Source organism: Eptatretus burgeri, chromosome 13 (genome assembly GCF_056783735.1).
Source record: "Eptatretus burgeri isolate ZD-2024b chromosome 13, Ebu_testis_v1, whole genome shotgun sequence".
Taxonomy (NCBI): Eukaryota; Metazoa; Chordata; class Myxini; order Myxiniformes; family Myxinidae; genus Eptatretus; species Eptatretus burgeri.
This window is the reverse complement of record NC_140973.1, coordinates 64,443,411-64,515,499: the sequence shown is the minus strand read 5'-3', so window position 1 is coordinate 64,515,499 and position 72,089 is coordinate 64,443,411. Positions and strand designations below refer to the sequence as shown.

General features: G+C 42.4%; 2 protein-coding genes and 1 pseudogene across 15 annotated transcripts in view; 1 reads left to right on the top strand and 2 right to left on the bottom strand.

Annotated features, from left to right (window-relative positions):
- The window catches only part of LOC147014660 (SUMO-specific isopeptidase USPL1-like), a 212,004-nt gene extending 211,566 nt beyond the window's left edge, over window positions 1–438 (bottom strand). For 13 of the 14 annotated variants that reach the window (XR_015050852.1, XR_015050851.1, XR_015050853.1 and 10 more), the window contains exon 1: window positions 284–438. The gene's annotated coding sequence lies outside the window, so the exon portion shown is untranslated. Of the gene's footprint in view, window positions 1–212 lie in introns of all 14 variants that reach the window. The other variant, XM_085852812.1, reaches the window with a different exon arrangement.
- A 32,242-nt stretch (window positions 439–32,680) lies between these two features.
- Window positions 32,681–39,741, top strand: LOC147014659 (heart- and neural crest derivatives-expressed protein 2-like). The gene is made up of 2 exons (XM_085852820.1): window positions 32,681–33,789; window positions 37,726–39,741. The coding sequence occupies exons 1-2, from the start codon at window positions 33,184–33,186 to the stop codon at window positions 37,813–37,815; spliced, it is 696 nt and encodes a 231-aa protein (XP_085708946.1). The 5' UTR covers window positions 32,681–33,183; the 3' UTR covers window positions 37,816–39,741.
- A 19,733-nt stretch (window positions 39,742–59,474) lies between these two features.
- Window positions 59,475–62,347, bottom strand: LOC147014658 (uncharacterized; annotated as a pseudogene).
- Window positions 62,348–72,089: the final 9,742 nt, after the last annotated feature.

Here is a 72,089-nt window from a genome sequence, read left to right as displayed (position 1 = left end):
AAAAGCATAACGGCACACACAACCCATTACACAGGTAAATAACTTGCGAAAGACAAGACGGAAGGTTATACAGAGGGCACATTGGGGATAAAAGGACAGAGAGAGGAGAGAACGAAGCGCTTCATAACGGCGACACGCGAAGGAAAAGCCAAAACAAGACACTAGGCCGAAGCACAAGTTTAACAACACCGATTCGTGTTTCCCACTCGCACCAACGAGTCCAGAAAGCGGAACGTCCCGACACATCGGCTTTCCAGCACCCATCAGCCTTGGGAATCCTTACTGTTCGTGTCGGCCGCCAGTTGGTTTTGTTTGCGCTTTTGTTTTCGGTCAAAAGAGCACACGCACCGAACGACGCCGAACCCAGACGAAGCTCTGCACTTACTGCGCATGCGCAGGATTCGGCGTGTGTGGAGGACGACTGTGGGGGGGGGGAGGTATCGCGCGCCGCCGTCCTCGCTTGAGCTCGTCCCAACCAGGTGAAACTGTTATGGAATTGGAAGACGGTACAGTACAGGTGTTCAGGTACAAACAGTATCCGTCAATGGGCAAAAATGAAAGTGCTGTCCTTTTTTTTTTAAAAACATCCCACAGAAAAGAGTTTATAAATCTAAATATAGAAAAACTACATGTTTTGTACAAATCTTACACCGATCTTAAACTTCCGATGACCAGAGTAAAACAAAGGGGGAGAGGAGGTGAGTGTGGAATTAGGTGGGTGTGGGAGGAGGTAGTGGAAGGATGGGTTGTGGGAGTGAGTGTGGGGAGGATGATGGTGTGGAAGAGGGAGGTGTGGGGGAAGGAAGGAGGGAATGGGTGTGGGAGGGAAGAGAGTGGGTGCTGCGAGGGGGGGGGAGTAGGTGTGGGGAAGGGAGATGTCCACCCCTCCCACGGCTGGGAAAATTTTGGAATTTTAACCTTTAACTTGTACATTCTCAGACATTATTTGATGCAAAATTAAAGCAGAATAATGTTTTCCTGATTAACTCAAATTGTTGTTTTCTTCCATGTAACTCTAGAATATATGATTTGGACTTTTAGCGGGGCAACTTAGCTAAATATAGCAGAACAATTGTGCATTTTGTGAGGAAAGCACCAAATTTGGCACACGAGTAGCCTAACATATTATGAACAGATTTGGATATTGAGCCATCTCAAATTCAGCCGCTGATGGCTGTGGCAGCCATTTTCCACTGCCATCAAAAATTTTGAGATGGCCCAATATCCAAATCTGTTCATAATATGATAGGCTACTTGTGTGCCAAATCTGGTGCTTTCCTCACAAAATGCACAATTGTTATGCTAAGTTGCCCTACTATTTACATTATTACAACAGATGTTGGATTAAGTGAAAATATAAACCCAAATTTAAAGATAAACTTGCACTTGTCCATGCCCAACTCTCCAATGCAGACTTAAGATAGATCTATTGGTACTGCAATTATATTACCTCCCTGGGGTGCTTGGGACCGAGCACGAAATAAGATTTGTGCATAAACTGTGCAAGTGACTCATGCATTCGAGCTATGGCCAACGCAGCACAGGCTCAGTTGTCATTCTGTTTGTTTGTGAACAGAATATCTCAAAAAGCTATGGACAGATTCGGACGAAATGATTAGAATTTGGTGAAGATCCTAGAACTTTTTAAGTGATTCTTCACCATTGAGAGTTAGGGCCAAAAAAATCAAGCACATGATCTATAAAAAAAAGTTATGGACAGATACGGACAAAACTTGGTGGACAGTTTGGGTGTGTGATAAGGATGAATCGATTGGATTTTGGCGACGATCCGAATACCGGATACTATTTTTGATTTTTTTTTCATGTAATTCTTCACCATTTCGAGATGGAGCCAAAAACGATACAGTATATAACATGATATTTCAAAAAAATGTGTACGAGTTATGACAAAACTAGGTCGATGAGTTGGTTCGATTTTGGTTCAGGTCCGGATTCAGATCCGACCTAACGGTGGGAAACAAAATGTAAACTGTTCAGCTGCCTGATGCCATCCTAGTTGGTGCAATGTTTTGCTCTGAATAACATCATATCAGTCAAACAATGAGAATCCGACAAACAAACAAGTCAAACAATTAGAAACAATTATCCAACATTTCGCAAGTCAATAACGCTTGTAAATGGGACAGCAATTGTCATTTGCTTCTGCGTTCTTTGAGTAGTAGCTGTCGCCAAACAAACACAAAGACATTACGGATTTGATTTTTTTTTTTCATGCAGCATCGATGGAATTTCTACCCAAAGGCCGAATAAGCCTTGTCACAACATGAGAATCCACCAAAAACTTCGATGAGATATTATTTTTTGAAAAAAGGTATTTTTCGCTACAATTGGCAATAAATTTTATACACTTCCACCAAAATCGGTAGAGTTGACAGGTATACATTCAGTCGAGGATGCTCTAAAAAGTCCAAGATACAGACCTTTTGCTCCACACTCTATTAAAGGAAATATCCCTGAGCCTCTATTATAACTACAAACCACAAAAAGAAAAATGAGCACTTTGCGTTGCACATTGCAAAAAAAGAGAGTATTTACTGCACAACCAGGTAGGTATTTTGACTGATCATATCCCTTATTTTCCTTGTACATTAATATCGTGTTGTGAATGTTCGCGCTTTGCTCCGTACGTGCTTTGAGTGTATCTGTGGGAACGTTTTGAAAGTCCCCAGAGAAAGGATGAATTCCTCCAGTAAGATAAAGCGCTATCAGCTGTTGGGCCCGAAGCTTTTAGTACTCCTTCCTATCGAGTCTCCGCTCCATTTGGCTCGTGTCAACGATATCAAACCTCCAATGGCCACAACAATTGTTTCTATTACATTGGCATGAACTATTCGGATGACATGTAGCGCATTCAAAAGGTAGGTTCTATGAACTTTACATATATGCGTCGATAACACGAACACAGGATACCTACAGGCAATCGTGCCAGTGTGTGTGTGATACGTGTATAATCTTCCATACAAATAAATGTCAGTGTGTGTCAGTCAGTCCGTCCATCCATCTGCTCCATAAATGCAAAACCATGAAACGTAGCAGCCCCAAACTTTGCATTCATACGAAGGGAACTCCAAGGAAGTGCATAAGTGAAAATTAATTGTTTGGGTTGATTTAAACACCCCTTTTGAAGATAATTAACGGCTTTATTCAATTATCCTTTGTCAAGGCATATCCTTGGACACCTCACTGTCCCTCGCTAAGATTTTAATTCGCCATTGGTTTTTGGATTGCTCAACAATGCCTCGACTTGGAACAGGCCGCAACGGTTTCTAAATGATAGTCTTTTTTTAACTTTCCTCACTAATATCATAGAATGCCTGGTCATCATACCTATGAAGTGCTGGATACATTGCAATGCTTATAAACGACCAGCATCCATGGCTTTATTTAATTTCCACACATGCCATAACCTCAAGAATCTCTTAATCTGAGCAGAATTTCAAAAGGTAAACTTCTTAATTAACTTCAGAAGCAGTTCCGACTGCTAAAAAAAAAAAAGTGTCCACTTGTCCAATTTAGACATTGCTTGACATTGCGGGCATCTCCGGGTGCATAGTGTTTATATGACCAAACAGTGATCGACAATTGCTTGCCAAGCCAGCTGTTCCTAATCAACCGTTTTGTTGGAGCACTTGCTTGAGTACTTAAACCACTTGGGGAGCGCTCTGCAAGCTGTTTGGTTGTCGTTTTGCAAGCCATGGCCATACACGGCAAAAGTATTCGCCATGTGACTGAATATATCAATTGACTTGAACAAAGTTCAAACCCTACTTGCCTGCGTTTGGCCCTGCATTGTCGTGTGGTCCCTCGGATGAAGGCTTGCTTACTGAAAATGTGCAATTTTATTTCGAGGTTTCCCCTTTTTGTACGATCTTCTTTCATTCTACGACCTGCCACTTTGACAGAGATAGATACATGTAAAAAAAGTAAACGTTTCGTTTTTAAAAGTTTCTTCAGCTGTTTCATTGGAGTGCTTGCATGGAGTGCTCCTCAAGCTTCAATCTCAACAAGCTTCCATGATGATACCCCGGCATGGTTCTGCATGGGTTACATCTCCGGAGTTAGGAAGGCAAAATATTTTAGATGATTACAATGAGTAAAACAAAATTTCAGTTGTGATTCACCACATCATGGCAGGATAGCTGAGTGGTACGCACGCTCGCTCGAAGTTGTCTAGTCTGAGTTTGAATCCCAAACGAGGTATAAACTGTCATCCCGGTATTTCATAAGTGAAGTGATTCATCAATGTGTGTGCCATCTCTTGAATGGATGTCAAACTGGACGTCACATCTGACAGACTTCCCCCTCTCCCTCCCTCTCCTCGCTCTCCGCTCTCCCCCCCCGCCTCAATCTTCCCTTCTCCCTATCCCCTTCTCCCCCCTCTCCTCACTCTCCCTCCTCTCACTCTCCCTCCCTCACTCTGCCCTCTCTCCCATCCCACTTTTCCCCTCCCTCCCCCTCTCCCTCATTCTCCTCCCCCCCACTCTCCACTCTCTCTCCCCTCTCCCTCCCTCTCCTCACCCCCCACTCTCTCCCCTCTCCCTCCCTCCCCTCTCTCTCCCACCGCTCTCGCTCTCTCTCCCACCCCTCTCGCTCTCTCTCCCCCACCCCTCTCGCTCTCTCTCTCCCACCCCTCTCCGGCTCATCTCCCTCTCCCACCCCTCTCGCTCTCTCTCCCACCCCTCTCGCTCTCTCTCCCACCCCTCTCGCTCTCTCTCCCACCCCTTTCATTCTCTATCCCGCTCATCTCTATCCCAATATCCAAATCTGTTCATAATATGATAGGCTACTTGTGTGCCAAATCTGGTGCTTTCCTCACAAAATGCACAATTGTTATGCTAAGTTGCCCTACTATTTACATTATTACAACAGATGTTTGATTAAGTGAAAATATAAACCCAAATTTAAAGATAAACTTGCACTTGTCCATGCCCAACTCTCCAATCCAGACTTAAGATAGATCTATTGGTACTGCAATTATATTACCTCCCTGGGGTGCTTGGGACCGAGCACGAAATAAGATTTGTGCATAAACTGTGCAAGTGACTCATGCATTCGAGCTATCCAGAGCCCTTCTTTCCCTTCCACTCCCTGTCTCTATCCCGCGCCTCTCTCTGTCTCTATCCCGCCCCTCTCCCTGTCTCTATCCCGCCCCTCTCCCTGTCTCAATCCCGCCCCTCTCCCTGTCTCTATCCCGCCCCTCTCCCTGTCTCTATCCCGCCCCTCTCCCTGTCTCTATCCTGCACCTCTCCCTGTCTCGATCCCGCCCCTCTCCCTGTCTCTATCCCTGCAACTCTCCCTCTCTCTACCCTGCAACTCTCGATCTCTCCCACCCCTCTCGCTCTGTCTCCCACCCCTCTCGCTCTCTCTCTCTCCCACCCCTCTCGCTCTCTCTCTCCCACCCCTCTCGCTCTCTCTCTCCCACCCCTCTCGCTCTCTCTTTCCCCCTCTCTCGCTCTCTTTCTCTCCCACCCCTCTCGCTCTCTCTCCCACCCCTCTCGCTCTCTCTCCCACCCCTCTCGCTCTCTCTCTCTCCCACCCCTCTCGCTCTCTCTCTCCCACCCCTCTCGCTCTCTCTTTCCCCCTCTCTCGCTCTCTTTCTCTCCCACCCCTCTCGTTTTCTCTCCCACCCCTCTCGCTCTCTCTCCCACCCCTCTCGCTCTCTCTCCCACCCCTCTCGCTCTCTCTCTCTCCCACCCCTCTCGCTCTCTCTCTCCCACCCCTCTCGCTCTCTCTCTCTCCCACCCCTCTCGCTCTCTCTTTCCCCCTCTCTCGCTCTCTCTCTCTCCCACCCCTCTCGTTTTCTCTCTCACCCCTCTCGCTCTCTCTCTCTCTCTCCCACCCCTCTCGCTCTCTCTTTCCCCCTCTCTCGCTCTCTCTCTCTCCCACCCCTCTCGTTTTCTCTCCCACCCCTCACGCTCTCTCTCTCCCACCCCTCTCGCTCTCTCTCCCACTCCTCTCACTCTCTATATCACCCCTCTCACTCTCTCCCACTCCTCTCGCTCTCTCTCCCACCTCTCTCGCGCACATCTCCCTCTCCCGCTCATCTTCGTCTCCCACCCCTCTCGCCCCCCACTCCTCTCGCCCCCCACCCCTTTCCCTCTCCCACTCCTCTCGCCCCCACCCCTCTCCCTCTCCCAATCCTCTCGCCCCCACCCCTCTCCCTCTCCCAATCCTCTCGCCCCCACCCCTCTCCCTCTCCCAATCCTCTCGCCCCCACCCCTCTCCCTCTCCCAATCCTCTCGCCCCCACCCCTCTCCCTCTCCCACTCCTCTCGCCCCCACCCCTCTCCCTCTCCTCTCGCCCCCACCCTCTCCCTCTCCCACTCCTCTCGCCCCCACCCCTCTCCCTCTCCCACTCCTCTCGCCCCCACCCCTCTCCCTCTCCCACTCCTCTCGCCCCCACCCCTCTCCCTCTCCCACTCCTCTCGCCCCCACCCTCTCCCTCTCCCACTCCTCTCGCCCCCATCCCTCTACCACTCCCACTCCTCTCGCCCCCACCCCTCTCCCTCTCCCACTCCTCTCGCCCCCACCCCTCTCCCTCTCCCACTCCTCTCGCCCCCACCCCTCTCCCTCTCCCACTCCTCTCGCCCCCACCCCTCTCCCTCTCCCACTCCTCTCGCCCCCATCCCTCTACCACTCCCACTCCTCTCGCCCCCACCCCTCTCCCTCTCCTCTCGCCCCCACCCCTCTCCCTCTCCCACTCCTCTCGCCCCCACCCCTCTCCCTCTCCCACTCCTCTCGCCCCCACCCCTCTCCCTCTCCCACTCCTCTCGCCCCCATCCCTCTACCACTCCCACTCCTCTCGCCCCCACCCCTCTCCCTCTCCTCTCGCCACCACCCCTCTCCCTCTCCCACTCCTCGCGCCCTTTATCCCGCCACTCTCCCTCTCTCGATCCTGCCACTCTCCCTCTCTCGATCCCGCCACTCTCCCTCTCCCACTACTCTCGCCCCCACCCCTCTCGCACTCCTCTCGCCCCACACCTCTCCCTCTCCCACTCCTCTCGCCCCACCCTCTCCCTCTCTCGCTCCCGCCACTCTCCCTCTCTCGCTCCCGCCACTCTCCCTCTCTCGCTCCCGCCACTCTCCCTCTCTCGCTCCCGCCACTCTCCCTCTCTCGATCCCGCCACTCTCCCTCTCTCGCTCCCGCCACTCTCCCTCTCTCGATCCCGCCACTCTCCCTCTCTCGATCCCGCCACTCTCCCTCTCTCGATCCCGCCACTCTCCCTCTCTCGATCCCACCACTCTCCCTCTCTCGCTCCCGCCACTCTCCCTCTCTCGATCCCGCCACTCTCCCTCTTTCGATCCCGCCACTCTCTCTATTAAGAGACTGTAAAAGACTGACGGCTTCGTTTTGAATTTAAAACTGCTTCCCTAAACATGTACGAATCAGATTTGGAGTTAGCTGGCCAGAGGGGTGCAAAGGTCGTTGCATGTGCGAGCATGCATGGATGCAGGCCGGCCTTTGCCAGGTCGAGAGCGTAGGTCTTAAATGCTCCCACCCGGTTTTATATTGAATCCGGAGGTTAAAAATAAATGTTGCTGTTTAGGTGCATTTCATCACCCTTCCCCTCACCTCATGCTACCTTCCCTTCCCAACCCCTCATGCCACCTTCCTTTCCACTTACACTGCCTTTCCCTTCCCCTCCCATCATGCTGCCTTACCTTCTCCACCCCTCATGCTCCCTACCCTTCCCCTTACACTGCCTTTCCCTTCGCCTTACCCTGCCTTCCCCTCCACTCCCATCGTGCTGCCTTAAGCCCCTGTCACACCTTGACGATTTAGCCAGCGTATGGCAACGTATCAAAATTTATCTAAAACGCTGGCATACGCTGAACTATTTTTTTTTCAGTTTTGGGCATATAATAGGTGTATTCATAACGAGTTGGACGTATGCATAACGTATTAGTAACGTACACAGAACGTTTCGATAACTTATACATAACTTATACCAACGAATGCTTAGCATGTTGTCGGCGTTCACAACTTATGCCCAACGTTAGTCTAACTTATGCATAGCGCGCGGCAGCTTATCGCTGACGATCACGTGGCATAGCCTATTAAAAGGCTGCCACTCGACGATTCAAATCATAACCGCACTAGATATCGAAGTGTCAACATCACCGTCATGCCAAAGAAAACTTCAAAGAACTCCTCGTTATGGAGTTCCACCATGAGCTGGTCATACATGCCAAACTGCCATCGCCTCCCGATCCATGGTCTCAGCCAGTTCCTTCTCCTCCGTTCACCTCTTCTTCTCCTGGCTCTATTGGCACGCAACTGGTACAGTGTCAAATCGATGAGGTCATGTTGATGTTGGAGGACAGCTAGTAGGTATTGTCGTCTCAGCCTTGCCGGATCCTCCATCTCTCGGATGACATGGACATTTGCTCACCATGGAGTCTGGAACACTGACGGGTTCCTCCTGTGAACCCCATTTTATATACCAATTCCCCTAAACGCTGCCAATACGCCATTATATGGTAGCTGTAAGTCAGAAACACGTTCTGTGGTCGTCCGGAAGACATCAAATACGTCTACATGTGTCAATATGCGTTGGAGATACATTACACAAAGGATCAAAGCACGTTACTCATAGGTTAGAAATAAGTTTTGGGTACGCTAGACATTACCTCGACGTATTTCGACTTATGAGTAACGTGTGTCGACGTGTGTCAACGATCGCATAACGTGCCGACAACTTATGGCCAGCGTATGCGGAACTCATATCAGGTCAGGTTCGATCTGTGACCTGCTACAGGTACCATGTAAACCTGTACTAACCTGTTCCATGGTCGGGTTGTCGGCGACTAAACCGTCTCCCCAACCAGGTTTTCTGGTGATGGGGTGTTTGGATATGGACACCCAGCAGGATTAAAAACAAAACTGTCAAAGGGCGGAGGAGCTCCTTGTGAGCCAACGGCCATCCATATCTAGTGCCCAACTGTGTCTGCGGACGTCCTCCTGCAGTTGGGTTACTTCTTCTTAGGAGGTTGGTGGCAGGATTTGCACTCCGGCCACCGTAAAACCCTTCATTCCACAAAACGCAAAAACGCAAAAAAATCTGAAAACCCACTCCGTGGGAGTACCTCCTGTGCAGCTTCCCTTCGCAGGGCAGCTCACCGGATGACGGGATTGGGGCAAAGCCTTCGGGACCCCCAATCTTTGATGATAGGAGGGAAACCACGGGGTAACATCCCTGGGTCAGATTGCGGGAGAGTGTGTCGGAGTGGTGCTGAGGTGTCGTCCACCAGACGGCGGTCTCCTTGGGTTAACCTGAGGCGGTCCCTTCGGGTGGGTGCCTGGAATGTCCTATCCCTAAGAGAGGATGATCACCTGTCTCTGTTATCATCTGAGCTCAAGCGTTTGGACATCCGGATTGCAGCTCTCTCTGAGGTTCGGAGACCGGATTGTGGCGAGATAATGGTGGGTGGTTACACCTACTATTGGTCTGGTCGCTCTGATGGTTACCATACCCAAGGAGTTGCTGTAGCTGTGTCCAATAAGCTGACCCCAATGATAATTGAGGTAACACCGGTCAACGAGCGTATTATGAGATTAAGGATTCGTCACTCTTTAGGTGTCATTTCCCTGGTCTCTGTTTATGCTCCGACTGAGGTGAGTGATCTCACCGTGAAGGATGCATTCTACGCCACACTCGAGTCTGTGGTTGATCAGTGCCCCAGACGAGATACACTTCTAGTCTTGGGGGATTTCAATGCATCGACTGGAACTGATAGGGATGGTTATGAGGTGTGTGTTGGTCCCCATGGGTCAGGAACTATGAACCAGAATAGCACTAAGTTCCTTGACTTTGCAAGAAGTCATGGACTTCTCTGTCTCCCATCTAGGGAGACTAGGGTGGCTAGTCTAGGGTGGCTAGACTATGTCTAGGGTGGCTGGTTCATGGTTTCAGCGCCCACAAGCTCATCGCTGGATTTGATATTCCAACGCTGGTGGTGTGGCAAAGGAGATTGACCATGTCCTCATTGACGGTCGTTGGAGGATGATCCAGAACTGCAGGGTCTACCGGAGTGCTCAGTTCCTCAATACTGACCACAGGCTTGTTGTAGCAACTCTAAAGCTGCACCTTAAATCCTGGAGAATGGTACCATCCCAGCCTAGGCTGGATGTGGCCAAGCTCAGGGATGAGAGAGTAGCTGAGGAGTTTGCGAACAGGCTGAGTGGACACTTGGGGGGTCTGGGTGCTTTGGGGGGTCCTGACGAGTTGTGGAGCGCCTTCAAGACCACCATCCTTGATGTTGCCGGTGGATGTCTTGGAGCTCACCGCAGGGCAAAGAAGAATTTTGTCTCTCAAGGGACACTGGATACCATTGACCAGAGTCGCAGGGCCAGGTTGAATGGCAGAGCTGAGCTGTTCAGGGAGCTGAGGCGTAAAACTGTACGTGCACTGAGGGTGGACAAGGAGGCCTATGTGCAAGGAATCTGTGAGGGGGTAGAGCATCACCTGTGGACAGGTGATTCTCGTCCCGCTTACAGGGGAATTCGCGCATTACGTTCATCCAAGCCCATCCCTCGAAGCACTGCAGTTCGAGCGGAGAGTGGTAGGCTCTTGACAGAGGAGTCTGAAGTGAAGGCCCGCTGGGCCGGTTACTTTGAGCGGTTGTACCAGGCTGATCCCCCAGCTGTCGAGTTGGACGTCAAGGGTGTTACAATCCCTGTTGCTGACCCTCGAATCAACTATGGTCCACCTTCGCTTGTGGAAACACGGGCTGCGGTGAACCAGTTGAAACGGGGCAAAGCTCCAGGGATCTGTGGCATCCATGCCGAACTTCTCAAGGCTGGTGGAAATGCTGCACTCGTGTCGTTGCATGCAGTTTTGTGCTCTGCCTGGAACACAGGCATCATCCAAACTGACTGGAAGAGGGGCCTTGTTGTCCCTCTCTGGAAAGGGAAGGGTGATCGCCAAGACTGCAACAACGACCGAGGGGTGACGCTGCTCTCAGTGCCGGGCAAGGCCTTTGCTCGGATAATTCTTGATAGGGTTCGCCACCATCTGCTTGAGCACCAGCGTCCAGAGCAGTCAGGCTTTACACCAAAGAGGTCAACGATTGACCGTATCCTTGCCCTTCGTGTCCTCACCGAACGCAGGCGAGAGTTTCGGCAGGGGCTGCTTGCAGCCTATGTTGATCTCTGTAAAGCGTTCGATTCAGTGAATCGGGATGTCCTCTGGAGGATTCTTGGTCTTCGTGGGGTGCCACCAAAACTGATCGATCTGATGTCTGAACTCTACTCTGGTACTGAGAGTGCTGTGAAGTGTGGTGGTACCACCTCTGACTTATTTCCAGTTGTTACTGGAGTTCGTCAGGGATGTGTACTTGCCCCCACACTTTTCAGCACTTGTATGGACTGGATTTTAGGGAGGATGTCGGAGAGATCAAGTTGCAGTGCATCGTTTGGGAATGTCAAGATCTCAGACCTTGATTTTGCAGATGATGCAGTCATCTTTACGGAGACTTTAGACATCCTTTTGGGGGCCCTCGAGGTGCTGAATGAGGAGTCGGAGCCACTGCGATTACGGGTTTCTTGGGTCAAAACTAAGATCCAGGCTTTCGGTGACATCTTGGATGCTGCTGTCCTGTCTGTGTCTGTTTGTTGTGAGGATGTTGGGGTCGTGGAGAGATTCACTTACCTTGGCAGTGATATTCATGTCTCTGCTGGCTGCGAGTCAGAGGTCAATAGACGTCTGGGTCGGGCCTGGGGAGTCATGGATTCACTGGATCATGGAGTGTGGCGCTGCCGGTACCTGTGCGGGAGGACGAAAGTCCGAGTCTTCAGGTCCTTGGTACTTCCAGTCTTGCTCTATGGGTGCGAGACTTGGATTCTGACCAAGGATCTGAGACGGAGACTTAATTCCTTTGGTACCAGGTGTCTTCGGAGAATCCTTGGCTATCGCTGGTCGGATTTTGTGACTAACGAGCGGTTGCTGAGAGAGACTCGGATGAGATTTGTTACCTGCATAGTCCGTGAGCGTCAGTTGCGGCTGTATGGACATGTGGCTCGTTTTCCTGACGCTGATCCTGCTCACCAGATTCTCTCAGCGAGGGAGTCTCATGAGTGGAGGAGGCCAGTGGGCCGACCACGTGCCTCATGGTTGCAGCAGGTTGACCATCATCTCAAGGAGATGGGGATGGGCCTGGCATCTGCCTGGGGGATGGACAGACGGAGGCCCCTGGAGTACTGGCGGAAAGTGGACGCAGCGACGCGCTGTTCTGGCACATGCTCCCATACCTGACCTGACCTGATGCGGAACGTGTGAGTCATACGCCGAGCACGTCGACAAATTTTGTGCATGCACAAAATTTGTCGACGAGCTCGGCATACTACGACATATGCCAGCGTGCTTCAGCATGCCCTTAACGTATACAAAACTTACCCATAACATATTTGACGTGTGCCAGCGTATTCGCCAAGTTTTTCATACGCCGACATACGCTGGCTAAATCGTCAAGGTGTGACGGCGGCTTTACATTCTCTGCCCCTTACACTGCCTTCCCCTCCCCTCACACTGCCTTCCCTTCCCATCATTCTGCCTTCCCTCACACTTAACTCCTCCAAAACTCACTGCCCTCTCCACTCCCCATGGACATGTCCATGCTGTCTCTCTGCGTGCAGTATTAACATACCCCATTTTGTTCAATCCTGTACTACCCCTCCCCCCTTTCTGCAAGTCCTCCAACCAAATACAAGTCCAGAACCCCCTCCCTTCGCACTCACCTCTTGCAAAGCGCCTTCCCCACTACGCATACTCCTCTCTCCCCCTTCCTCCCGCCCACCTCTCGGAGTGTTTCACAACATTTGGTGAGGCGTCACCCCCCCGCCTCGCTCTTCCCCCCTTCCTAGCTCTCTCCTCCGAGTCCCCCATCCCTCTTCGTTGCTCCCTCCATACTCACCTACCCCACCCCCTCCCTCCTCTTTCCCTCCCCTCCATCATATCTCTATCTCTCTATCTCTCTGGTTGCATCATTGGTTAGGGACGTGGCTATGCCACTGATGCAGTGTCCCCATTACCAGTACACTGGTACACATTTTTCCGACCTCATAATAATGACAGGCTGAGTCAACCCCACCTGGTATAGTATTAATTCAGCAGCCAACAGGGCTCGAACTCAGGATCCGAGGATTCCAAGTCAGCCACCCTAACCGCTAAGTCAACACCAGGCCTATAGGAGGGTAGAAAGCTGAAATTGTGCATATTAATGCAACTCAAAGCCAATATCCCAGGAAAAATAAATCACAAAACAGTTGGAAATTGTCCGCAAATGAAAATATCCGCGAATAAGAGTCGGCCGGTGCAGGCTCTGTCTGCTCACTGCTGGTAGACAATGGAGCTGACACTGGAAATGGTTGCTCAACATTGGTAACAAGCAGCTGCCTCTTATTTTATAACTTGTGTGTTTGCATCAAAAATTACTCTACCTGTCAACTTTTAAGTAATAAGCTCATTCAAATCACAAATTGTTGATTTACTGGAGTTATTTAGCTGTTTGCAGAATGCAAGCACAATGCACTTTTAAAACAGTTGAAGGAGACCGGACTTTCGATATCAGAAAGGAAGCAATTACAGCCTTACAGGTGATTCCAATGTCTGTCTCAGCTCAATGATGTGCTGAAGTATTGACAAGTTTTAAATATTGCTTTTAAATATGGGGTATTTATGGGGCTCCTGGGTTGTGGGGGGTGACTCAACCGCACCCTCCAGTGGTCCTTCCACTTCTATGTCTATTTTGGTCTCAGTGGCATCGAACCAGTTTCCCCTCCTGGTTCTGCTCGTCGAGGCTCAACATTGTGGTGGTTTGGTCATTTAAAAAAAATTCTAATACGGGCTCCACAATTTCGCTTTGAGGCATCCAGATTTGTGGGTGTCAGTTGAGTCAAGGTCCAGATCCCACTCCTGACACCAATTGTTACAGCCGCGGGTCCATTCAGGTTGTCCAGTTCAAGTTCTGCGGGTCATATCAAAATGACCACAACCACCAACCACGGTCCCGAGTAAGTTCTCGGGCCTGCTTTTCACATGACAATACTCATGGGACCATGGAATTAGATGGGTGAATTAGTCCCCACCCAATGTTGATTGCATATGTAAAGTTTAATTTTATAATGTTTAAAAATGTACCCGTAATTGCATATTTTGGTATTTGACCATTTGATCTCGTTGCAGGGGATGAGGCCAAAAATGATACTACTCTCGCACCTTCTTGTTATGTGGTGATCATAACTTCTAAGTTTGGTAAATTTCTGCACAACTGTTTAGGTGGAGATAGTGTGACAGACAGATAGACAGACGAAGCCGATTACAATCTCTCCCCGTTTTTTTTTTATTTTTTTTTTCGAAAACGGTGGGGATAATGATATTTATTCGACAAAAAAAGAAATGATGGTGGATAGATAGACAGACTTATGTATGGACAGATATATAGACATCCAGATTTATAGAGAGATAAATTGATATACATTTTCTCAGAAGAGGCTACAAAATGCTGATTGAAATGAATGATGTATAAACAAGTTTTAAAAATCAGAGAATAGAAAGAGCAATTGGGAGTAGTATTAAGAGGAGAGGGAAGAGAGGAGAAGGAGTTAATCATGGTAGGTAATAGGAGAAATAGGTATGTGCAGCAATGGTTAATATAATGGTGGGGTCCCATGAAAGTAGCGATATTTCATGGGTCCATCTGCTAAAAGTTGCTAAATTCTGGCATGACCTCTGATGGATGTTTTGCTGACCTATGATGGATGGTCCAGGAAAACAGTATCAGTAACAACTTTAAATGTCAGAAACGAAAGAACAGAATGGCTTTCTGTATGCCATGATGTTAAAAAGTCGTATTTCAAAGTTTCCAATTCATATAATACTATCGAGTCTACAGATCGGTTTATGTAGTACCAAGAGAGATATTCATGTATGTATAGAGACAAAGGCACATGCATTTCATATCAAGCTGGTACCTGCAAGCTTGAAGAACATATAGGCACAAACTAAATAAACTTCCCACAAGATGCCCTGATGGTCATTGTTGCAGAGGAACAAACAATAGATGGCTTGTGGAAGCCATAGTGTCATGACAGCCCTCAATCAGCAGACAACACACATGGTGTTGAGAAGAAACAAAAATATACAAACTAAAACACGAGGACAAAGCCAAGAATCGGACACATGAGATATTTATTCGTCTAACATGACGGATGTTGTCCAACCAGTTCAATGTATTTGGACCAGTGACTTTGACATGTATTTGGCTGTTTTCATCCAGGTAGACAATGTGAAATTTTGAAAAATTAACAAGTAAATTAACGAAATTGAAAGCTATTTATTAATTTCTTTCCACATTATCTTAAATAATTTAAATACATTTTTGCATATATAGACATATTACAATAATCTTACCTTTTAAATTAACAATCAGCATTATTACTGATATATATATATATATATATATATATATATATATATATATATATATATATATATATATATATATATATATATATATATGCCACAGACTGACTCAACATCCCTTGTGTGTATCTCAAACTTCACAACTCAAATGCGGCTTTACCTATCGTCGTTACCTTGGGGATGCAATTTATCCAACCGTTTACTGTAGTTGTAAAAGAGACTTATCCACGTAAAGAACCATATGTCATTCTGTGGACCAAATGGAGAAGTTGGAAAGGGGTGGGAGGGGGGAGGATTGTGAAATTTTAAAATCGAGAAAACAAAGAAAAAGGGAGGAAGAGGGGGTGGAGAGGAGAGAGAGAGTATGCATAAGAGAAGAAAGAGCAGATAGGGAATAGGGAAGAGAAGGTAGAGAAGGAAGGGTAGAGGGTAGAAGGTAGAGACTACAGAGGGTGGGACAAAAGAAAAGATGGTTATAAGTAAATAGAAGTGTAAGAGGAATGGCAGGGGAAGCAATGCAATACAATGGCATCTGTTCATCTGCGTAAGATGGTGCATATGCAGTACCTCTTGGTGACGTTTGTCATGCATTACACTTCTGTTTGTGACTGTACAGGCCAATTTGTGAGCAACAGAGTGTACCACAGGTACATAGAGCCTGGTGTTGGCGCAGTGGTTAGGGCAGTGGCTTGGGATCCAAAAGGTCCCGAGTTCAAGCCCCGTTGGGCCACTGAATTAATACACCAGAGGGTTAACTCAGCCTGTCATCCTTCCGAGGTCGGCGAAATGAGTACCAGTGTACTGGGCCGGTGTATACCCCGGTTAAAATAGGTGTACCATATCCCTGTGTTGTAAGAGGCGACCAGGGTTGCGTCAGGAAGGGCATCCGGCGTAAAACATGTGCCAAATCAGTATGCGGATCATACGGATGATCCGCTGTGGCGACCCCGAACGGGAGCAGCCGAAAGGAGAAGAAGAAGAAGAAGAAGAAGAGAGTGTACCACAGGTGCTGCCTCTGAAGTAGTTGGTGTGGTTGTCATCTCCTGTAGTTGAGGGGTGATGATTGTGGCCACAGCGTCTGTCGTGCGGCTGCTCCAGACATTGGTCAACATGATGGCTTATCCCAGCCCATTATTGACGTTACCATGTGTCTCTGGATTTGGCTGCAGTTTCCCACATGTCAAAATTAATGTGTCGGGGTTTCAGATCCTGCTTACAAACATCCTCATACCTCAGCTTCGGGTGCTCGTTTGGTCTTTTGGCCCCAGCTATCTATCAATATAGGGCGTTCTTTGGAATACGTCCATCTTCCATCTTGTGCACATGCCCAAACCATCAAAGTCATCTTTGCTTAATGAGTGCAAGGATGCTTGGCAGATTTGGCAGAGGATTTCTGCATTTGTCCTTTCATGTGCTTTCCATCGCTTTTTGTAAAAGTGTAGGCCTACATGTGGGACTATCAAAAACATTTCCCTAACAATTACAGATATTAGTGATTCTGAAGTTTAGACCACAAATGGACACCGTAGGAATACATACAGTGCAGTAATATATTTTTGAACAGTTTTAAAATTAATTTCGTAAAAATGTTGGGATTCAAGGAAATGAAAAATTTAAGGCTTCACAGTGAAGGAGTTGCCTTGCAATTCCATTATAAGCACGTATAGTTTAGCCAGAGAAGACTTTGAGGTTGTCCCATCTGCTCGTACATATTTGAGACGGTTAAACATCCCGCACCACTGTAGATATATTTTTGAACATACATATGTTTGGATCAACTCTAAGATGAATTAAATGTTGCTTGCAATTTCTTTGTTCAGTCCGGAGGTTCAACCTCAACATTCAAAAAATAAATGGAACAGGAAATGATAACAACACAAGTGCTGCTATGTTTTACACTTTAATCAATGTTTCATGGAGACCACCCTCCCCATGGTCTTTACAGTTATATTTCTACAATAGATACTACTTCTACTACCATCCCAATTATTCCCACCTTCTTGTTGGGTCAGACAGGGAAAGTTTTGGGCCCTAACCTTTCACGAACTGGCCGGCCAGGTCTGACGTTCAACTGAAGGCAATTAGAGTATGGATTTGTAATTTGTTCAGTATGCTGGTGATAAGTCACTTAGTCTTTGTGAAAGACACCAATGGATATTTGTGATCCAGCAGCTCATTATAGCAGGGATACCCAACTTAGCATCCCTCTGATGCACAGGGCAGACATTAATGCCTGACATGCAAAACAACAGGATGGGAGTTTATAGCTGAGTCGGCATTCAAATGCAGACGACATGGGTCAGAGGCAAATGCACGTTTGAGGCATTTTACCTTTAGGTTGTCCTTCCATAGTATAGTAAACTTTTACTTATCTGCGCTGAAAGATCTGAAGATACCAGGGTTGATCACCAAGTAGTGGCCTGGCTTTTAAAAGGTTATAAAAAAAAATGACTAAAACGAAAATTGTAAATCTGGTTTATATATATATATATATATAGATATATATATATATATATATATATATATATATATATATATATATATATATATATATATATATATATATAATACACACACACACACACACACACACACACACACACACACACACACACACACACACACACATCCATATATTACAAGAGGGAAAGTGTGTCAAAAATTATGGGGCAAAGATCCTCATCCTCCTCATTCTCATTATTATTAGCATGGGGCACAGCTGTGCCACTGATACAGTGCCCCTGTACACTGGTTCAACCCAAGGTGGTATTAAGTCAACGGCCTAACAGGGGCTTGAACTCAAGACCCAAGGATCCCAAACCAACCACCTTAACAGTTAAGCCAACACCAGGCCAAGCATCCCATCCCTCCCCCTCAATCATCACCATCAGAGCACAGTTACAAAATAATATAACTCACAAGCTTGTAGTTTCATAACGTTTCACACTTTTGTTTCACAAAGAAAAGTTTGATTATTTTAGAAATACATTTATTTTCAAAGTGATAATAGAATTTCAAATGACAAATAAACCATTTCTATATTCGCAAATCATGCTTTATCAGATTGGATAAATTGTGTTGAGAGGAAAAAAAATCATCTATCAATCACAGATGTTCCTTTCGATAAATGAAGTTGATAGCTGAAAAGTAAGCCGAGCCATGACACAACATAATGGACCGTTCGAGCCGTGCCATGTCAAGATGAGCCATGCCGTGTGCTGGACCGTGCTGTGACATGACGGACAGTTCCAAGCCGTGCCATTACGGACAATTCTGAGCCAGGCCGTACCGTAAACTATAACAGTATGTTAGGAGTCTTTCGTCACAAATGACGTGGAGAGAACAATTACAGATAATGTAAATGATATGTAGATTAAATAAATGACACAGAGATAACACTTACAGATCATCTAAATGATGTTGAGATAACACATACAGATCATGTAAATGACGTGGAGATAACACATACAGATCATGTAAATGACGTGGAGATAACACCTACAGATAATGTAAATGACGTGGAGATAACACATACAGATCATGTAAATGACGTGGAGATAACACCTACAGATAATGTAAATGACGTGGAGATAACACATACAGATCATGTAAATGACATGGAGATAACACGTACAGATAATGTAAATTACGTGGAGATAACACCTACAGATAATGTAAATGACGTGGAGATAACACATACAGATCATGTAAATGACGTGGAGATAACACCTACAGATAATGTAAATGACGTGGAGATAACACATACAGATCATGTAAATGATGTGGAGATAACACATACAGATAATGTAAATGATGTGGAGATAACACATACAGATAATGTAAATGACGTGGAGATAACACATACAGATCATGTAAATGATGTGGAGATAACACATATAGATAATGTAAATGATGTGGAGATAACACATATAGATCATGTAAATGACGTGGAGATAACGCAAACAGATCATGTAAATGACATGGAGATAACACATACAGATCATGTAAATGATGTGGAGATAACACATATAGATCATGTAAATGATGTGGAGATAACACATATAGATCATGTAAATGACGTGGAGATAACACATACAGATAATGTAAATGACGTGGAGATAACACATACAGATCATGTAAATGATGTGGAGATAACACATACAGATAATGTTAATGATGTGGAGATAACAAATACAGATAATGTAAATGATGTGGAGATAACACATACAGATAATGTAAATGATGTGTCGATAACACAGATAATATAAATGATGTGTAGATAACACAAATAATATAAATGTGTACATAACACTTACAGATAATAATGTAAATGATGTGTAGATAACAGATAATATAAATGTGTACATAACACTTACAGAAAATGTAAATGATGTGAAGATAACACAGATAATATAAATGATGTGTAGATTAAATAAATGATGTGGAGATAACACATACAGATCATGTAAATGATGTTGAGATAACACATACAGATCATGTAAATGGCGTGGAGATAACACATACAGATCATGTAAATGACGTGGAGATAACACATACAGATCATGTAAATGACGTGGAGATAACACATACAGATCATGTAAATGACGTGGAGATAACAGACAGAGATAATGTAAATGATGTGGAGATAACACATACAGATAACGTAAATGATGTGTCGATAACACAGATAATATAAATGATGTGTAGATAACAGATAATATAAATGATGTGTACATAACACTTACAGAAAATGTAAATGATGTGAAGATAACACAGATAATATAAATGATGTGTAGATAACACTTACAGAAAATGTAAATGATGTGAAGATAACACTTACAGATAATGTAAATGATGTGTAGATAACACAGATAATATAAATGATGTGTACATAACTTACAGAAAATATAAATGATGTGCAGATAACACAGATAATATAAATGATGTGTAGATAACACTTACATAAAATGTAAATGATGTGTAGATAACACTTACATAAAATGTAAATGATGTGTAGATAACACTTACAGAAAATGTAAATGATGTGAAGATAACACTTACAGATAATGTAAATGATGTGTAGATAATACAGATAATATAAATGATGTGTAGATAACACTTACAGAAAATGTAAATGATGTGAAGATAACACTTACAGATAATGTAAATGATGTGTAGATAACACAGACAATATAAATGATGTGTACATAACTTACAGATAATGTAAATGATGTGTAGATAACACAGATAATAAAAATGATGTGTAAATAACTTACAGAAAATGTAAATGATGTGAAGATAACACTTACAGAAAATGTAAATGATGTGAAGATGACACTTACAGAAAATGTAAATGATGTGAAGATAACACTTACAGATAATGTAAATGATGTGAAGATAACACTTACAGATAATGTAAATGATGTGTTGATAACACTTACAGATAATGTAAAAGATGTGTTGATAACACTTACAGAAAATGTAAATGTGAAGATAACACTTACAGATAATGTAAATGATATGTAGATAACACAGATAATATAAATGATGTGTACATAACTTACAGATAATGTAAATGATGTGTAGATAACAGATGATATAAATGATGTGTTCATAACTTACAGAAAATGTAAATGATGTGAAGATAACACTTACAGATAATGTAAATGATGTGTACATACCACTTACAGAAAATACAAATGATGTGTAGATAACACAGATAATATAAATAGTGTGTAGATAACACAGATAATATAAATGTGCACATAACACTTACAGAAAATGTAAATGATGTTAAGATAACACATAGATAATGTAAATGATGTGTAGATAACACAGATAATATAAATGATGTATAGATAACACTTACAGAAAATGTAAATGATGTGAAGATAACACTTACAGATAATGTAAATGATGTGTGCATATCACTTACAGAAAATATCAATGATGTGTAGATAACACAGATAATATAACTAGTGTGTAGATAACACAGATAATATAAATGTGCACATAACACTTAGATAAAATGTAAATGATGTGAAGATAACACTTACAGATATTAATGTAAATGATGTGTAGATAACACAGATAATGTAAATGATGTGAAGATAACACCGATAATATAAATGATGTGCACATAACTTACAGAAAATGTAAATGATGTGAAGATAACACTTACAGATAATGTAAATCATGTGTACATAACACTTACAGAAAATATAAATGATGTGTAGATAACACAGATAATATAAATAATGTGTAGATAACACAAATAATATAAATGACGTGGAGATAATGCAGATCATGTGAATGATGTGAAGATAACACTTACAGATAATGTAAATGATGTGTACATACCACTTACAGAAAATATAAATGATGTGTAGATAACAGATAATATAAATAGTGTGTAGATAACACAGATAATATAAATGTGCACATAACACTTACAGAAAATGTAAATGATGTTAAGATAACACTTACAGATAATAATGTAAATGATGTGTAGATAACACAGATAATATAAATGATGTATAGATAACACTTACAGAAAATGTAAATGATGTGAAGATAACATTTACAGATAATGTAAATGATGTGTCGATAACACCGATAATATAAATGATGTGTACATAACTTACAGAAAATGTAAATGATGTGAAGATAACACTTACAGATAATGTAAATGATGTGTACATAACACTTACAGAAAATATTAATGATGTGTAGATAACACAGATAATATAAATGTGTACATAACACTTACAGAAAATGTAAAAGATGTGAAGTTAACACATACAGATAATGTAAATGATGTGTAGATAACACATAACATAAATGATGTGTACATAACACTTACAGAAAATGTAAATGATGTGAAGATAACACTTACATATAATATAAATGATGTGTAGATAATACAGATAATATAAATGATGTGTAGATAACATAAATAATATAAATGACGTGGAGATAATGCAGATCATGTGAATGATGTGGAAATAACACTTACAGATAATGTAAATGATAGTGTAATTCACAGGTAAACGTGGGATTCTATCGCTTGCTCTACATATCGGGAGGACGTGAGAATGAGGTGAATGGGCGGTGAAGCTTAATTATAATTAAACACGATTCGGTGTGTAAGTTTCAGCAATTTACCAAATACACCTTTACGTGTGTTCAGCGGATAAGAGTTAACATCTGGGTGCATTGAGTGCAAACGGTGATAAATGGCGTCCGTGTGGATCCACGGCTGTATATATATATATATATATATATATATATATATATATATACATATATATATATATATATATATATATATATATATATATATATATATATATATATATATATATATATATATATATATATATATATATATATATATATATATATATGTGTGTGTAAGGAACCTGACGTGAAGTAAATGGCAAGAAGAGAACGCACGCCAGGGTTATGCGTCCATTCCTCAAGTACATTAAAGCATTGCAAGCCGGTGGTGTCACCGATCAAAATGTTGGGTCACCCGTGCGTGTCTGCGATTGTGAAATAACCCAGCAGCAGCAAAACAGCGAGCTGCACAACTTCAATCACTGCGGTATTTAAATACCATGTTGTGCATGATAGATTCGAGGGAATTGTAAAGTTACGTGTGCGTACACACACACACACACACACACACACACACACACACACACACACACACACACACACACACACACACACACACACACACACACACACACACACACACACACACACACACACACACGGTCTGTCCTGGCACACTGTCGCAAGAGGTTATAAATGGCAGGATTCCATTTCTTTGGGGCTCCGGGGTCTCTCGACGTGTGTACTCTTCATCAATCTTTTTATGACATCATTCTGTGCTGCTTTCCATCAGCACTTGCTGGAACGAGTTGCGTGTTTTTCTTGCGATCTTTGTGCTGTGCATGATGCCATTCGGACGCACGCGGTGACCATGTACGTAACACCATTGTGACGTCATAAGGTTCGCTCACATGTCATAAACACATGCTTACAATCCAACGCACGTGTGCACGTATACATACAGGGTCGTTTCATTGTACACACACACACACACACACACACACACACACACACACACACACACACACACACACACACACACACACACACACACACACACACACACACACACACACACACACACACACACACACACAATGACTCAATTTAAAATGCTAAACTCGTGCCGTCGTGCCCTCTCTCTGATACTTTGCAATAAAAGCCACAGTCAGGATGTTGGGGGAATTCGGGTTGGGAGGGGGTGGGGGGCGAGAGGGAAGAGGAGGCGAGGGGACGTCTGGCAGGAACTCTTGCAACAATGTCCAGGCCGCCCAACGCGGAATTCGGATGGAGGAGCAATGGCCGCATCACCTCTCGCATCAGCTACACAGCCGTCACCATTCCCTGTGACTTCACAGCAGAGCTCGTGTGTTTCGTCTGAGACTCGTGCTCCTTCAAATTGCACTTCCGCATCACCCGATTCATTCACACAGACATTGTGACGTCATTTTGCAACAGCTTACTTCATTTTTCCCTCTATGCTGTTTAATACGAAACACTGTACATGGATTTTCTTTTTTTTTTTTAAACCCGACATGTGTAAACTGCAGTGACCGTCCGCTGATGAGATGACGTCATCTTGCGGTGAAGGTGAAGCAAAACAAATGACATCACACTACAGGCTTAATTAATCTGAATTTATGGGTTTTAAGAAAAAAAAAGGAAATTGCTAAATATATAATTTTAAGAATCCAATGGTAATGATGAAGAAGCATATTGCAAATGGGAGGTGATTCCTTTAGGTTATGATGATATATAACCTCACGTGCCTACCTGTTGTAATGTTTACCTCGGTACGAACCGATTGTTGTGAAAACTACAGTTTAATCCACAAAATGATGAATCTGTGAACCCGTGATGGACTTGCTGCCTCTGCGATGTTCTATCACCATATCATTGCGAGTTGAATATCATGAACCTCTTGCCTTCCAATATGTTTATAGTATTAGTGATTGTTGCCGGTACAATCGTACAATTGATACTTGTACAAGAGATATAATTATTAGACATTCTATTAATACGGGTGATGTTACGACGCAAGGATTTCCTGATGCACCGCTTTGGCCGCAACCAGCTGCATTTAACTCCTCAAACGCAACTTTTTCTTCGACAACTATTATTATTATTTATTACTGTTGTAAACTATACAATGGAATTCATCTCCCATACATTACATTAATTCATTCAAGCGTGTACGCAGCACCTGGTTTGGGTCCATTGCTGAAGTGACGGCCGTGCCACTGATGCAGTGCCCCCCAATGCTACCAATGTATTAATCAGAGTAGAAATTAAGAACGTGGAAAGGACACCGACGCACAATGACACACCCCTTTTGAATGGTGCGGTAGCTGCACATTTAACGTCTGTACAAGTGAAAGAGTGCAGATGGGACAGCCAGCTTAACGTATTAGCCGAAGGACGGCGAAACACTAGAGCATGACCGTTGATAGTCGAGCCGGGTATCGAACCGAGATGAAATAGGTCACAAAGGCCATGACAGTACAGCATTACCTGGTGCCGAGTGTGTGTGACGTCAGAAGCGTCAGAAGTGCTCCGAGCTATCCCATCGACAAGTTTAGTTTAATGAAGCATCGCGACGGCACGGATAACATGTGTAACATGGTTAACATGTGCTATTAGTGTGCAATGCACATGCTTTATTATCCATCTTGGTCCATGGTCTCCATGCTCTTGTGTGCAAATCAAGATGCACGAGGAATATACAGGTCGGAAGAACAATTGGCATCAGGGTAACCCTTGAAGATGGCACCAGGAGTTTACATTGTTATTTTGAGGAATCCGTATGGCGTACACAGTTCAGAGTTATAGGATAAGAATAACTCGCATGGAGGGTGCACCGTACACCATCATTGGTGTGCACTGTAGAGTGTAGTTACATAAACCCAGAGCTTGTGTGACTTACAAATGGCTAGTTAATTCTGAACGAGCTGTAAAACAAGGTGTGTGTAGCACAGACACGTCTACTGAGTATTTATATTTATTTGGATAATTTAACCCCTTCGAGCGAGAACACGCAATCTGTTATATATATATATATATATATATATATATATATATATATATATATATATATATATATATATATATATATATATATATATATATATATATATATATATATATATATATATATATATACGACAGAATTATAAAAGATGTGTTTGGGATTCCCAGCAACATTAACGGCAGAACGAGCATGTTATAAACGATGCCATGTGATGCGTACACGTCCTCATAACATCACTTCACTCATCGACAAGTACCGAGTGAGTCCAATGTACCATTCAAACACTACACAATACACCAGTGAGTGTGCATTTCGAGTGGTGACACAAAGCTTCATTGCATCCTTCCTTAATATACAGCGTGAGCGTTGAAGCATGCATTTGTGAAGTTCCCACGAACCCTCGTAGATATAACATGGAGAGATGTATGTACGTGTTGATCAAAAAATCTGTAGCCTAACTTGGAGGAAGAAAATACAATCATGTCGAACGTTCAACTACGAGGTTCGAATTGTAATTTTGAAACCATTTGTGGGTCGTGTCAATCAACGCATATTTTAATGTTAGGCCACGAACTTACTGATCACGCCTCTTACGTGGCAATTTGTTGTCATTTCCGTGTAAAGTCCGACATACAGCGTATGTGTATATAGATAGATATTTATGTATATATGTATAATTTTTACACACATTTTGCATTGCTCTCACACAGAATTCCACAGTTGTGTACTTTGTGTGGCCAGCAGTGTGTGACGTCATAAGTGCTTCCATTGTGAATATCAACTGAATTGAAAAGTTAATTTTGGCCTAAAAGTTGCTCAGATTCTTCCCGACATTAGCTTGATGCATGCAGGTGTCTTTTAAACGCATGTAAAACATCAAGATGTCGTCTCGAATGTCACTTTTCTGTTTACCTCCATTTTCAGTTTACATGTCACCAATTATATCATCGCCCACGAACAAATCTTGAACAGCATTTGACAACTTTTGAAGTAATTTTATCATCATGATTAAGAATAATGATGAAGAAGAACAAAAGACATTTAATAGTGTGTATGCATGTGTGTGTGTGTGTGTGTGTGTGTGTGTGTGTGTGTGTGTGTGTGTGTGTGTGTGTGTGTGTGTGTGTGTGTGTGTGTGTGTGTGTGTGTGTGTGTGTGTGTGTGCGTGCGTGCGTGCGCACGCTTTTCTCATTTGTACAACAAATGGTGTTACATCAGACTGAATTTTAAACACTTTCAGTGGAGCTTTATGAATTTATTCCTGAAAACAACCAAATGAATGATGATCGTGTGTTTAATGTTTAGGACAACATATATACATGTACATCGTATATATATATATATATATATATATATATATATATATATATATATATATATATATATATATATATATATATATATATATATATATATATACACAACAAATAGGACAACAATGTTTAATGTGACTCGCCTGTGAAACCCTGAAAATATATGTAGACAAGCATGTTATAAGTTCCGGTTTTGACAGAAGAACTATTGTGATCACTTTTGGTGACACGAACTTCACTTTATCCACGAAATACAATCTACTTTCCAATATGTAAATGTGTGTATATATATATATATATATATATATATATATATATACATATATATATATATATTTGTATCTTTATGTATACATATATATATATATATATATATATATATGTATATATATATATATATATATATATATATATATATATATATATATATATATATATATATATATATATATATATATATATATATATATATATATGTATACATGTATGTATAATGTATATGTATGTTTATATATATATATATATATATATATATATATATATATATATATATATATATATATATATATATATATATACGAGGTGTGTTCAAAAAGTATCCAACCTTAATTTTTCGTGCATAAACAAATGAAGCTAGGGAGGAGTGGTTTGGTGCATGTATGTAGACGATCCTAATCCGTATGCGTGAATATTTTCCCGCCTGCAGAAGCTGTCAGTCGCCGACAGACCGCAGATGAGTGAGGAAGTGTAAGTGAGCGCCGTCGGATTTTCGTTTTTGACAAAATGACGGAAAAACTTGAACACCGCTACTGCATCAAATTTTGTGTAAAGCTTGGCGATTCCCAAGTGGAAACGATCCGCAAGTTTCAACAGGCCTTCAGGAACGAAGCAATGGGCACCACACAGATAAAAGAGTGGTACAACCGCTTCAAAGATGGTCGCACATCAGTGGAAAGTGAAGCACGTTCTGGTAGGCCCTCAACATCCCGAAATGGGATCGTCATTGACCAAGTGAGGACCCTGCTGATGCAGGATCGTCGAATCACGATCAGAGAACTTGCAGACGAGGCGGGCGTCAACATTGGATCCGTTCATTCCATTGTGACTGAGGATTTGGGCTTAAGGAGAATCTCAGCGAAGTTCGTGTCAAAGCTGCTGACGATCGAGCAGAAGCAACTGCGTTTGGAGATCGCACAGGACATGCTGGAGACTGAACAGCGATCCCAACTTCAACACAGTGATCACTGGCAATGAGACCACAGTGATTCGTCATTTTGTCAAAAATGAAAATCCAACGGCGCTCACTTACACTTCCTCACTCATCGGCGGTCTGTCGGCGACTGACAGCTTCTGCAGGTGGGAAAAAATTCACGCATACAAATTAGGATCGCCTACATACATGCACCAAACCACGCCTCCCTAGCTTCATTTGTTTACGTACGAAAATTTAAGGTTGGATACTTTTTGAACACACCTCGTATGTGTGTGTGTGTGTGTGTGTGTGTGTGTGTGTGTGTGTGTGTGTGTGTGTGTGTGTGTGTATGTATATATATATATATATATATATATATATATATATATACTGAATATGTGTGTATATATATATATATATACTGAATATGTGTGTATATATGTATATATATATATATATATATATATATATATATATATATATATATATATATATATATATATGTATATATATATATGTATATATATATATATATATATATATGTATATATATATATATATATATATATATATATATATATATATATACATATATATATATACATATATATACATATATATATATATGTTGTTCGTCTTCCGGCTGCTCCCGATAGGGGTCGCCAGAGCGGATCATCTATTATGATCCGCATACTGATTTGGCACAGGTTTTACGCTGGATGCCCTTCCTGACGCAACCCTGGTCGCCTCTTACGACACAAGGATAAGGATTGGGTTTCGCCACGATTCCAGGCTGCTCTACACCCTCTCATAGCGCGGCCCAGTGCAGAGCTCCCGTCCTCAAGCGATCCTCCAACCCAAGCCTCCGAGTATCTGGATTACAGGCGCACACCACATTGCCCGGTTGTATGTATGTATATATATATATATATATATATATATATATATATATATATATATATATATATATATATATATATATATATATATATATATATATATATATATATATATATATATATATATATATATATATATATATATATATATATATATATATATATATATATATATATATATATATATATATATATATATATATATATATATATATATATATATATATATATATATATATATATATATATATATATATATATATATGTGTGTATATATATATATATATATATATATATATATATATATATATATATATATATATATGCACACATACATGTATATATATTTATATATATACATATATAGGTATATTTTACATATATGTAGATTATATATGTATATATAATTATATGTGTATATATATATATATATATATATATATATATATATATATATATACATATATAGGTATGTTTTACATATATGTATGTATATATATATATATATGTATATATATATATATATATATATATATATATATACACATATATGTGTGTGTGTGTGTGTGTGTTCATATACACGAGGCATTTTTACCGATCGATTTGCTCATGGATTTAATCAAACATTCTGCTCCATTCATTCTATCATTTGCCCAAGATCATCTTCCATTTGCTTGGAAGTCAGCTCACATCACCTTCATCAGCCAACCTTGCTGCTTCGAGATGGCGTTAGCAAAAATCACTTCCGCTTCGCTCCAAAGCTCAGTGTATGATGCTTTGGTTTGAACCTCTGCTTAAAATGAGTGAAATGAAACGTTTTGAAAATTTTTAATTATTGCACTCAGATTTCAACATCACTGCAATGCGTACTGTTAAGTTGTTTAAACTTTCTTTATGTAACAAGATGATTTATCATATAGGATACCACCAGGTGGTGCTATACGATACACATTTACTCGGAGAATAGGGGGTCTTCCCCTCCACCCTGAACCTCCTCCCCCAGATAAACTACCCTGGCAGAAACGATACTTGGGGTACCCTTAATAGAAAACATGCAAAATTTGGTTGGATTTGGTTCAGTAGTTTTTTGTTTTCTCAAAGTTTTTGAAGCACATGTAAACAAATAAACAAACAAATATGTAAATAGACAAATTCAATTTTATAGTATAGATACATACACACACACACACACACACCATATTTCCTCAAATAAATGCCACCCACTTACACACATCTTCCAATAAGAGCCACCAACCTTGGAGAGGGGTTGAAACAAATAAAGCCCCCCCCCTCAATAAATTCCACAGGACAGTTATTGGGGTCAAGCAAAAATAAATAAATAAACCACTGCCAAACAATCTATCCCTTTGTCATATGTGTAATCTAAAAGGAGAATCACCTGTTTGTCTGTCCATCCATCCGGCTTTATTGTAATGGGTTCCAGGTGTCTAATTTTATTCTGGCTTTATCTTTTAATCTCATTTGAAAATAATAATAATAGAAAAGGTATCCTTAGAAAGCTACTAATAACTAATACATTCACTTGGTACAAAAATAGGTGTCCGTTTAAGCATAAAGATGCCTGTTGCAAATCCCATCTTTCCAGTATTGAAGAAGAAGCAGGATTTGGAGCTTAATGCAGCAGTTCCAACAGTGACATTTTTATTACTCCACAAGATTAGGAACCCTTTAGGAAAATGCGTGATTGACACAGAAGGAGCACACATAATTATATATAGTAATACTTCTGGAAGAAATAGAAAAATATATATATAAGTACGGGGAGGCAACACAAACAACAACCATGACATGCAGTTTTATAAAACATTCTTTTTTCGAGTGTTTTTACTTAATTTTACATCCACATCGACACTCACATATAGACATGCAATATGGTTGTGAAGTACAACATTCTTTGTTTTGATTAAACCCATCAGCGAAGTGACGAGTAGGCACGCCAGTCGTACATAAAACGAAGCAAGACAGTGAAGCGCGAGATGCCCTCCGCTCACCGAGTTGTGCTCTCCATCCGTCGAAAGTACACTGGTCACTTATAATGAAGGGAAAGTTCGTTGAAAGTTCCATGACTGATGAGCCAATGCACGAGAGTGATGACTCGAATGAGTTCATGCAATATGATGTGCACAAGTACGCGAATGAGATAAACGACTTCATTGGGTGAAGAAAAATGGAAGTTTGCTTAAGATGCAAAAATCATAAACCACATCACATGTAGGATGATCCCTCCAATAAGCATCCCTTCGAGGAGGGAGTTGAAAATAAATAAATAAATAAACAAATAAATAAATGTCCAGGGCATTTATTGGAGCAAATACGGTTTGTGTGTGTGTGTGTGTGTGTGTGTGTTTTTTCCAACATGATGCAGACAGAGCCAGCGGACTTACTTCGGAGCTGTCTAGTCCAGATAGCCTCATGGGTTATATTTCCAACCCAACTGTAAACTGTCGGGTTGTTGTTACGCAGGTATAGTAACGTCACAAAGTGCTCCATCCCTCGGATGGGCATTAAGCCGGGTGTCCCGTCTGCTTGCATTAGTTGGTGGACGTTAAAGATCCCACGGCGAAGAAATTGCGGGTCATCTCCTGCACCCTGAACAACCTACAAATTCCGATACCGAAATCACCTTCAGTCGAACATCAGACCTGACCAGCCGGTTCGTGAAAGACAGGCTAAAAACTTTGCCCGGCTGATCCCACAAGGTGGGGGGGGGGTGCCGTGAAGAAGAGTAGTCGTAGTAGTCGTAGTAGTAACAGCTTGTATATTTTACATTTGACGTGGCCTTTTCACGCGAGTTTACGCCACCTCGTATGGTCCATGTAAATGTCATGGCATTATACTCGAAGGAGCGTGAAGGTTTCATAAATATATGATTTATAATTGTGACAACATCGTTATATATTATATATCTTCGTATATTTAATAATATTTATCAAAAATATAAATAATATTGTTCAATTGCAATATTTTCACCCATAATTGGCCAGTTTTGCGGACCCTTTTTGACTCACCTTTTGCCAACTTTCAACTCACGATTCCTCACTTTGACATCGAGAGACTTCCACACGAGTTTCGTGGAATCGTGACCCACAAACGTTTCATCTTGGTATCTGAGAAACGACGCACAATTCAACAAACACACCGTCGCAAGTTCTCGGACCGACACGCGCACAATACATAGTCCATGATGCCAATGCCAAGGTCTTTGGATTTTTCAACATGTAGGTGCACATGTTGCGACTTAGGACATATTTTTCCTTCCCCGTCATACATTTATCGGGACACTTATGGACTGAAAAACGGTTTGGAATTGGACCATTTTGGGAGCAATCTTGTTCGGAGAACTTTTTGAACACACCTGGCAAGACAAAATTTCACATGAACGGGATAAAAGGAGGTATTTTGGTACCTTCAAGGATCACGCCTATCGCAGAGACGTGTGAACTCAAAGCAGACACGACGTCCACGAGTCGCAGACAGTCGTTGACGACCATCAAAGACGATGCAGGGTGAAAATCGCGACTTTTCTACCCTCGTGTCAGATCAGCAATTTCTCTCCTCGATCGAATAATCTACAAATCTCGGTTCAGTGGGACGCGCTGTGCGGGGGGGGGGGGGGTTGTATATATACAACCTCCGAGGTTGTACAGGGTATTTTAATGTACTCACCGTGGACCCGACGCACATTTTACGGCTTCGCGTGTTTTACCGTCGGTCCGGCCCGTGAACGTCGTCGTCGGCACAAGAGGCGCAGCTCGGGCTTCGACCCTCCGTCCCCATTGGCCAGCCGCCGAGGGGCGCTCTGCCCCTACCTCCCGCCATTTGCTGGCCAAGTCGTTTATATAAAATCTCTGACGCCATTCACGTTTCTGGCGCAGCGTGGCGGAAAAACGTTCTCGGGGAGGATCTTCTGAGACGGCACGGAGTTGGAGCGCCCGGGGCCGCCATCGCCATGAGCGCACGGCCCGGGACGATCGGTGTCCTGATAAGTCGCGATTGAGACAATAATAATATTATTATCAATAACAATAAAAAAATAAAGTCTCCAGGCTGACCCTGCCCCTCCTCGCAGCCGCCGGTCGCCATCGCTAAACCTCGATCTTGAGGGTCCGGTCGGGCTCGACGGCCCACCCCGGCGGCCGCTTGAGGCGAGGACGATCTCGTGGCGCACGATGAGCGTGGTGGGAGGATTCCCACACCACCCGGTCATGTACGACATCTACCCGTACGTGGCCGCGGGCCGCAGACACCACGACGACAGCCTGTACGTGCGGGGCTGGGTGCTGGGCAGCGCCGCTGACATGACCTCGGACTACGCTCCGGTTCCTTGTCCCTACAACGGGCTCGCAGTGTCCGCGGCCGCCGCGGCCGCCGCGGCCGAGCTGAGTTACCCGAGCGCCGTGCTCGGTGCGCCTGGAGGTCTGCAGGTTCCCGACCCCTCGGGTTGCTGCGGCGGTTTGCGAGCCCTCGGCGAGCGAAGGAAGAGACTGCGGGCCGGAGCGCTCCTGGGAGCAGCACCAGCGCCCAGGAAGGAGCGACGCCGCACCCAGAGCATCAACAGTGCCTTCGCCGAGCTGCGCGGACACATTCCTAACGTGCCCTCGGACACCAAGCTCTCCAAGATCAAGACACTCCGCCTGGCCACGAGCTACATCGGCTACCTCATGGATATCCTGGCCAAGGGCGAACAGAGTGGTGAAGCGCCAGGGTTCAAGGCTGATTTGAGCGAACCTGAGCGGAGGGAAGAGCGTCAGATGGACTCGGGGGTTCGTGCTGTGGTACGTGTTTTCATTTGAATTTGTACCACACATCACGACTGTACACATCGCACGACGCTGCTGAATAATCGCACAGCACCACTGTAGGCCTACATCAAATGTCACCACCTAATGCACATCACATCACCACCTTGTATATCAAACAGCACAGATTTATACCGCACGGCACCGCTTCATACATGAACGCTACCGCTTTATAATTGCACAGCACCGCTTTGTAGGCGTACACTAAAGGGCATCACTTTATGCACTGCACCACACCGCTTTATAATTGAATGGCATCGTTCTATATGACAGCACAGCACCACTCCAAACAGCGAACAGCACCACATTATAATCGCACTGCACGGAACCGCTTTGTTCATTATCACATGCATCAAACGCCACCACTTTGTGGTCTCGCCGAATGACACCGCTTTATACTCTGCACCGCACCGCTTTATATTCGAATGTCATCGCTCCATATGACAGCACAGCACCACTCCAAACAGCGAACGACACCACATTATAATCGCACCGTACGGAACCGCTTTATTCATAATCACACCAAACGCCACCGCTTTATGGTCTCGCCGAATGGCACCGCTTTATATTCGAATGTCATCGCTCTATATGACAGCACAGCACCACTCCAAACAGCGAATGACACCACATTATAATCGCACCGTACAGAACCGCTTTATTCATAATCACACCAAACGCCACCGCTTTATGGTCTCGTCGAATGGCACCGCATTATGCACCACTCTAACGCACAGTACCAGTTTATATACTACATGGCTTTAGACTGCACCGCACCGCTTTATAATTGAATGTCATCGTTCTATATGACAGCACAGCACCACTCCATACAGCGAACGACACCACATTATAATCACACCGTACGGAAGCGCTTTATTCATAATCACACCAAACGCCACCGCTTTATGGTCTCACCGAATGGCAACGCATTATGCACCACTTTATACTCTGCACGACGCCGCTTCATACACTGCACGACACCGCTTTATAATCGAATGGTATCGCTCTATACAGCACGGCACCGCATTGTGATCGCATCAAATGGAACTGCTTTGTTCATAATCACACTAAATGCCACCACTTTATAACCGCACTTGATGGCACCACCTTTTGCACCACAAACACACGGCACCGCTTTATACACTGCATGGCTTTATGTTCTGCATGGCACCACTCCATACACCGCACAGCACCGCTTTATACCGCAAAACACAAGTAACACAAGGCACTGCTTTATGCATCTAGCTGTTACTTCTGTATACTATCTTGTCCGTGCTTCTAAAATCATTGTTGTGCATGTTTGTTAAGATGGTGTTGCGTGCAGAGAACAGTGTTTATAATATAATAGTTTTCAGCAAACGTATCGTCAAAATTTTGTGAAGTAAAGAAACTGTAAACGTGTCCATTTTGTATATACAGTTCCATTTAGTGCAACTATAACAAGTCACCTAAACATGCGACCCTTTGACACAGTATTTGAAACAAACCTTCATTGTTGTACTATTCTAATCCCACGAAGCACAAACCTCCAAATGGACGAGATCATCTGTCACAGCTTGTGTATGAAACATTGCTCATTGAATGTAAAATATACAAATATATATATATATATATATATATATATATATATATATATATATATATATATATATATATACATATATATATACATATAGATATATATTTCATTTCTCAAATATAAATTTCAACAAAAATAACTGTTTTCACACCTTGCCAAAACAACAGCATTTCAAGGCGACATGACAAGTCACAAATACATTTGAAAACTGCAGACAAATAACATATTTTAAAACAACAATAATCTTTTTTCAAGTCATTTTAATACAATAATAAACATTTTAATACAAGAATAACCAAAAAGGCAGGTTCAATTTCATCAACAATGGTTGTGTTGAGTGTTTGCATTAATAAACATGGATTATATTTACATTTTCACAAAAGAGCATTTATTTACTACATGATTACGCATTTATAGTCAACACTTATAATATATAGTTTGCTTAAGTGTCTGCGTTTATCTTTTTAAACTCTCATGTTATACATCCTTATTATAATGTACAGTACCATAAAAGCAATTGTTAAAAAATAATAAAGTGATCAATTCAATCTCACAAATGCATCCTGACTGTCATATATATATATATATATATATATATATATATATATATATATATATATATATATATATATATATATATATATATATATATATATATATATATATATATATATATATATACATACATGTTATTATTATTTTTTCTCATCCATGTAATTATACGGTGTTGAACAAGAAAACAGATCTTGTAAGTGTAATACAATTTTTTGTGCAAACAGTATTATAAAGTTTAAAGTTTCCTTATTTAGTTACAATGCAGAAAAATAATAATAACCATGATTATGAATTGTATACGTTGATGGAAATGGTTTCAACGTGATGTTACAATTATAAGGGCTCCTGCTCAAAGCTATTTTGAGAAAATCTCAAGAATCTTGCAGTGTTTTGGAATATCAGAGGTATAAACCTTACGAGTGAGGTTTTCGAGGGTGTAAACCCAGGCTGAAGCATGTTGGGGAGATGTAGAAATGTCCCGTTGTGGATAGAGAACATGATTTCCGCACACAATCCTCTGTTTATAACAAGATATCATGGCCATATGAGAGTGAAGATGTTAACATTACATACATATATATATATATATATATATATATATATATATATATATATATATATATATATATATTTTCACCATACATGTAATTTATTACAAAATAAATGGATATAAGCTTATATATGTTGATATTGGCAAAGAAAGCAGGAAGCAGTTCATGTTCGGCTTTGTGCAGGAGGAACGGGTTATGCAGGCAGTGTTTGGACGATTTAAAAAAAAAAACACTCCACCATTATTCGTAATATGATGAAGATCACTGTGCACGAGTGTTAGGACTCATATATATATATATATATATATATATATATATATATATATATATATATATATATATATATTATATAATATAATAATATAATATTATATATATGGTATGCACAGTGACACCGAGGACGTGTGCGTAGTGTGCATCGGGAGTTTTGTTTGAGTCTCACGCTTGTGTGTGCGTGCTCCGATAATATTCAAATTTTTGGGATATTGTTTTGCATTTTATCAGGTAAATGCAGCTTGGCCGCAATATCACGACTTTAAATTGTTCCCTGTTCTATTGAAGATTAATGAACAGTGAAAATAAGAAAATAGCTGCAAAAAAAATTCAGGGAAAAAGATATATTCAAGAGTGCTACCCATTTTGAGCGCTACCCTGTTTAGTATCATTTCTACTTTAACCGATACCATGCCCTTTGTTAGAACGCTCACTTTAATGGATAATGCCTGCCATCGTTCCACCAATTTCATTCTCCATTATACACAGCATGATTTTCGCACGTCGCACAGAGCTAAGGATGATGGTATGGGCTGTACAACGGTATGAGGAGATTTATACCAAGTAAAAGGATATAGCAGATTATTATTATTATTATTATTTTGGATGCGTCATAATCCTGTATACACAAGGATGTATAGTATCGAAGGTGTACTACTCATTTATAGGAAGAAATAGTATACGAAGATGTACTACAGGAAAATATACTATGTCTGAGGTGTACTCCAGGAAAATATAATATCTAAGATATCCTTCTAACTTTATAATATGAGTAGGCATGTAAGAGGGTTGTGATGATACATAATTTATAAAACAGTCTATGGATTGACATTATATGCTGGGAGAGCAAGCAATCTACAGAGTAACGATGCAGAGGTTTGGGGCAGTACATTAATTGCAGGATCGATATCGTGCCTGTGTTACTGACTGTTTGCTTGATGTGCATTCATGCCACAGAAGGATAGCGTAAAGAAGACGGCGGGAGAGAGGAGAAAAGGACGGACTGGTTGGCCACAGCACGTGTGGGCTCAGGAGCTCAAGCGATGACCCTCGCAGCTGTCCACCCATGCTGCGGGACCAGACGCGGCAGGTCCGGAAAGACGTGCATGTCAATCCGAGCAAACTGCAGTGACCGAAGGACACTTTTACGATGGCTGCTGTAAGGAAAGATTTCATTATTCGGCAAAAAATAAAAACCACCTTTTGGTTAACTTGTGTAAAAGCGATTTTGATGAGCAACATCTATTGTTGAAACATCCATGGTATAAATGTAACGGTGGCTCGATGCAAGCTGGAATATTTATGGAGCCAACTCGTTACCAATGTATTCTCTCGGAAGAAATAGACAAAGTGTGTGTACCTGCTGGTTTGTTATTTGTGGATAAAGATATAATCAAGTTTACAGAACAATTAATGCTAAAATCATAATGAAGCGTAATACGAAATCCATCATTATAAAAGTATTGTTCAGGATGGGTGTGATCGTGGAGACCGAGGACCTTTTAATAAAGAGGGCTTGTGATCATGCAGATTGAGGACCGATGAATCAGGAGAGTTTGTGGTCTTGGAGGTTGAGGACTTTAACCAAGGGGGTTTATAATCACAGAAATCATGGACCTTGTAATCAGGAAGGTTTGCAGTCATGGTACAAGTCAAGGAATTTTTAATCGAGAGGATTTGTCATTGTGTTGATCGAAGACCTTTGAATCGGGAGGGTTACGGTCGTTGATAGAGGAACTTTTTTATTTCTTCATGAGGGTTTGTTTGTGATTGTGCAGGAGAGTGAGTAACTTTTAATAAAGAGGGTTTGTTGTCATGAATATGGAAGACCTTTTAATCATTAGTTGTGATGATGGAGATTGAGGAGTTGTGATGCCGTAAGCAATAGATAAATAAGCAATAGATCGCTCACTTGACGATTGCCACCCTCTATAAACAAATGGTAAAAGCAGATGATTGGAATAGATCGGCTGGCCGTGTGCTGAAGTCTGTGTTTTCATTGTAAACGATATAAAGGGAATACGATCATGCCCGTTCCATCACGGAAACAGTGGAACGCTCTCGGTTTCCTGCAAATGCTATCACTCTTTACAAAAAAAAAATACGCCAAACGTCGGGATTAATGGAGGCAACGCACTCGGCGACGTTTTGTTTAATACGCCATTAAGTAGCGGAACCGATGGGTGCTTTTCTAGAGGAAGGGAATAAAGAGAACCGCAGAACAAATAGAATGATGAATTGCACATGCGCATGGCATCACTTTTTGCATGCTCTGTCATCATGACTGAACCGTGAGCAATCAATTTCCCAGCGGTAATGCAGAATACCACGAGGAACGCACAACATTTCTATGCTGGTAAACAATCATCGGGTAGGTAAAACTAATTTGTGCCATGACAAGGTATTATACACGGGAGAATGCACTTATAACTCGGAGTTGTGCGAAGTTAAATGTATATATGATTATGTGTACAGCAATATATATATATATATATATATATATATATATATATATATATATATATATATTACTGTGCATGTATACATTACAGGTGTTTATGTGTCCAGTCCTGCAATAGGGTTATTAGCACTGTCATATATGTATGTATGTGTGTGTATATATATATATATATATATATATATATATATATATATATATATATATATATATATATATATATATGTGTGTGTGTGTGTATGTACATATACAAATGTAGGTGTGTTCTTGTTCTTTGCTATAGAGGTTTGCGTTCCGTACACGAGGCGATGTGCGCCTGATCTTTGTGCAATTTCCTCTTGAAAAATGCGCTGTTTGATCCTTCCCGTTTTCTCTCCGCAGTCGAGACACTTGTAATTGTTTTTGGTCATTTCTTGATCTATGCTGTCATAATTTATCATGTGTAATTAATTACAGAATAAATGGATTTAAATTGTACAAAAAGTAATGTTAAATAAATAGCTATGACATTTTCATCTCGTCTCTCTTTATTTCCTCATGATATATTGTTGTGTTTTTTTTTTTAACTACTGTACATAGTATTTTTAGAGTTTACCATGGCATATTTGCAGAAAGTGAAGCCACGTTTATCTTGGAATAAATTATTTTCACGGTGATTTCATAGAATGTAGGTGTAAATATATCTTGTTTTTTTTTTTTTTTGAAAGGGAAATTGCAGGGTGTAGCAAACGTATGCGCTAAAAAAATCTTGCGGATGAGGATTTATAAGCACGTTGTCTGTAAATTAATATACAGTTGACCAAAACGTCGCATGATTGGTCGGTTTTAAAAAAAAATTGTTGGAAAGTATTTATTAAAATAACTCAGTTTTGTGACAAAGACAGTGCTTGGCTATTGATGTCAAGCTATGAACCTATTTATCTCCTTTCATTAATAGTTAGCATATGGCATGACATGATGGAAATGAAAATTCAATAACATGCATACAATATGTCGGAGGTTCAAATAATTAAATGGGCGAAATCCAACAATCCAACACACAAATTACATCATCATCGACTACTACTATTACTATGACTTTAGGAGAGATTGACGGTGTCTAACTATACATTTAAGCGACACATATCTAATATCACCTTTAATTATACTTTATGCTTATGCTGAGACACTCATTAAATAAATAACTATGTATCTTCTTGTGGGGTCAGTTGGGGAAAGTTTATGGCTCAAGTCTTTTACGAACAGGTTGACGAGGCCTGACGTTCAAGCAAAGGTGATTTTGGCAGGAATTTGTAATTTGTTCAGTGCCAGCAATAAGTTGCCTACCCCTCATAAAAGATACTGTGGGAAATTTAACATCCACCCACAACCAGTGCTGAAAGATGGGTCCTCTGCCATAACATCCTTCCAAGGGATGGCACACACATTGATGCCTCGTCCTCCATGTGAAGCACCAACATGACAGTTTATATGTGGGTTAGGATACAAACCAAGGTGAGACAGCTCAGAGCGGAGTATACATACCTCTATGGTGTTATCTCATTAATCATCTATTAATGTGTGTGTACATACATATATAAAAAGTATGTTATAATATATTTTTTTTTTTCACGTCAAAGCGACTGCTACGGTCTACCTCTTCGAAGACCTTCCGACCGAATCTGCATCTGAAAACCTCATTACCATGCAGGTTGGAAGTCTGGAAGCAGTCCAGCATCACGCTAATATGTGTCAAGTGACTGGATCTAATCTCATGCCGAGCATCCTAAGTCACACGACACGATCTTTTCAGTCGTGTGGAGACTGCTACCAATGGTCCCTCAACGGGTCTTTAATAAACCACCAAATGAAGCAGCCACGACAGACAATTCACCCCCTGAGACCAGGTATATTAAATAAGGTGAAAATGATGGCACAGGGAAAGCAAACAGAAGAAGCAATCGATTATCAACAATAAAACTCCCGTAACCCACTGTAGCACATACACGCCCACAAATCCAATGAAAGATCAGGATTCCTAAATCAACTAACTTAAGGCCTCAGTCATACCATTTGAGATAGAAAACAAAGAGAGGGTGACAGGACAGAAATATACTTGTTGTGCCTGGTGAGACACAGTAGGAAGCTATCTATGCAAGAGGTTAAAGTTGCGTCTTTATTGTAGGTTGGCGGGCGACACGCAGAGCGGGGCTTGTGAGGTGGAGGGGCGTGGCTGGCCAGTTCGAGGGTGCATGACTTGGTTGGCAGCTTTGCAGACTTCAGACACAGCCTTCTCACAAGTTTTCTCTGGCAACTCCTCATATTCCCCTGTGGCACAGGCTTTTATTTCCTCTGGCCCCCACCTCACACCGTGATGTCCCAATCACTCATCATTGGGTGCCAATCATCCTGGAGGGCATAGCAACCCCGCCGCGACCATTCACCCCAAAGCTTGGAGGCAAGCCGTGGCGGTCGCAATGCTCATTTTGCTTCGCTACCTCTATTTATGCCCCAATGCCAACCAGAATGTGAAAAGAGACAAAAAGACAAATTACGGAGGGAAAAACATCAAGAAATGGGGTCAAACAGGTTGATAATTTTTTTAAACACAAGTGGAGGGGTTGATGGTGTCTAACTATACATTTAAGTGACGCATATCTACTATCACATTTTATTACTTTACGCTTATGCTGAGACACTCATTAAAGAAATAACTACAATATAGAAAGCATCTTTAACCCACGAAGATTCATTTGCACAAAAATATAATATTCGGGTGTTCCTTAGTTTTGAGGTACAGATTTTCAACACTCATCCCTTCATTTTGTTCCAATATTGAAAAAAATAATTCACACCAAATTTTATCTGTATTGATTAACATTTAGGGGTTGTTCAATGAAATTGAAATTTTACCTTGTGGCTGACATTTTTTTGTACCTTCAAAAAGTATTCACACCCCTCGACTTTTGTCACATTTTGTTGTGTTACAGCCTGAATTTAAAATGGATTAAATTGAAATTTTTTGTCACCGATCAACACAAAATACCCCATAATGACAAAGTGAAAACATGTTTTTGGAAATTTTTACAAATTAATTAAAAAGGAAAATCTGAAATGCCTTGCGTCAATAAGTGTTCAACCCTGAGTCAATACTTTATTGAAGTGCCTTTGGCAGCAATTACAGCTTAAAGTCTTCTTGGGAATGTGTGTACCAGCTCTACACATCTGGATTTGGGGATTTTCTCCGATTCTTCCTTGCAGATTTGCTCAAACTCTGTGAAGTTTCATGGGGAACGTCGATGAACAGCAATTTTCAAATCTTTCCACAGATTCTCAATGGGATTCAAGTCTGGGCTTTGGCCAGGCCACTCAAGGACTTTCATGTTCTTGTTTTGAAGCCATGGCAGTGTTGCTTTGGCTGTATGCTTCAGGTCATTGTTCCTGTTGGAACGTAAATCTTTGCCGCAGTCTAAGGTCTTTTGCACTCTGAAGCAGGTCCTCAAGAATTTGCCTGTATTCCGCTCCATTCATTGTTACCTCTATCCTTACACGTCTCTCGGAAAAGCATCCCCAGAGTATGATGCTGCCATGACCATGCTTCATGGGAGGGATGGTGTTATACGAGTGATGAGCTGTGTTCTGTTTCTGCCAAATGTAGCGCTTTACATTCAAGCCAAAGAGTTCAATTTTCATCTCATCAGATAACAGAATCTATTGCTTCATGCTCAGAGTCTTTCATGTGCCTTTTTGCAAACTCCAAGTGTGCTGTCATGTGCCTTTTTCTCGGGAGTGGCTTCCGTCTGGTCACTCTCCCATAAATCCAAGATTTGTGAAGTGCTGTAGAGATTGTTGTCCTTCTGGCAGGTTCTCCCATCACAGCCAAGGAACTATGTAGTTCTGTAAGAGTGATCATTTGGTTCTTGGTCACCAACCTGACCAAGGTCCTCTTGCCCGGTTGCTTTGTTTTGTCGGACGGCCAGCTGCAAAAAAGTCTGGGTAGTTCCATATTCTTTCAATTTCCTAATGATGGAGCTCACTGTGCTCTTGGGACCTTTCAACACTCTTGAAATTGTTTTGTACCCTTCCCCAGATATATGCCTCCTCATAATTATATCTCAGAGTTCTACAGACAGTTCCTTGGACTTCATGGTCGAATTTCTGCTCTGACATGCACCATCAACTGTGATACCTTATAAAGAAAGGTGTGTTCCTTTGGTTTATTACTGCAAATCATAATTGTATTGAGAAAGTCAAGTTAGGGGGTTCGATTTGGTTTATTGATGAGCTTAATATGGTTCCGAATAAACGATCAGCAGTATGTTGTCCTGATGAGCCCACAACACGGGCAAAATCTCGATTGACATCTCTGCTTTCATCAATTCGTGACGATAGGCTTTACTCTCAGTCTGCAAAGGCACCTCCTCGTTTGGACACCTCCTCATTTGTAGGTCATGTGTTGGTATAATTTAAGTGCATAACGTCACCATTGCGTCATCGAGTCAGTGTGCTTCTTTGGTTGAATTTAATATTTCTGCCTGAAAACCTCCTGACTGGTGATCAGCAGACAGAAACAATGTGCTTGCATGGCAGGCAACACTTTTTACTGGCAGGTCGTGCAGCAAGTGCTGTGATGGGACTCGATTTTTGCCCAACTGCCTCGTCAATTTAGGGGTTCGATTTGGTAGATATATATTATAGATACCAACGAGGTATCCGTGTTACGCACGGGTGGGAGCCCACCATTTCAAAAAAAAAAAAACGTGTTGAGAAATTATATGAAAACTCTCACCCACTTTAGGACTTTAGGACCCCAAAAGCTGCACGGAAAATCTTGTGGGGCTGGCCCCAAAACTGTGGGAGTAGTTCTATGTGAAATCAATGTACCTTTCATGATGATCAAGCTGATAACAATGGTGGTGGTGTTGACTGGGAAGGGGGGGAGGGGTGCTTAGGAAATGGGTCATTCCAGAACAATTGCAGAAAGTCTCAAGTGAACGTGGTGTGATGTCGACAGAAAAGTCTATACAGGGATACAGACAATGCCGAACCCTCTAATGTGTCTACACGCAGACAATTTAATTCACTGCAAAATTTCTGGATAGACTCGATTTCTTGTCTCTTGTTCCATCTTTTGGAGAAAGGTTGGTATCGTACGGGTGGAAAGTCAAAATCACAATTGTATTGCGATATTACCGTACCAGCGAATGTTTTGCACATACTGTAAATGGTGAAACTGGTAATGCCGAACCCATGAATGAGTTTACATTGCAGAGAGAGAGCAGCTTTGTATGAGTGGAAACACAAAATCATAATTGCATTGAGAAATTTATGAAACCTCCCACCCACCTTGGGATGGAGAAAAAGCAGCTTTCTTCAGATGGAAAGTCAAAATCTCAATGAGAAAGAGAGAGAAAGAGAGAGAAAGAAAGAGAGAGCAAGAGAGCGAGAGAGCGAGAGAGCGAGAGAGCGAGAGAGCGAGAGAGCGAGAGAGCGAGAGAGCGAGAGAGCGAGAGAGCGAGAGAGCGAGAGAGCGAGAGAGCGAGAGAGCGAGAGAGCGAGAGAGCGAGAGAGAGAGAGAGAGAGAGAGAGAGAGAGAGAGAGAGAGAGAGAGAGAGAGAGAGCGAGAGAGCGAGAGAGAGAGAGAGAGAGAGAGAGAGAGGGAGAGAGAGAGAGAGAGAGAGAGAGAGAGAGAGCGAGAGAGCGAGAGAGCGAGAGAGCGAGAGAGCGAGAGAGCGAGAGAGAGAGAGAGAGAGAGAGAGAGAGAGAGAGAGATTTAGTATGGGTGGAAACTCAAAATTATAATGGTATTGAGAAATTTATGAAACCTCCCACCCACCTAAGGTTACCCGCAGGGACCCCTAAAGGTTCCATAGAAGGTTTGGCAGGGCTACCCCCAAAACTGAGGGATTAGTTCGGGGATGGATGGACGGATAGACAGACAGGCAGACCTGCTTCATAATAGACACTAGTGGGGCACCCGTGGGAAACCCATGGGCATAAACATGTATGACATTTGAACATCTTGAGTCAGATGTTGCACGTAGAGTTTTACAAAATTGGAACTGGCAATTTGTCAGATCCAGAAATGATGTAATATACACAATTTATTTCCTTCACATAAAATGTGAATCCTATACAAGCACTTGTGAAATACAGTTTGGAATGTGTAATTCCTCATCATGTAAAATGTGACTTCAAGACTTCAAGATCTCAATTCTCCCCCCCCCCCGTCCCTCTCTCCCCTCTCCCACACTCTCCCTTCCCCTCTCCACCCTCATCATGCACACTGCAGAGGAGGGAAGGAGAGAGAGGATTACACAGAAAGTTGGGGGTGAGGGGTGAGAGAGGGTAAGGAGAGACTAACTTCTGCCTTGACTTGGGAGGATTGACTTGACTCAAGACGGGGGGAGAACCTGCCTTGACTGACTTACTTCTATCCTTCATTTTTAAACTTGAAAGCATTTAATACACTTCACAAATTAAAAATTCCTTAAAACCAAACGTTATTAATAAATATTGGATTCCATCGCTCGTCCACATATTCAATCGATCACGGACAAAGTTTTTTTGAAGTATTATTTAATTATATAGTTGGAAAAGAGTTAACACTCGCCTTAAATAAACTCTTTCTATAAACCCCGGGAACACAAAAAAAATATATATAATTAGACTACTGTTCAAACCGTACCCTCGCTCCTCTCCTCGACTCCCTCACCACCCTCACCTCACCACCCCTCCCAATGTTACATCAGACCAGATACATTCAAAAAGACTTACAATGCATCTTTGTCTTAGAACGCCAAAATACATCGCCCGGGGATGTCAACGAGGATGAGGGATGGAGACACTCAGCTGGGTGAGGCTTGCTTGGACCCACCCCCTTGGGTGAGTCTGAGGAAGAGGCTCGAAGAGACCATGAAACGGAATTTATCTTCCGAATTAGAATTTCGGTTCTTTGGCAATGGAAATTTCAGTGGCTCCACAATTTACATTGTGTTTTACAGCCTGCTGCACAATATGGTCAATTTATGCTTCGCAGCAGTGTTTTATCTATCCCGTAAGTTGGAGCTTCGCTTGCGGCTCGCATTGCATCATCCATCGAAAGCGTGTAAAATGACATGCTGTACCGTACTGTGTTTATCCTCAGATGGGGGAATTGAACCCAGATCAAGTATAGGATTGCTGTCTTCTCTTGCAGCGTCTTAAAAAAATTCCTACTAATCTCAATTCAATCAACGTATCAAAAAGGGAAGAGCCTAACTTAACATGATAACTCAAATCAGCTCTGTTGTTAACAACATGTAACATGGGAACAACTACAAGAATATGACAATCAATGTTTGTTTTTGACTGGTTTATAAGTACCAGATCCACCCCTTAACATTTGTCTTCGACTTGGAATAATAAACTCCACATCTTGGCGTTGCCAGGAAACCCATTATCATGTAAACAACAGTTTTATTTTATGACTTTTGACCTTTTTACATAAAATTTTAAAAAAGCATTACTATCATTTGAAATTTAAATATAAAAAGCTCAATCTGATCACTCATTCTTGATTTATTTCACTGCTTCCAGAATGCAAACAACAATCCGCTTCATCAAATGTACAAAGCTTACATTTATTATGTCAGCAAGTAGGGTGCACCCTCGTATCTGCTTGCAGTTTGCACGCATGCACCATGAGTATAGATATATACACATCAGCTAAATACAGTACAGTATAGGATATGAAGATATGCCTGGTGTCGGCTTAATGGTTAGGGTGGTGGGCTTGGGATCCAAGGGTCCTGAATTCAAATCCCACTCAACTGCTGAATTGATACCAGGTGGGGTTAACTCCGCCTGTCATCCTTCTGAGGTTGGCAAAATGAGTGCCAGTTTGCTGGTATCCTGTGCTGGAGTGGTGACCTGTCCAGGATTGTGTCCAATAGCCCAGGTGACTGCTTAAGCAGCACCAATTGTCTCCACAGAGTATGATCCTGATGGATGGGTGAATGGATGGATATGAATGCACCACTCTAACCATGTAGGAACCTGAAAAAAAAAACATTGTAATTCATGTGCAGGTAAGCACAAACACAGTCCTGTATTAGTCATGTGATTGATGCCAATGAAATGCAGAAAGGTTTTTTTTTTGTATCCACGGTTGAGGCTCGTGGAAGAGCTAGTGCTGGTACACTGAACGAATTAGGACACAAAAGTACAAAAAGGACCAGCAGAGAGAGGGGGGAAACACCAACAGCAGAGCAAAAGGCCAAGACAGGGAGAGGCAGACAAAAAATTGTTATAGCAATATAGTTAATCTGTATAAAACAAGGAGCAAAAAATAAATAAATATATATCTGTTGCAGCTGATGTGCAGATGTTCACATGACACGAGTTTTTAATATTCATTTTCCTTTTGATCATTGCGTTTGAGGATCTGTGATGGCGAATGTCCTTTTAACTGCCAATCAAAGATAGACAGTGATGTACCTGCCGAATGCGCATTCTGTATCGCATGAGGGATCAACCCTAAAGTGATGCTTCTTTGTAGTCAATGCGTGGTCGAAAATTGGTTCAGTACGTTATATAAAACCATCAGATTGTGCAAAAGCTGAAGGATGAAGAAGCTTCGGTATGAGGAGGAATGACATCTGCATGCTGTCTGATCTATACGCATGTCTAATTTAAACAAGTTGTTGACATCATAACATCACATCAGGTGTAGGATAGTAGGTAATATCCTGTAGTTATCCCGGTATGCTCATCAGGGTTGACTACAACTTTATTTTTTAAACTAGTGCTGCACATACATCAAACCCCGTTAGTCGATAACTTTTGGCTCCACCAATGCCGCGTATCGGCGACGAGCACGACCGCTAGATGGAGCAGTAGAGTCGGCTCCACCGAACACCCGGAATTTATAGGTCGTCACCCCGGATAACTCCTGAGCCGACGGGTCCCTTATCGGACCGAAATTCGCCAATAGGTCGAACACGTGGGGTGGGGTCGATTGCCAATTTCAATTTACCTAAATACCCACGTCGTCCAAACTACCGGGGAAATTCACCCTCGACGGCGCTTGTACGGAACGAGCCGCGAGCGTGCTCAAACCGTGCGTAACCCGAGCGGATGGTCACTGAGCTTCCGGTGGTCCAAATGTCCCTTTACAGCGGCAACAGCCTGGCTAATTCTCCAACACGCACCGTGTTAAACCATTAGAAGAAACACAAAAACGAACCGATACATTTAACACATGGGCTTATTTATAATGGGGCAGGGGAGCACGCAAGAAGCAGAGTTTTCCGAATATAGAGAAGCACGTATGTACAGCAAGGCACTTAACAATTTATTACTTACTAGACTGGTGCCACAAACACACACATGCACACACACACACACACACACACACACACACACACACACACACACACACACACACACACACACACACACACACACACACACACACACACACACACACACACACACACACACAATAAACGGTGGCCACAGCCTTTATTGAGGCCTCCAGCTCAGATGGAAAGGCGAGCTGAAGACCAGAGCCTGCCTCAGACCTGTCCACCTCATGTGGTCTTTGAGCTGATTCGAACCTGGCACCCGCGAGAGGCGCGCCGAATCCAGACACCGGCGAGCCGTGATCAGCCTCCTCAGCTCCGCTCGGCGCTCGTCCTGGCAACCAAACCTCTCCTCTGTATCCTTCAGGGAGACGGCGCGCACCCCTTGCGGTTCTGTTGGCGGCAGGATCTCTCAATCTCCAGCTCTTGTTCGCCGACAGAGACACGGCGTGCAACCCTTGCAGATCTGGTGGGGGATGGTGTCTCTCAAGCTCTTCTTGTTTGCCGACAGAGACACGGCGCGCAACCCCTGTGGTTCTCGCGGGGGATGGTGTCTCTCAAGCTCTCTTGGAGGTCCGAATTGCGCCGCACCCTTATTCACCCTGTCTCCGGGGGGGGGGGTGGAATCCTCCGCCTTGCCCGCTCTCCCTTACTGGATGGTTTTGGCACGCTGAATTGCTCATCGCCCTGTCCTTGGCCAAAACAAGCGGCAGGTCCATCGATTGGCCCGGGGGTGTGGTGACGTCACGCGGACCCCTTTCTCCCTGTTGCGGGATCTGATTGGCGGAGCAGCGGTCACCCCACCCGTAGCACGCTGATTGGTCGAGGGCCACCGCGAGGCTCCTCCTTGAACTCCGCCCACCAAACAGGCGGAGGAACATTATTCTACGTGGGCTCCGCCCACCAAACAGCCAGAGGAACTTTATTCTGCGTGGGCTCCGCCCACGTACGTGCTGACACGCACGTAGGCAATGGTGTCAGCCAGAGCGAGGTGAAGATGGTGCTGGTGTTGTCGTAGTTATGAGGGGTGTAAAAATGAAAGAAAACCCTGTCTATCAAAGTAACGCATGTACATTTAATCGCCCATTAGACATGGGATGGGTAGCCTAACTAAAAAACACATACTTACCGATAAAACTGTTCTATTGGACCTGTATGTTGAGTGCTCAAGGCTTCCAGGTGGAAAGTTGTTATCCCGGTATCCTGTAGTTATCCCGGTATGCTCATCAGGGTTGACTACAACTTTATTTTTTAAACTAGTGCTGCACATACATCAAAGACCGTTAGTCAATAACTTTTGGCTCCACCAATGTCGATCCAGCTTACTTTTCAACACATTGACATTGCTAACCTCGACAGTTTCCTAGTTAAGACTGTTCAAATCTGGATGAAAATTGTATTTCTTATGTCCAGTCTGGAAAGACTCTTGAACAGCTTCCAAGGAAGTCCACTTGTGATCAGATTACTCGCAGATACAAAGAAGTGATCAGCTGGAAGTCAAAGATCTCCATGTAATATCTTGAAGACAGTGATCATGCACCCCTGCGTCGACGATAATAGAGCAAAGGTAGATTGAGAATTTTGAAACATTGTTCATTAAAGGCAACACACGCAGTTCAGTACTGTAAGCAGCCTTGTTGCTCATCTCAACACTCTCAATCCTATCTTCATCTGTCTTGAATCTGGAGTGCCAGAGTGTGCTTCCATACTCAAGATGTGGCCTGACTAAGATACACAAGGTTATTAGGTGCAGGAGGAGGCCATTCAGCCCATCATCCCTGCGCTACATCAACACCAGACCAATTTATATAAAAAAAGAAAAATGCAAAATATTCTTTTTTTAGTGTTTTTGGTTTTTTTGGAAGGGGGTGTGGGCAAAGGCGATTCTTGGTTGAGAAACACACATCAAGCACACATCACCCCTTGATCAGACACCCCCAAACACCACTCCATACACATGCACACAATCACCCATCCATACTCGACCTACCTAAAAGCCCTGCCAACATCCCTATACCCCTCGATCTCCAATACTTCCAGGTACCTATGTAATTCCAATTTAAATTTATCCACTGTCTGCTGACACTGCCTTTCCAAGGAGACCAATCCATGCATTAACTACTCTCCGAGTGAAAGGCTCCAAGCTTCCTTGCGACCGTCTCAACTCTCTTCCTATCACTGTCTACTGTGCTGAATAATTCTTCTGCACTTATTTTATCGATACCTTTCATTATCTTAAACATCTCTATCATATCTCCTTGTATCCGCTTCCTCTCTAGTGCATAAAGCCCTGTCTCCTTCAGCCGCTCCTCATAACTGAGTCGACCTATGCCTAGAATCAATCTCGTAACCCTGCGCTGAACCCTCTATATGGCACCTTCGTCCTTCCTGAGTTGTGGTGACCAAAACTGCACACAATATTCTCGATGTGGCCCTCACTAAATTCTTGTACAATGTTAACACCACCTCTTTTAATTTATAAATGATCCCCCTCCGAATACAATCTAAAACCCGATTTGTTTTACCAATAGCTGTCCGGCATTGTGCTACCTGCTTACCTCCCATATCTATTACCACCCTCAGATCCTTCTCCTGTGTGACACGCTCCAAAATTACCCCTTGCATCATGTTATCTCCATTTTCATTGTTCTTACCCATCCCCAACACCTTACACTTGTTCAGGTTAAATTGCATCTGCCAATCTTTTGCCCAATCTATGTAAAATATGACAAAATGATTGGAAGATTTTATCTTGTCACATGTGAGAATGTCCTTAGGATGATACCCAGCATCTAATTGGCCTTGAAAACCATCTTAATCATAGGTGGAGAAAACCCACCAGACATCAAGTGGGATGACCTTAGTGTGCGTGGCAACCAATACCCAGTCAACAGAATGTCCTTTGATATTGTTGCCGATGGAGGACTTCAACATCGACTTGACTTTCCCAAAAAGGAAGACATCATCCTTGAATTTATACTCACGACACACCCGAGCTTCAAACAAATGTGTATACCACTTCCACCCATTCGTAACAGTGACCAGGACAAAGTGATGCACGACACCACCCTCCACCCACTTCGTACATGACTTTGTTGCACGCAAATATTATTGTGGAAAAAGGCTGACGCCAGGTGCATTTGGCAAGACGTGGCAGCTTTCAGCGACAAATTTGCATCGAAAACCTCGAAAAGTGTTGATGAACTTTGGTTAGAACGAAAGACCAACTTATTACAAATAATGGAACGAGCCACCCAGGGATAAACAGACAAATAAGACGGGTGTTCAAAAAGGGAGCTTACGCAAAAGCGAAGGTGACAAATAACGAAGAAGACAAGTTTCGATATGACACTGCAACAGGACGTGAAGTGGTCAGGGAGTATTTCAAAGTTAACCCCAAGAGATTCTGGGTCTTTGTCAAAAGCAATGGGCAAGAAGTCACCTGAAATTGCGTCACTGATGAATAGGAACGGTTTTCTAGGATTAACAGATTCAGCAAAGCAAATATATTTGATGAACAATTCCGGTCCGTATTCACAGTCGAGGATATGAACAGTATGCTGGACAAGGGCTCAAGCCATTACCCACCGATGCAGAATATCACATTGGATACCAATGGAGTCACCAAATTATTGAGGAATCTGAAGACAGACGAACCCAGTGGTCCAGATTCGATACCAGCCTTCATCTTCAAAATAGCAGCTGACCAACTCGCCGCAGAACTGCCAACCCTTTCCCAACTGTCTATTGATCAAGGTGAATTCCCAGAAAACTGGAAAAAACGAAATATGGATTGTTCCCATCTTCAGATACACTACTGGCTGCAAACCACCACCCTTACGTTGATTACATGCAAGATACTGGAAGCATATAACCCACAGTAGCATCATGAAGCACTATGAAGAGTACGACATCCTCTGTGATAACCGACACAGTTTCCAACAGAAATATTCTTGTGAAACACAGCTAATCATCACAAACCACAAGATCGCTCACAATCTAGCGAGAGGAGACCAAGTCGGCACAATCCTATTGGTGTTTCAGCAATTCTTTCAATAGAATGTCTGGTGTTGGCTTAATGGTTAGGGTGGTGGGTTTGGGATCCTAGAGTCCTGAGTTCAAATCCTGCTCAGCCATTGAATTAATAGCAGGTGGGGTTGACTCAGCCTGTCATCCTTCTGAGGTCAGTGAAATGAGTACCAGCTTGCTGGAATGATTGAGCCATTTAAGTATCCTGCATCAGAGTGGTGACCCATCCAGGATTGTGCCCAAGATCCTAGGAGACTGCTCAGGCAGCGCCAATGCTCTACACAGAGTACGGTCCCCATGGATTTGGATTTTTTTTGACAAAGTACCCTACTCCCCCTTATTGCATAAACTACACGACTATGCAGTGTGGAACAACACAATCATGTGGATTAAGGCTTTTATCAGAAAACGAACACAGGAGGAATTACTGGAAGATGTACCCTCCTCGCAGGCTGATGTAGTGTCAGGCTTGGACCACTGTTCTTCCTCAACTTCATAAATTACCTCCCAAAGTGAGTTTGTATCTCACACACATTAAATACTTTTGCGGATGATTGCCTCCTGGTCAAGAAAATAACAGATCACAGAGAATTGGAGGACCACAGAGAATTCCAAGATGACCTATTGTTACTTGGGCAGTGGGAGAAAGAAAGAGTGGAACATCGAATTTAATTTGTGGAAATGGAAATTCACCGTCATTAGGATCATGTCAAGCAGGTCCAAGCACACTCACTGAACAGAATACTCCCGACTCAACCAGACCCTTCAGAACACTGGAAACGGTAAATACCTTAGTGTCACTTCTACAGATAACCTGACGTGCTCGAAACACCTTGACATAATCACCCGCAAGGCCAAGAGAACTCTCGGTTTTCTCAGAAGGAATTTAGGTGGCTGCACTTCCAAGGTGAACATCGCTGACTGTAACACTATCATCAGATATGGATTAAAGTTCACGTCAACAGCACGGGATCAATATTTCCTAGAAGGATATACAGCAATGAGTACAAGTCCAGAGAAGGGCCGCTAGATTAGTCTGTGGTAACTATGGTGGTGGTGGTGGTTGTATGGCAGCTTAGCTGCCAGGGTGGCTATCATTTCTTGAAGCGCAACTGTGTCCCTGATGCAGTGCCCCTCTACCAGTACACACACTGGAACTGGTACTCATTTCGCCGACCTCGGAAGGATGACAGGCTGAGTCAACCCCCTGGTGTATTAATTCAGCGGCTGACGGGCTTGAACTCCGGACCCTAGGATCCAAAGCCGCCACCCTAACCACTGAGCCAACACCAGGCGTTGCCGGTAACTATGGAGATAGGATGCCGGGATGTGTGGAGAAAATGCTGAGTGACCTCAGATGGAGAAGCCTGGATGACAGAAGGAAGGCCAACAGGCTTAAAATCAACAATGGCTTGGTGGAGATCAACTATTCGGAGTATTTAGAATGCTTGTGCGGGCCCGTAGGTGCGTGGCCGTACGTGCGTGCTCGTACATGCCAAATTTTTTTTAATTGTGACGTTAATAGTGATGTCATAGCACCGTGTCCTGTCATTGGTTGGCAAATAAATGGCCGTAACTTGGGAACCGCTTGTCCGATTAATATCAAACCTTTAAAAGACACATCCTCAGGTCCCCAGCAATATTCCTGGCAAGTTTCAATTAGATCGGACCAATGGTTGTCGAGAAACAGCGGTTGCAGACAGACACACACACACACACACACACACACACACACACACACACACACACACACACACACACACACACACACACACTGCTGGAATTATAGATAGAAAGATAATTAATCGATATAACTCTCCCCCCCCTCTCTCGAATTGTGATGCCCCCTCTCTCTCGCCCCTCGCCCCCCTCTCTCGCCTCTCCTCTCTCCCCCTCCCTCTCTCCCCTCTCTCGCCCCTCCTCTCTCCCCTCTCTTGAATTGTGACGGCCCCTCTCTCTTGCCTATCTACAATTATAGATAGATAATCTATATAAATCTCCCCCCTCTCTCGCCTCCCCACGTCTCACCCCTCCTCTCCCACCCCTCTCGCTCCTCCTCTCTTCCCGCTCCTCTCTCGCCCCCACTCTCACCCCCACCTCTCACACCCCTCTCTCGCCACCTCCTCACTCCCCCTCTCTTGAATTGTGACGCCCCATCTCTCTCACTCTCCTCTCTCCCTCCCCTCTCCCCCTCTCCCCCTCCCCTCCCCCTCCTCTCTCGCCCCCTCTCTTACCCCTCCTCTCTCGCCCCCTCTCTTACCCCTCCTCTCTCGCTCCCCTCTATCCCTCCCCTCTCTCGCCTCAGTAGGGTGGATATGCTGATTTTGGTTCACTTTCCCCCATGTTAATGAATGGGGGATTCTCAGCGATTCATTTTTTTTTCCCTAAAACATAAACCTCCTTTTTATCCCAACCTGTTGAATTCTCTGCTGTTGAAATATCTAAAACATGTAAGTGAATGGAGAATTTAATAGCCTCCCCTTTTCGCCTAGGAGCACTTTTTTTCAAATAACCAATGCATATTGTTTAGCTCACTCATTGAACCCATAAAGATTTGTTCATTCTCAAATTCTTTCAATAGTTTAATTTTCGTTGCACAATAATCCCCATCTGAAATATTTAAAAATAAAACATTTGAATCTTTATATTTTTCAAGATACCCCTTTTGTGTCATTATGAAATGATAAACTTCTCTCATTGATCTCATCTGACCACCTCCTGAGTTGCATATCATTTTGAGATTGTAGTAAATTAATTTTCCATTGTTCAATTGATAACCATCAAAGTTTTCAGTCCATTCAAGGATATTAATTTTTTTTCTTTATATCCTCTAACTTACTCGTTTTTAAATTGATTCGCTTATTTGTTTTATTTATCTTTGTTTTAGTTATTTTTTCAATAAGACTTATTTGATATTTTTCACATTCGTTATGTTTTCCATTTATATACCAAGACTGAGATTTTCTCCACTCTTTAGTTTGATTAATACTTGGTTCGACCATTTATATATTGTGAAAAAGGCAGCGGTAGCCCTTAAAAACCCTAAGCCATATTATATTTAGTTAAAACTTGTATCTATATGGAACACAATCTATTCTATATACTCTATGATTAAATATTCACTCTATCATACAATATCCATATGGAACACAATCTATTCCATTATCTAAAATAAATCTCTTATCATCAAAGGCTCCTAATGCCTTTTTAGGTCATCTCTTCGAGCATGACCTAATAATATGGGTGTAGATGTCCTTCGATCCGTCCGTCAGTCCATTGCGAAAATGACGATTTTCAAATTCTATCTCCTCTGCCATTTCTCAAGCGATCTTGAACTTGATTGTGGCATATGAATCTATGCGACAATATCTAAATTTGGTCAGGCCGGATTTTCGATATTCACTTTCGTTTTCGTGTCACGTGACTTCAAAGTTGGCAAAAAATGCGAAAATGACGATTTTCCTGCGAAAATAACGATTTTCAAAATCTATCTCCTCCTACATTTCTCAAGCGATCTTGAATTTGATTGCGGCATATGAATCTATTGGACAATATCTAAATTTGGTCAGGCCGGATTTTCGATATTCGCTTTCGTTTTCGTGTCACATGACTTCAAAGTCAGCAAAAAATGGGAAAATGACGATTTTCAAAATCTATCTCCTCCTACATTTCTCAAGCGATCTTGAATTTGATTGCGGCATATGAATCTATTGGACAATATCTAAATTTTGTCAGGCCGGATTTTCGATATTCGCTTTCGTTTTCGTGTCACATGACTTCAAAGTCGGCAAAAAATGGGAAAATGACGATTTTCAAAATCTATCTCCTCCTACATTTCTCAAGCGATCTTGAATTTGATTGTGGCATATAAATCTATGGGACAATATCTAAATTTTGTCAGGCCGGATTTTCGATATTTGCTTTCGTTTTCGCGTCACGTGACTTCAAAGTTTGCAAAAACTGCCCTACCTTCAGGAGGCTATATATTTTCTCGCAGAGATGACCGTCACTCTCGCACGGGGGTAATTTTTATTATTTACTTCTGCACTATATACGTATCTGATGTTTATAACTTCTTATTGTATTCATTTTCCTATATTCTTCTTTCTTATTCATCAAACAATTATAATAATTTCTAAAAGTTATTGATTTCTTTATTACATATTTCTTTATTCCCTTTAACCTCTTATCAATCTGATCACCATACTTATAAGCATATGCCTTTGCTCTCAATCCAATAAACTCACTCATTACTTTTCCACCAAACTCATCCTTAAACTTACCAATAACCTTTTCATTCTTTTTTGAAAATAACTCGCTCTTCTTACTAAAATTACTTCAATCATATACTCCAATATTTTTCTTCATATCTTTATAAACATCATAAGTTTTTATATCTAGAATAAAACTATCAATGTCCATATACAACAATGAAGCATTTTCACCATACTCTTTCTTTAAGCCATAAAACAAATAATCATACATCAATATCTTTGATCAATCAAGAACTGCTGTTCCAATAGAAATTGGTTTATCCATTACAATACTTTCCTTTTCCAAATGAATCGCAGAAAAGTTCTCTGAAAAAAACCTCTTCTCTCTCAAAACTTGGTTTATTTATCAATCTTGAAGATTCTTTCCAAGATGTTGCGAATCTAATGTTTTGTCTGTTTCTAACATTCCCCATTGTCTTTCCAAAGATAGCATTATTCATCAATTTATAGAATTCCCCTTCAAATTTTACTTTTGTATTTATTCTCATATCTGTATTGAATTTAATATACTTTTTCATCCAAGGACTTTGTTTAAATTTTAAAACTCTATGAATTTTAGCAACTCTCAATCCTTCTCCCAAAAACTGTTTCAAGCTTCTCTGATGCAAAACATATCCCTCTTTATCATAGAATGTTGTTAATAACTTTTGTGTTGATTTACCTTTAATATTAAAACTTTTATGATAATCACTTAATAATTCTTTCTTTGGGGTTTCTTTCTCACATGCAAAAGGAAGGTCTTTATGCTTATTATGAAGATCACTCGGGTACCTCAAATCAACTTCAAAATAATAACCTTCTTCTTCCTCATTCAATTCCTCTTGAGAAGAAATAACAATATTCATCAAAGCCTTTTCATAATCCTTTTCTTCCACCCACTCTAATTTACCATAAGGCAGAGATTGAGACATTGCCCATCCATACAAATTACTAGCATCAAAATATATCAAATAATTACTATCTTTTTCACTATCATAATTTGGAAGATATTTATTATTTGCTTTTGCATATCTTTTTGAACATACTTGTGATATTCCACCTCTCTTCAACTTCTCAACCATCAAAAGCATATGTACATCACTGATTAAATCTATATCTTGTTTTGTCATTTTCAACACTGCACTCCAAGCTAAACCAGGAGCTGTGAAATAGTGGGCAGGATCTAATCCATAACAATTTTTATTATGACAGAGTGATATAAAAGCTTCAAACACATCAGCTAACAATAAAACATCTGTTTTTCGATACAAATCATGATATTCTCCAAGGTTCTTAATCTTAATTCATTCTTTCCAAAAGAGGAAAGTCTAACTAAAGAGGAAATTCAGATTAAAGAGAGAATTCAAAGTAAAGAGGAAATTTTAATTAATGAGGAAATTGATGAAGAAATTCTAATTATAAAGAAAATTCGAACAATGAATGAAATTCTAACAAAAGATGAAATTCTGATTAAGGATGAAATTCTGATTAAAGAGGGAATTCTAACTAGAGAGGAAATTCAAACAAGGAATGAAATTCAAAGTAAAGAGAAAATTCTTACAAGTAAGGTAATTTATCCTTATGATTATATGGATTCATTTATGAGATTTAAAGAAACACAACTTCCTTCAAAAGAAAGTTTCTATAATAACCTTTATGAAGAAGAGATAAGTGATAAGGAATATAAACATGCACAAAAATTTGGAAAATATTTAAGATAAAGAACCTTGGAGAATATCATGATTTGTATCTAAAAACAGATGTTTTATTGTTATCTAATTTATCTCTGAAAATGAAAGTTTACCACCACAATGAAAAATATGAAGAAAATCACATATTTCTTCCGGAGAGGACACATTTTTGACGGACACATGTAAGGCAATCAGTGCAGGCCATGCAAATAGAAGGTTATTGGTTACACTCAAACTTTGTAGCATAATATCAGTGCAGGTATATACACACTTGGTAAAACACACAATAAACTTTTAAAAAGACCCTTTATTTACATAAAAAAATTCTTCTACAATATGCATTTCCGGAGAGGACATTTTTTGACGGACGAATGGTGGGACATATTTATTGAGGGTGAAATAAATATTCATAGTCTGAAATGAATAATATGCTGTGGACAAAGTACAGAAGAGGTATTAAATTGATGCAACAACAAATAAAAGTCCCAATTTCTGCTTGTATTTGTTTATACACTGTGAATGCAGTGTACCTGGAGAAAATGAGACAGCTATTTGTCAAAAAGATGGCAATTTTTATGCCATTCTGCCAAAAATTGACATTTTTTTGTCAAATAAAAAGTGGTCCAAGTTGTGCCGTCACTAGTACCAACTACTGGCCCTAATGACAGAGATACTACAGCCTCTCATTTAGCTATTTAGCATGCAAGGGTACAAAATACCAGAAATGACCATGACTGTGAAACAGCCCATATACTGTATGTATGTATGTATGTATGTATGTATGTATGTATGTATGTATGTGTATATATACAGTGGGGAGAACAAGTATTTGATACACTGCCGATTTTGCAGGTTTTCCCACTTACAAAGCACGTAGAGGTCTGTAATTTTTATCACAGGTACACTTCAACTGTGAAAGGCGGAATCTAAAACAAAAATCCTGAAAATCACATTGTATGATTTTTAAATAATTAATTTTCACTTTATTGCATGAAATAAGTATTTGATCACCTACCAACCGGTAAGAATTCCGGCTCTCACAGACCTGTTAGTTTTGTCTTTAAGAAGCCCTCCCATTCTCCTCTCATTACCTGTATTAACTGCACCTCTTTGAACTCGTTATCTGCAAAAAAGACAGCTGTCCACACTCAATCAATCACACTCCAACCTCTCCACAATGGGCAAGACCAGAGAGCTGTCTCGGGACATCATAGACAGGTCTCTGCCAGGCAAAAACTGTCCTTTTTTCCAGTCAAGGTTTTCTCTGCTGATTTATGTACTTTGGAACATACTATTTCAAATAAGCTTCTGGGCCACCCTGAATTTTGCCGCAAATCCAATATGGCAGCCAAAATCCAATATGGCTGCCCCAGATATTTCAATGCACAGCAAACTTTTTTGTGGTGCATTTTACACCCAATAAATGTATTACCAACAGATAGAAACATGATGACAAACTACACAAATATCATATTGGAATTGTTCTATGACGTCTCCTTGATGTTGAAATGACGTCATGGTCGACCGATCGATATCAGAAATTCAATGTACTGCAAACTTTTTTCTGGTGCATTTTACACCCCATAAATGTATTACCAACAGATAGAAACATGTCACTAAACTACCAGAATAACCCTTTCTTTCTATTCTGTGACGTCTCCTTGACGTCAAAATAATGTCATAGCAATGCGATAGCCCCAATAATAGCAATGCGATATGATTTTGTCGTACCTTTCCTGATTTAGCCATGAAATGATCAACATTTTGCTGTTAATTGCCTCATCTGCATGTGAAAAAATATAGTCCAATTCAAGATCGTCTGCTATCTGTTCGATCATGTCCATGTACCATTTAATCACATTGTCTGCTGGAGGCAAAGGAACGAAGGGAAGATACTTCAACTTGCACTTAGTCGTGGAGCAGTCAGTCACAGTTTTCATGAATGAAGTCCAAGAACCTACAGGCCCTAGCACATCTTTATCAACCTCTGGAAAGAATTCTTCTAGGCAATCATCACCCACTGCAACAACAATAACCCACGCAATATTTCCTTGCAAAGCATCAGCTCGAAGTTTTGAATCTCTGTAGGCATCATTGAAGTCAGGAAACGATGGAGGTGGTGCTCTCTTCTTTGGGATTTTGAATGTTCCATAGTCTGGCTCCTCTTGGTCAATTAGACTGGACTGTTCCTGTTTGGAGGCAGTACTGGTCGGGGTATCATCTGCTCGGACAGCCTGGAATATTGTACCAGTTGTATGGTGGGTGGTTTGAGCTCCTGTTAGAGTCTGTTGTTTCCCGTCAGAGTTGTCCAAAGTTATTTGCACTCTTTGCCCTGCGGTAAAACCTAGAGGAAGCATCCTCTTATGCTCCATCGAGATGAACTTTGCCCAGATGTTATTGATATCACGAACATCCGTGTACGATACTCCAATGCCACATCGGTTTAGGAGTTGAGTGGCTTACTTGCTGCCTGTTATCCTGTGAATGGTTAAACTCATAGCAACTCCTATTGGAGAACGCTCACCATTGACCAGTTTCTCCCAACTTTCAGCTATGGCTGAAATTTTCTTGGCTTCAACCCCAGAGGCAGTGGCATATCCAAATGTGTTTGTTGACCTCCTGGGATTGATTGACCAAGCAATGGCATTGTAAATACAGTGGAGTGGTCTGTGACTATCAAGTAGAGTAAACAGTTTGTCTGGTTCTAACGGCCATTTTACAGCCTCCCTCTGTGAAAGTTTTCGACGAATTAGCCTAGCAAATGCCTTGGTCAGATCAGATTCACGAAGTCCATTTCCTTGTAATGTAGCCGCAGAGTACGAAAGTGGATTGACCGCACTAGAGTGGACGACCAGCCGGTTTCCCAGCAAGTGAAACTCAATGGCATCTCCAAATCTCTCAGTCAGGCATTTTTTCAAAGTATAGGTTTTTGAAATCGGAGGGTCCCTCACGTCATATTCTTCACTCATCTCCTTTATATCATCAGTTAACTCTGTCAGAAAATAGGCATTCAGATCCTTGATGACCATGTGTTGGAACAGTTTGAAAAAGCTATCCATGACCTCTGAAACTAATCCATCCTCCTCTGCTGGAAGCTTCCGCTCATAAGTGTAAGTAAACTTATCATAGCAAGTCTTATGACAATACACATCCGCTGCAAAAACGTCATAGGACGCACCACTAAGAATTACATCAATTCTTTTTGCGGCAGCATGCAACTTGTCAGTTTCATCATTTATTTTCACATCCCTAGCTTGCAGGATTTTTGATACTGCATTTTTCTCAGAACATCGGCCGAGACCACCACTATTGAAGGGTTTGGTGTCATCTGCTGTTTGCACATTGCAGATAAAACAGATTTTCTTCATTGAAAGGGACCCTCTACGTATCCTGTACGGGGGACTAGCAACATCTTCATTGGACTCATGCGAACAAGTTGTCCCTGAACTCGACGGCAGTAGTTTTTTGGACTGGGCTTCCTTTCGGGTGATTCTGTTTCAAAATGTGATTCTGCAGTTCTCATGAGCATAGACATCCTGGCCTGCGCTAGAAAGACACTGTGCAGCAGACAGGAATTCAACATAGGGTGCCTGAGTACATAAACTCTGGTCAATTTTTACCCATCTTTCTGCCAGTGCTCGAATAGACTGCAATCCATCCTGAGTTAACTTTGAAGATGGCTCACCTTCGTCGATACGTTCATTACACAGACAACACAAATACAATTCATCACTCTCTAAACACAAAATTGGTGTAGATGCCATTGTGCAACAGTTTACACCTGTTCAAAAGCTGACATTGTCTTTATCTGTAGTCAAATGTGGATTCGCTGAATCTTATCAGGAATCCTGGAATCTTTACTGCCTGTCCTGATGGTAAGGATTCTAAAATAAAAAGGAAGCTGAGGAAATATGACCATGGAGAGAGGGAAATACATAAATCACTTGAAACCTTTTTATACAGTAGAAAATAGTAAATCCAAAGTGACTTCGACTGGTGATTTGATATTATTGGTTATAGAATAAAAAGTTTGATAAAATTTGAAATTATGGGGGCTATCGCATTGCTATGACGTCATTTCGACATCAAGGAGACGTCACAGAATAGAAAGAAAGGGTTATTCTGGTAGTTTAGTGACATGTTTCTATCTGTTGGTAATACATTTATGGGGTGTAAAATGCACCAGAAAAAGTTTGCAGTACATTGAATCTCTGATATCGATCGGTCGACTATGACATCATTTCAACGTCAAGGAGACGTCATAGAACAATTCCAATATGATATTTGTGTAGGTTGTCATCATGTTTCTATCTGTTGGTAATACATTTATGGGGTGTAAAATGCACCAGAAAAAAGTTTACTGTGCATTGAAATATCTGGGGCAGCCATATTGGATTTGCAACAAAATTCAGGGTGGCCCAGAAGCTTATTTGAAAGAGTATGTTCCAAAGTACATAAATCAGCAGAGAAAACCTTGACTGGAAAAAAGGGCAGTTTTTGCCTGGCAGAGACCTGTCTATCAGGGACAAAATTGAAGAATTGCACAAGGCTGGGATGGGCTACAGGACAATAGGCAAGTAGCTTGGTGAGAAGGCAACAACTGTTGGTGCAATTATTAGAAAATGGAAGAAGTTCAAGATAACAGTCAATCTCCCTCGGTCTGGGGCTCCATGCAAGATCTCACCTCGTGGAGCCTCAATGATCATGAGAAAGGTGAGGGATCAGCCCAGAACTACACGGCAGGACCTGGTCAATAACCTGAAGAGAGCTGGGACCACAGTATCAAAGAAAACCAAAAGTAACACACTACGCCGTCATGGATTAAAATCCTGCAGCGCACGCAAGGTCCCTCTGCTCGAGCCAGCGCATGTCCAGGCCCGTCTGAAGCTTGCCAATGACCATCTGGATGATCCAGAGGAGGCATCGGAGAAGGTCATGTGGTCTGATGAGACCGAAATAGAGCTTTTTGGTTTAAACTCCACTCGCCGTGTTTGGAGGAAGAAGAAGGATGAGTACAACCCCAAGAACACCATCCCAACCGTGAAGCATGGAGGTGGAAACATCATTCTTTGGGGATGCTTTTCTGCAAAGGGGACAGGACGACTGCACCGTATTGAGGGGAGGATGGATGGGGCCATGTATCACGAGATCTTGGCCAACAACCTCCTTCGCTCAACAAGAGCATTGAAGATGGGGCGTGGCTGGGTCTTCCAGCATGACAATGACCTGAAACACACAGCCAGGGCAACTAAGGAGTGGCTCCGTAAGAAGCATCTCAAGGTCCTGGAGTGGCCTAGCCATTCTCCAGACCTGAACCCAATAGAAAATCTTTGGAGGGAGCTGAAAGTCTGTGTTGCCCAGCGACAGCCCCGAAACCTGAAGTATCTGGAGAAGATCTGTATGGAGGAGTGGGCCAAAATCCCTGCTGCAGTCTGTGCAAACCTGGTTAAGAACTATAGGAAACGTCTGATCTCTGTAATTGCAAACAAAGGTTTCTGTACCAAATATTAAGTTCTGTTTTTCTGATGTATCAAATACTTATTTCATGCAATAAAATGCAAATTAATTATTTTAAAATCATACAATGTGATTTTCAGGATTTTTGTTTTAGATTCCGTCTTTCACAGTTGAACTGTACCTATGATAAAAATTACAGACCTCTACGTGCTTTGTAAGTGGGAAAACCTGCAAAATCGGCAGTGTATCAAATACTTGTTCTCCCCACTGTATATATACATATATATACATATATATACATATAAATACATATAAATACATATATATATATACATATAAATACATATATACACATATATATACATATACATATACATATATCTTAGCAAAGTGAAGAGTACGGCACTGAAATGTACAGATGTACCAATTGTCAGCCCTCTAGGCCATCCACTTAATTAATGGTGCTGCCTTGAAAATAGCCCAAAGGCCAACATTGACACTTTTCCCCCTGTTTTGGTAAATTCAGAAGGCTGTGTTTCAAAACTGGTGCTGATCCAAACGTGAGAACACATGATTTTGGATTCAGCAACTCATCCTTTTGCCAAAACATGCTATTTCAAGTAATGCCCCAAAGGGTGAAACAAACTCAATTTCCAGGCTCATTTTCTCACCACACTTCATGGCCTTCATACTTGTGTGTAAATATTCTAAATCGACCCCAAACAAATGTGGTACTTGTCATACGCAATGCCTTCTTACTGCTGTCGTTTACTGGTTGGATGCAAGGCAATAATTTTCACCATTCTCATTGGAATTTAGTGAATGAATGAACTCTCTTCTGCTTTTACAGTGGAGTCACCAGCACATTGGATCCTTCATCACTTGAAATTGTAGCCAATACCAGAGGAAAAACCAAATAAAGAAGCCGCCACAAAATGATAAGTACTGTGATATTTAATGGTGCGTTCACCATTGCAAGATTCTTGAAAGCCTCGTTCTAATACGGGACTTTCAAAATGATGTATTAATGCCAACAAGACCTTTCGTGCATGCGCTCTGTGCATCTTCAGTGACTCGATTCTACTGGCAAGGGCACTTTTAACCTGTCGTTGCTGGCGCAAAATCTGTAATAGTCTTGTTACCTCCGCCACTGAAGGTGAAGGAGGTTGTTTTCACCCCTTTCTGCCCTTTCCCCTGTTTGTTTGTGTACAGGATATCTCAAAAAGTTGTGGACGGATCCGGATGAAATTTTGTGGACATGTTGGGTATGTGACACGGACAAACTGATTAGATTTTGGTGCAGATCTGGATCCGGATCAGTTTCTGACTACTAGAATTTTAAGTGATTCTTCACCATTGAGAGACAGTGCTAAAAATGATATATTGTTGTGGGCCGGGGGTCGGTGGCGAGGAACGATCGCTGGACGGAGCAGTAGGGCCGTCTCCCACCAAACACCCGGAATCGAAGGTCGTCACTCCAGAGTCAACAGGTCACTTAAAGGACCATGGTCACCAATATTTCGACAGCGTGAGGTGGGGTCCACTTGCCTATTCCAATTTACCGAAGTACTCACGCCATCTAAGTACCGGGGAAGCCACACCCTCGGCCGACTTTGTCCAAACCGAGTCGCTGTTCCCGACTCGGATCCGGCGTAACCGAGCGGGGATTACCAAAGCCTGCTGGACCAAATGAACAATTTACGGCACAAACGGCCGCACTATTTCTCAAGCCCGCACCGTGCTAGGCCAATGAAAGAAAACACGGACAACGAACTGGAACATTTAACAGGGGTTTATTTACAAAAGGGAAAGAGACACAGAACAGACTTAATCTCGAATATGCAGGAGAATGTACAATGAGCAATCAATACTTATACAATTTCTACTTATAGGACGGCGCCACCACAGACACACACACCAAAAGAAAATGGACCTGGATTATCTTTATTTCCACCCTCGCAGCCAAGTGGATAGACAGGCTGGAGGTCAGACTTTGGTCGGTACCTGGCCGCCTTGTGTGGTTTGGCCCGCGACTGCAGGTGTTAAACTCGGGGTCGTCGGCGAGCCCAGACACGGTATAGCGGGGTCCGGGTGGGGGCCAGGGTCGCTCCTCACAGAGGGCCAGCGGAGATTCCCGGCTCGGACTCCGGGTTATTGCTCGACAAAATGAGAGATGGAAGTCGACGGCTGTGGAATAGTCAGAGGACCAGCTTGAGACACGGCAACGACGACCACCAACGGCACACACCAAGAGCAATGGTGACCCCTTTCTTCTCTGACAATTCCAACCCAACTCCAGCGAGCACTAAGGGGAGCCCGGCGATTCTTATCGCTCCCCCGGGCGGGGTGGGGGTGATTGGTCCTCTGAAGTAATCTTTGCCCTGATTGGACAGGGTTTTGTGGGGTGATATCTGTCTCCCTCTGATTGGACAGGGGGAAAACTCTGCCTTTCTGGGGCGGAGTCAGAGTTCTGAGGTAATCTTTGCCCTGATTGGACAGGGTTTCGTGGGGTGATGTGCTGGCCATCCGTGATTGGACAGGGGGGAACCCCCTCCTTTCCTGGGCGGAGTCAGTGTTCTGAGGTGAGGAAACCTCCGCCCTCGTCCGTGGTCAAACGCACGTGGGCAATGGCGTCGATGGTGCGAAGTGAAGGATTGATTTGTTGGCGTTTGGTATTGCAAAAATCTAACTAGAAAGAAACTTCACAGCACACATGTAATTCCCTTTAGACAGACGGAGGAATCTAACTATCAACACATACTTATTGAAATAACTAAGCTTAGAGACTGCTGTCTGTTTGTGTGCAAATGGCTTCCGGATTCGTAACAATATAGCACGATTTCTCAAAAAGTTGTGGATGGATTCGGATGAAACTTGGTGGACAGGTTGGGCATGTGACAAGGACTAACCGATTTTATTTTAGTGAAGATCCGGATCCTGATCCGACTACTAGAATTTCTTAAGTGATTCTTCACCATTGAGAGATAGGGCCAAAAACGATATATAGCACGATATCTCAAAATGTTGTGGACGGATTCGGACGAAACTTGGTGGACAAGTTGGGTGTGTGACAAGGAGGAATTGATTCAATTCTGGTGCAGATTCACATCCGCATCTAGATACGAGAATTCTTCTATTTTTAAAGTGATTCTTCACCATTCAAAAATGTATTGGGCCCGATATGTTCTCGTGGATCAGGCATTGCGTGGCGGAAGTTTGCGCTCTACCGAGTGCCCTTCCAGTTCACATTGTTTTCAGCGTTTAAATGAAAGTATGGCAATTTTAAAACGTTTAACCATAATTGTTGTGTTCCTGGATGTAAAACGGATTCACGAAAATATAGGAAATACGAGAAATAACCGTGGATAAGAGGTGTCGAGTTCCTACGATTTCCTGACGCCACCGAGCTGCGGCGGTGGATAAAACACAAACACTCACACACTTCTCATTTTAGCAATAGATGGACAAATCCAGTACAATTTATCTTGTAGCAACAGAGACAAACAAAAAATGTATTTAAAACAGCCCCTCACAGGTCCCACTCTACCCCTCCACCCCCCCCCCCCCATGATTAATAGGAAACATTACAATTTTAAAATTTGATTTTAATCTCACACTGTGCATTTACAAGCTTCACATTTAGAAAACATGACCTACCCATTGCTGTTTAGAAGCACCCAAACAACATACATCATATGTATATTATTCCGATCACATACGAAATATGTACATTCGGCCGAATACTTGACTGCTGGAACGTCCTTTGCCTGATGAGTCCCAAACGGTGCTCAAGCCTGCGAGCAGATCATGCTGCTCCCCCATCCACCACTCCAGACCTCTTCCCCATTTCGTTCTCCCCGCAGCCTGTTCCACTTTGCCGGTGCAGCATCGAGTACAAACCTCACATGTGGCAGAATCACGCGATGCTGGGCCTGACGTGCAGGAAACTTCTCATTCACTTTCATATATTATCGCACAGCACTGAGATGCATTTAGATACTTTGCTTCTTCATGGGGGATGGAGGGTCACACATGGGTACATGGATAGGTAGATTGAGATAGGCCTACAAGGATCACCCGATCCATCAATCAGACTTCCCTGAAGACACGGAATGAAAGAAAAGTCCACACTGGTTGACTCTTCCAATTCTCTCAGGCCAAGATGATTATAGCAATAAAGCGTTACTCAAACACAGGAGATACTCCAAATCATACAAGGAGCTCTCTATTATGATATAATCACAGGAGGGGTTGAAAGGAGGGGAGGGGGAGTTAAATAAAATAAAAAATAGAGAGAAGGGGGAATATGGGTAGTTCAAGGAGAAGGAGGAGGAGGAAGAGTAAGAGAGCTGTTCACCACAATCTCATGTCATCCCAATATCCACACTCATGATCTCTTCTGCCCCTAAATGATCCCATTCTCAAGCACTTCCCTTTTACAGGTTGTTGTAGTGGGGCAACTTAGCATTACAATTGTGCATTTTGTGAGGAAAGCACCAAATTTGGCACATGAGTAGCTTATCATATTATGAACAGATTTGGATATTGGGCCATCTCAAAATTTTTGATGTTAGTGGAAAATGGCTTCCACAGCCATCAGCGGCTGAATTTGAGATGGCTCAATATCCAAATCTGTTCATAATATGTTAGGCTACTACTGTGCCAAATTTGGTGTTTTCCTCAGAAAATGCACAATTGTTATGCTACATTTAGCTAAGTTGCCCCACCATGTGATTGTTTCTCCTCTCCTTCATCTCTTTTAGTTTGTTTGTTGTCGGTTTGTTTGTTCCTTTTGTGTTTCATCCCCACTTTCCCCTTCCTCATCTTGCTGCATTTCATTCAGTTTGTGTGCAGCTTGTTCACCCCCCCCCCCCCACCTTGATGTCACTCTTGTTCTGAAAGGATCGAAACCTCGATGATGAACGGTGCCCAGCTGATGATCCGGGCAGTTGGGAAAGCACTAAATTGCTTATGAGTTTAGGTTATAACTTCAAATAAAATACCTTTTGTGAGTACTTACCGGTACATAATATATCTGTGTTTGTGCGTTCATGTGTGTGCGTGCGTGTGTGCGTGGTTTTGTCTGGCTTTCTTCTTGGGAATACGGTGCAGTAATTGGTCTTTATTTTGATCTCACTTTCACTTCTTCTCTACTGTTTGTGTTTCCCCCTTTCCATTTTATTCCATTCTGCTGAAGCTCTTCCACAAGCCTCGACCATGTACACAAAAAAGAGAGGAAGGGGAAGGTAATATATGAAGCAATTGAGAGAGGGATGAGAGGAGGTCATGGGGAGGGGGGGGGAAGAGGTCAAAATTCTACATTTTCTTCAAAAATAATAAATAGATTGTCCCCAAACGAATAAGAAAAAAAAAAAAGATGACACGGCTGTGAAGATATTAGTCACTGCAAATACAACCAACACAATTACAGAGCATAATGACTGACTCAAGCATTGGACTCCAGCTTGAGGCTGAATAAAGGTAAAAAAAATACGATGTAAACACCACGGTCATGATCGGTCAGGTTGATAAAGGGTCATGGCTGAGGCAGGTGTGTGTGAAGTCAAGCAGTCGTGCACCACGCCAGGAGATCCTAAATCAAGCCAGACGAACATTCCCCAGACCGTTAGTCCACCACCTCCAATGTCATGAGCTATTGGCGGAGATGATTTATGAGGTTTCTGCAACATATAAGAATAAACCCTTCCGTGTAATTGAAACGGTCATTTGGGATTCGGATTCTTATGGGATTTGTGCAAGACCAGCATGCAATAAGCACATTATCTAGTGAACATGACATGATAACGTCCACCATTGAAATGGAGTTGCTTTTTTTTTTAAAGACGGTGTCGAGGCTCGTGGAAGAGCGAGAACATAGAACGGGTCAGGATGCAATAGAACAAAAGGAACAGCATAAAGAGAGGGGGAAACGCACAAAGAGTTGGGTTGAGGGACAAAATTGAGGGAGACTTGGTGAAATAAGTGATACCGGGCGTAGTTGCGTGCGCCTGTAATCCGGCTACTCGGAGGCTTGGGTTGGAGGATCGCTTGAGGACGGGAGCTCTGCGCTGGGCCGCGCTATGAGAGGGTGTAGGGCAGCCTGGAATCATGGCAAAACCCAATCCTTATCCCTGTGTCGTAAGAGGCGACCAGGGTTGTGTCAGGAAGGGCATCCGGTGTAAAACCTGTGCCAAATCAGTATGCGGATCATAACGGATGATCCGCTGTGGCGACCCCTAACGAGAGCAGCCGGAAGACGAACAACAACTTTGTGAAACAAGTGATGTGGGTAACAATGAGGGCTAGGGGAGGACACACGAAGCGGACAAGATGGATACAGCCAAAATTCTCTGGAAGGAAAAACTGGAAACTTGAAAAGAGATGAGCTTGGGGAGATTTAAAGGGGGGGGGGAAGGAAAATGGTTGTGGATGGGGGATGCATTTCTTTCCACTGATAATATGGGTGTGATCTGAGATGGTGGTAAACAGCTGTCTTGAAAACCTGGAAGGAAGAATGAGATTGAAGAAAATGTGGAAGTTGGTTCCACAGGTGGGGGGAAGAGATGAACGAATGAGTGGAGGTGAGCAGTGATCCTGGATTTAGGTAGTTTCCCCAGAAGGAGTTTAATGCTGGATTGTGTGGGCACTGCAGAAGCCTAGCAGGGACAAAGCATGGAAAGAGCAGAGGGTGCAAGACCGGAGAGGAAGTGGTAAGAGAGAGAGGAGAGAGAGAGGAGAGAGAGAGGAGAGAGAGAGGAGAGAGAGAGGAGAGAGAGAGGAGAGAGAGAGGAGAGAGAGAGAGAGAGAGAGAGAGAGAGAGGAGAGAGAGAGGAGAGAGAGAGAGAGAGAGAGAGAGAGAGAGAGAGAGAGAGAGAGAGAGAGAGAGAGGAGAGAGAGAGAGAGAGAGAGAGAGAGAGAGAGAGAGAGAGAGAGAGAGAGAGAGAGAGAGAGAGAGAGAGAGAGAGAGAGAGAGAGAGAGAGAGAGAGAGAGAGAGAGAGAGAGAGAGAGAGAGAGAGAGAGAGAGAGAGAGAGAGAGAGAGAGAGAGAGAGAGAGAGAGAGAGAGAGAGAGAGAGAGAGAGAGAGAGAGAGAGAGAGAGAGAGAGAGAGAGAGAGAGAGAGAGAGAGAGAGAGAGAGAGAGAGAGAGAGAGAGAGAGAGAGAGAGAGAGAGAGAGAGGAGAGAGAGAGAGAGACCACCGACCTATCGGCGATGTGAATGCGACCGGTCAATAGACTCAGCTTCATCGTGGGAGATCCCAATGATCTTGAAGGTCTTGGTTTCCACGGCATCAAGATGATCAAGGTGTGAGGCAGGGTCACAATTGAAGCGATCGTTGTCCATATCAAAGGCTTCTTCCACTGTGCCTGCAAACCTTGTCAGTCTTTCAGACCCAGAGTTAGCCTGGTGTTGGCTTAGTGGTTCGGGTGGTGGCTAGGGTGGTGGCTTGGGATCGTAGGTTCCTGAGTTCAAGCCCTGTTGGCCGCTGAATTAAAATACACCAGGAGGTTGACTCAGCCTGTCATCCTTCTGAGGTCAGCAAAATGAGCACCAGTGTACTGGTAAGGGGGACACTACATCAGCGGCGTAGCCGCGTCCCAACCAATGATGCAACCAGCAGCCACAGGCTGCACTCAATAGAGAGAGAGAGAGACCCAGAGTTCAGTCAAATCATTCTGCACAACTGCATGGTGATCGACATAGTTGTTTCATGCAAGATAGAGACTTGAGAGACTGCAATTGGACATCTTCACCAGAAGAAGCACATCCATGGGGGGGGGGGGGGAGAGGTTTCCAAACTGCAAGGGTTCGCACTATCACGACACTTGTAACGTTTTTTTTCCAGATAATGACTCTTCTCTTTATATACTGTACGTGCAACTCGTGAGGTGAACACCACGCTCACGTTAGGGGAACAACTGAATTTGATAAATAACCTTAATCTGCACAAACTTGAACCGCAACGTTCGTTACCTCTGCCATCGAAGGTGGAAATCTATGTTTTCACCCATTTGTATGTCAGCAAGGTATCTTAAAAAGTTATGGACAGATTCGGATAACACTTGGTGGACATGGAGGGTGTGTGACAGGGATACATTGATTCGATTTTTG

Excerpts from the sequence above, each read along its gene's own strand:
- LOC147014659 (XM_085852820.1), top strand. The coding sequence starts at position 33,184 with ATGAGCGTGGTGGGAGGATTCCCACACCACCCGGTCATGTACGACATC. Across the intron at positions 33,790-37,725 it reads ACTCGGGGGTTCGTGCTGTG|AAGGATAGCGTAAAGAAGAC; the intron begins GTACGTGTTTTC and ends TTCATGCCACAG.